Source organism: Dermacentor silvarum, chromosome 2 (genome assembly GCF_013339745.2).
Source record: "Dermacentor silvarum isolate Dsil-2018 chromosome 2, BIME_Dsil_1.4, whole genome shotgun sequence".
NCBI lineage: Eukaryota > Metazoa > Arthropoda > Arachnida > Ixodida > Ixodidae > Dermacentor > Dermacentor silvarum.
Window position 1 is genome coordinate 131,991,685 of NC_051155.1, and position 72,089 is coordinate 132,063,773.

The window sequence follows — 72,089 nt, forward strand, 5'->3', positions numbered from 1 at the left end:
TGGCGAAGTATCCCCACCGGCCAAACACGTACGCAGCAGCAGTCATCGCTGCAGACACCGGAGTACTCACATCGTCGGGAAGCATATGGTGCAAGTCGCCCGCGCAAGCCGAGGAGTTTGCAATCGCACTGGCACTAGCGATCCCGGATTGCCACACGGTCCTCAGCGACTCGAAGCCGGCAATAGTCAACTTTGCTACAAACAACGTCTATGGAACCACTGCACCAGTATGTTCACCGATAGCAAGACCGGAAACCAACGTTACCGTCAAGTGGTTCCCTGCGCACGCCGGGGAGCTGGACCCGGGCCCGAACCGTAACGAGGAGGCAGATACGGAGGCAGACGCGCTAACTAGCCGCGGGTCTCCGTCAACGCATTCCTCGGAGCCACAACGACCCGATGCCGAAGACGAAGGCTATTCCATCACAACCTACGGCGACGTTCTGCAGTGGTACAGAATGAGCAGACGCCTCTACCCACCCCCTCACCGAGACCTACAACGCAGCGAAGCAGCCACACTACGGCAGTTGCAAGTACAAGCCATATGGACCCCCGTCTGGGCAAAGCACGTTTGCCCGGAGGTATACACCACGGATATATGCCAACACTGCAAGAAGGCACGCACCACCCAGAGACACCTCCTCTGGGACTGTGCGCCACCGTCGGGTAACCAAGAAGCAGCAATGCCAACTGCCATCAGCAGCAAGATCATTAGCCGAGAGCCAGGCAACCAAAGATACGTGGTCCAGCACGTGCTTAGCATCCTGGAACGCCAGAGGCCGAAAGCGGCGCCCCCACGGGTTTGACGCGAGTAGGTTGCTGCTCCGGGACGTTCGAGCACGCTAGTGTCTTGCTTTAATTCCCCTATCCCTTCCTCTCTTTATGCCGGATCGTAAATAAAGTTGTTTCACTCACTCATAAGGATGGGAAAATGATCACTTCCGCGCGCTTCCACATAGGTTGTCCATCCCACACCATTCACTAGATCTTGGGAACACAGAGTAACATCTATGTAGCTTGAATAATTATATCCACGAAGAAATGTTGGCGATCCATCGATTGGTACAGTCAAGTTGCATTTGTCTATAGCGCACTCAATAGCGTTACCACGTGCATCACAGCGATCACTGCCCCAGATAATGTTGTGTGCATTGAAGTCTCCATATATAAATACTGTATTTTCGCGCGTATAACCCGCCCTTGCATATAACCCGCACCCCTAACTTTGAACTCCACGAGAAAGAAAAAAATAACCTCGCGTATAACCCGCACGCGTATCCGAAAAAATGAGGACTAGGAAGTTACAACTACGCGCAGTCATCATTTCGATTTCCAAACAAATTTATTTCAAAACGACTGCCGCAACGTTGTCAGTGCTGTCGTCCGATTCACTGCTGCCATCCGAGGCTTCATCGCCGCTCTCAAAGACGTAATCGTCTTCGGAACCTCCTCGCAGCAGCTCTGTTGCAGATTTGTTCAGCAGCGGCTACGATCTTCAGTTTCTCTTTCACTGTGAAAGACTGCCGTCGAGGCACACTCGTGATGCCTAAACAATGCTGGCCAACTGTGCAAACTGGGCTTGCAAGAAACGGCACCTGACTCGTGCGAAAAGCGTGCGAAAAGCATCTAACCCGACTATGGATGTGGATCTGGCTATATCCTGTGCTGGCTTACCACACGTCGATGTCGATCGATAGGCATGTGGACAACGCGGACGCTGCACGGCAGGCCGCGCGTTGCCGTGAAACCAACCCCAACCCCCTCCCTTCGCGAATCATCGCAGATAACCCGCACCCCCACTTTTTAAGCAATCTTTTCCTATTTTTGGTGTGGGTTATATGCGAGAAAATACGGTACATTAGAATTAGTATTTTGAAGGTATCCACCAGCGCTTCCACTGAGATACGGCCTGAAGGTTGTAGATGTAGACTAATCACTGTTATGCGCAACTTACTAAAGGATACTTTATATGCAATGAATTCCGGGAAGTCTGAATCGCTTGACTGAATTTGATAAGATATAAAGTCCTTTCTAACGCACAGGAGCACTCAGCTAACAGCACCTTGACGAGACGACTTGTATATCACATAATTCGAGAGACGAAAATTGTCACTGATTCCCGCCTCTTGAATGCGAAGTATCGGAAAGTTGTATTGTACAAGTAGTTTACGACAACATCCTTCATGAAGCCATTCTCGATGCCCTAGATGACTTGGGCATTGGCGGCCGGCTCCACCTGTGGATTGTGAGCTACCTCAGCGGCCGTTTCGTTTACATGTTCACGCCTGACGTAGAGATTTATCATCATCAGGTATACCGTGGAGTTCCTCGGGGAGGAGTTCTCAGCCCAACATAATTTAATGTGGCACTGATTGGCCTGGTGAGCGAACTTCCAGCTCACATACACATCAGTGCATATGCAGAAGACACCTGCATCTGGGCTTCTGGTACAACACGCCCACAACTACGTGCGAGATTACAACGGGCTGTGTCATCTACTTCACGATACATACGGCGTCAGGGTTTGCTCTTAGCTGCTGAGAAATGTGCTGTGGTTGCATTCACGCGCAAATCCGTCTGCCGCTATCCGATCACCATTAACGGTGTTATAATACCTTATGTAACCCACCACAGATTTTGGGCATTATCATTGACCGCGGTTTGTCACGGTCGAGGCATGTAAATATGTTGAAGCAAAAACTTAATCTGTTTTGCCATGTTCTTCGCTTCGTAGCAGGCATGAAATGTGGCACCACGGAAGGCTCCCTACTACGACTTTATCAGTCTCTATTTGTAGGCTACATTCGATACAGCCTCCCAATACTCTCAAACTTGAGTATTTCCTGCTTACGGACATTAGAGAGCGTTCAAGCACAGGCACTCAAAATATGCCTCGGCTTGCAACGGCCTGCCTCCAACAAAGGCACAATTTAGGAAGTCCGCGTATGCCCATTATTGGTATATCTGTCCCATGAACCATTTCGTGTTTATCTACGCTTATTAACACGACACCATTGCCATCCATTGACGTCGGTTGTACATGAGCGGCCGGACAGCAGTTTCACAAGTGCACTCCGCTGCCATCTACCCCAAAAAACATCAGGCTAAACCCTTCCATATCACCCGGTCAAACCACCGTGGGTTATGATTCCACCTTGGGTATGCGTGCATGTCCCCGGCATACTAAAGAAATCATTGGTTCCCGTTAACGGACTTCAAAAACTTGCGCTGGCATAAATCTGGTCAGAATACCAGACCTACGTTCATGTTTACACAGACGGATCCGTGTCACCAAAGGCATCGACAGCAGCTGTGGTGATACCAGCCCAGCAGGTGACTCGAGGTTTCATTCTAGATCATGATTCTACATCAACCGCTGCAGATCTTATGGCTATTCGTGAAGCGATTCGCCACATTTGTAAGGAAAGACCTCAAGAGTGGCGCATTTTCACGGACTAAAAACCCGCGCAACAAATTTTGGGAAGCTTCCTATGCCACACCGCATATCAGGTTCTGGCACTGTATATGACCGATCTACTTTCATGCGCTCAAGAAAAACATCCAATAGTGTTCCAATGGATCCCGGGACACTGTGGACTCAATGGTAATGAGATGGCCGATGCTGAAGAAAGGCGCGCCCATAGCAATGGCCTGCGAACTGTAGTGCCGTTCTCTAGACCGGACATCACATGCCTCCTGTCGAAATTAATGAGGAGTGCGACGAGAACATACTGGGCCCAGCCAGACGCTGGTCACGTCCGCTTTATAAGGCTGAATCCCGATATGCAATTTCCTGTTCTGCATGGAATTCCACGCCCTCATACATGCCTGATACACAGACTGCGATTAGGCGTCGCTTTCACGCGCAAATACTTGCACTTCATTGGACGGACAGACTCCCCTGACTGTTCAGTGTGTGGTGTTGTAGAGACTATAGACCATGTGCTCGTGGTGTGCCCTGAGTATGCGTGCAAAAGACCGACACTGGCAGCCACCTTGAAGCATTTATAAATAGACCACTCTCGGAGGACCTCTTGCTAGGCGCAGGGCCACAGAGTTGGCAGACGATAGAGGCAATGCGTGCTTTTTCACGTTTCTACGAGATACGAGCGAGACTGCAGAAGGCGGTCACACAAACGTCGTCCTATCTGCGTATGAAAGGCCTAGAATTATCCTCCGAAAAGTGCCGATTAGTCGCATTTACGCGCAAAACAATGACTCCATGTGTTATACGCATAAATGGACAAGGAATTGCTTACGAAACAAAACACCGTTTCCTTGGAGTCATCATCGATCGTGATTTGTCTTGGACGCCACATATTTCATATATGAAAAAGAGGTTGACTGCAATAGCACATGTATTCAAATTTGTCGGCGGAAAGTCTTGGGGTGCGTCTGTGGAATCGATGCTACAGCTGTACCATGCATTATTTATGGGCTTCCTAAGATACAGCCTGCCCGTGCTGGGAAGCACCAGTAAAACGAACCTTCGAACACTCCAGAGTATGCAAGCCCAAGTTCTACGGACGTGCCTCGGCCTCCCTAAGTGTGCATCCACAGCGGCCACAATCGCCATAGCATGTGACCACCCTGTATCAACATACTTTGCAGTCGACGCTCTAAGAGTGCACATTCGACATGTCGCAAGGACGCCCTTTCACCATCTTGCTTGCCTGCCAACAACTAGGCCGCATACGAGTTTTAGCCGTCTCCTGACTATACACGGAGCATCGCTACTATCGAATTACGCCCCTGCAGCATGGCCTTCGTTACCATTGTGGTCTCTGCATTCACCTCGAATATGCCTCACCATTCCAGGCGTGAATAAGAAGGCACAAATGCCGTCAGCAGCATTGAAGCAGGCAGCATTATTGCTACTACGTGAAGTCCACAGTGACCGCTTACATGTTTACACAGATGGGTCGGTCATGCACTCCAGTTCAGCAGCTGCAGTATTTGTCCCAGCAAAATCTACAGTAATAAAATTCCGGACATCGCACTTGACATCGACGACGGCTGTCGAACTTACAGCTCTGTGTGCAGCAATGAAATTTATTGAACAGGAACCGCCCCAGAAATGGTCTATCTTCTGCGATTCCAAGGCCGCCCTCCAGAGTTTGCTCTCTGCACTACGCCGTGGACCCCACGAACGACTTGTCGCGGACACACGCGAAATTTACCATCAGGCAGTTGACAAAGGACATAACATTTTCTTTCAATGGCTGCCAAGTCACTGTGGTATCTTTGGAAACGAGCAAGCGGACGCAGCCGCTCGATCTTCACATACCAGTACCGATTGCGTCGCTATTCCTATGTCCAGAACAGACGCAGCAAGAAAGCTCCGTGCGCTTGCTCGCGAGCTTACGTTAGCCCACTGAAATTCAACGGACTTTAATAACCAGCGCCTCTGTTCCCTGGATCCTGATCTGAAGTTCCGCCTTCCACATGGCTTACCACGACGGGAGGTAACTCTCATTTGTCGCCTAAGACTTGGAGTAGCATTCACCAACGCGTACTCCTACCTGATGGGAATGGCCACAAGTCCAGATTGTGAAACTTGCGGGTGCAAAGAGACGATAGCACATCTTCTGTGTGATTGTAGTCATTTTAGTGCACAAAGAAAAGTCCTCAGAACCACGCTCGACAAGATAGACAGCCGTCCCCTTACGGAAGCCAGAATTCTTGGTCCATGGTCCCAGCCGACGTCGGAACGAACTGCTTTAAAAGCGCTAGTACGCTTTTTGAAAGAAACAGGACTTCATGAAAAACTATAGAATTGTGCGGACAGACGTGTTTTTTTCTTTTTTGTTTTTGTTTTCTTCCTTTTTAATCTTCTCTGGTTTTCTCATCTTTACTGCCCTTACCCCATCCCCCCGTGCAGAGTAGCCAACCGGACACTTAACCTGGTTAACCTTTCTGGCTTTCGCCTCTTATTTTCCTTCCTCCTCCTCCTCACGTTTCTTAGGCGACACGGGCCTGGACTCACGCTTGTGATAACATTTATGCAATCTGTCCTTTAACCTCGTTCCTCCCATTATCATCCCCCATGGTGACCCTCTTTCTTCCCCTCTTCCCCTTCCCTTACGTAGAGTAGCAGGCCAGATGCTCCATTTTTCAGCCGACCTCTCTACATTTTCCAATCATTAAACTACTTCTTGCTCTTGGTATTCCACTGAAATATGGAGACATTTTTGTAGCGGTTCTGCATGTACAGCTTGCCGCAGGTTTGGCCCGGATTGTTGACACAATAGTGCTTCTAGAGGCACCAAGGCTTTCATTTCTGGTAGGTTGTTTGCTTCCGGCAGAGCAGATAAGATTGACATAAGAGCTGCGAAAAGCATTGGCAAAATCAGTTGCGTCGCCGATGCGGTGGTATGGTCGCTATTAGCTGGTGTTATTTTGCAGGAGGCGCATAAGGTCGCTGAGAATGATGTGTGCGAACATTGGAGCTTTCTGGTGTATTACTTTCTGCCTGTTGTCGCGTGGGTTTCCGCAGCATTGACGCATAAGACTTGACTATGATCCTCTTGATTGGTCTCTTGAAGTCAGAATTACCGTGTAAAGTGGATGCAACGTCACTGCTCCATCTTCCTGGCGGTAATCTGCCTGCGTGCCGATATAACCTCAGCATCTTTCAAAAAGTATAGGAGTTGCTCGTCTGTATATTGCAGAGGCACATGTTTTACTTTCCCTACATCTCGCGTGTATGACTCTGGGATGAAGAGCTTGACTTCTAGGCCACCTACACTTGAAAGCATCAGAAGGCGTTTTGCGGATGCCAAGGAAGCAACGCTGCAGGACGCTGAAACTTCCATCTCTGGTCGTCCTGAAAGACTCCACTTTTGTAGCGTTAGCTACACTGGCCTAGCCAAGCCCGTTTCGCGCGGCACATCAAGAGCCGTGCTGCGCATGCGAAAGGATCAGTGATGTCACACGGCTTGAGCACCGGAGCCACCGGAGCCGGCACCTCTCGCGCACTCCGCCGCCGCCGCGCGCGACTCACCGCCGCCGGTCTGCGCATTCCAGAGGAGTGACGTCGTAGCCGTGGTAGACGCACTGGTGCCGGGGCGCGCTCGCTGTGCAGTCGCCGTCTGACACTGCGCTGGAGCCGCTGCGCTTTTGACTGGCGTTTGCCAGTGTGGTATAGCCATGGAGAAGGAGAGCGCAAATGCTGCTCAACAGCGCAGAAGAACGGAGAAGCTTGACTCATCGGATCCCGAAGTAGTTGCCTGGCAATTAGCGGTTGAGCCTAGGAGGAATGAACAGAAGAAGGCTAAACGTGCTGCGGAGACACTGGAGCAAAGGGACGAACGTCTAGCAAAGCGGCGTCGCCAGGAGGCTGAGCGACGTGCCCGACCACCCCTGCAGCAACAACAAAACGCCGTCGATGACGTCAAGGCTCGCCGATCGACTGAATATACTGTGAAACTCAGCGAAAGCGCCAGTGCGACTCGGACCTTCCAGACGGACTTCGTAAACAATCCGTTTGGATATGTGTGCGACGTGTGCGAAAGACTATGGCACATGAAAGACTTGACGCTGAACCTTTGCTAACGCTACGTATATCCTGGCATAGCCGAGCTAAGCCACTGCAACTTTTTTCTTTGGCAGCGGAAACTATTTCGGCAGACACTCGGTTGGGGTTCACTTGCCAGAAAGTATACTACCTTCGCTTGTTGGGCGAAAAACAACTGGGATGCCTTCTGCTCGTTTTTTCTTGTACGGGACCAAAGTAAACGGTGCATCCTCACCCATATCTTCTTCATCAGTTAGCCTATAATTCGGTGTTTTATCGTCGTACTTGCTGTCCTCTAGACGAGGTTTCTTGCTCTCGAGTTCGCCGTCAGCCATTACCCCTGAAGTCGCCAAAGTTGTTTCCGAGTTGCGAAGAACCAAACGTGCCGGTTTTATTAAGCTTTGTGGCGCCTGCGAGCCCCCAGGCTTTCCATTATGACTTGTAGTATCATTATTGTGGCCTGTAACACTTGGACGAGCACAAGGCTCGTGGCGATGTTCTCGGCTTCCAACCACCGTAGAGGCAGGGTAATAGGCAAGTCCTCAAAGAAGAAATGTCGTACCTGTAAGGCGCCTGGCCCGCTGAATGTTCACCCACACTCTCAGTGTTAGTCAATCGTCTTGAATGCTGGCCGTAAATATAAAAAAAAGCTTAAAAATCGGAGCACCTGAGGCCATCTCAGGTGTACTCCGTTTGCCGGTTACATGTGCCCTCTTGGAGCCGTACTGGGCAAAAAAAGAAAAAGAACTACCTATCGTCGCGAGGAGAAAAGCACCCCGCAACGAAAAGAAGCGCCCCGCCACTTCTGCAACATACCGCACCCGTGCGAGGAGAATTACGGAGCGCCAGCGAGGAATCTACCCAACTTTTGTCTGCCACGGAAGTGGAAGAAGAAATGGGTTTCATACTTCTACCTAGTTGTGTCCTAGAAATGGACAATGAATAACGGAAGAAGCGGACACCTCGGAAGCGTTTGTGTGGCGTTGCAAAAGCGAGAAAAGTTGGGTCACGCCAAGACTTCCTTGCCGCACATCCGGTCGCGCGACGTTTAATACAACGCGAGTATTGCTGACAGTACCTTTTAGCACCAGTCTTGTCCTACAGCAAGAGGTGTGGCTCTTGATCGCGTCGATCAGCCTCGCAGGCTACACTTTTCGTTTTTTCTTTCTTTCTTTCTCTTTTATTCGAGACAATTTTCATACAAATTGGCTCAGGAGGCACAACAAAAGGCCCGGAGAGAGCCTGACTAGGTTGTGCCACCCTGACAGCGTAGGCTGTCATGTTCAATTTTACGACCGGATGTGGGATGTGTACATGCTAGTGCAGCTTCCGGTCGAGCGCAATGACTTTCCGCCACGTTTCGTTTCGCCATGGCGAAAAAATCGGTCCGGGACCGATTTTGGCTTGCCGCCTGGTTTTGCGCCCATTGTTCCGCCTAGGCGGGCGGACTTTTCGAAGTTCTTGCCGCTTCCGCCTTCTTCGAGACCAGGTGTGAACGTAGCCTAAAAGCAATCTGAGACAGGGACAGAGTACGCTTTGCGCTGTTTTCACGGCTTAGTTAGCGCTGATGCAAGTGGCGGCACGAAGGTCAATTCGCTAGCTGCTGCTGCGGTGCTTACTCACACCAGTGTTTTGACAGCGAATTTCCGCAGCCATCGAGTGAGATGCGTTCATATTTGCTCGTGCTACCGTGACACCATGCTTGCTCATTTAGTTAGTATGCCTATGTTTAGCAAGTTTATACGGCCTGTAAAACTGCTTACTTCGTCTAGCTGCCCATCAATTTGCTATCGCCATCGACGCCGTAGGTTGGTGTTACATACTGCGCCGAGCAAACGGATACTTTCATTGTGCTCGTCTACTCCAGTTATTTGCACGCGTTGTCGCCGGTACATGCCAAATGCGTGCGTTAAGACACTTAGCATACCAGTATTACACTCAAGCGAACTTTGTGGAGTATAGGGTGCGGTGCATCGGTTGCCCAATACTCGGTTCGTTGCTTGTCTGCGTCTCAGTTTAGCGTTACCCCTGCTACTGTGTCGAACGTATTCTCGACGGCCCAGACACAGCAAGGATAAATTTGTTTGAAGAAAAGTTAAAGGAACCGACAGGCGCTTCTCACTGAAAACTTGGGCTTCAAGTTGGCCAGCTCCGCATGTGGGGTCCACGCCAAAGCTTGTCGCCGACCTGTCTGAGGATAGATCAAACGCAGCTTTTTGCCAATTTCACTTGCCGGCATCATCAGAGAGAAGGGGCAGACAAAATGAGAGACACGATGAGGGGTGAACTGATCACCAACGTTTTGTTTATTCGACATGCCAGCTACGAGTAGTAGACAGGGCCAAGGCAGGAAAGGGGGAGCGGGCAAGAGAGGCGGAGGAAGGGGGGAGGGGGGGGGGGGGCTCGAGCCCCCGGTTCCGGAGTCCCTGAGCTCATTATGTTGCACTTTACAGACAGACGGACAGCTTTTCCAGGGAAGCGCCCCTAGAATGCTTGCGCGATAAAAAATAGGCGTCACAAAAGCTGTTACGTTAGCGCTGGCGCTTTCTTCTACCCGAGTCCCGCTCCGCACGGTGCCACCTACATCTTCGGTGCGCGCGCTCGGCAGTATGCAACACATTGCTTAGTTATTTCCCTGAGTTTTCTTAGCTCCATCGTGGTCGTCGTCCGGGAAGCCTCCGCGTCTTCGCGAGTACTACGCTCCACGCTCGCAAAACCAGTGGCAAGCGGGTATCACGTCACTCTCCTCCCTCCCCCTCTCTCTCGTACACAGCTGACATAGCAAGGGGCTTTAATGTAGCGTCTTTTATACCGTGTCACACGTGCGCTTCCTCGTCACACCTGCTCTGGTGTGTCCTGCGTTGTACTTTAAAAGGCATTAGCGATTCTGCTGCACTAAGGTTGGCTTCGCATATACCGTGCGCTCAGAGGGCATCTGCTCCCGCGATGGCCTCTTTAGCGAGCAAGAACAGCGAGAAAAAGTTAATCGCGCAAGCGTTGTCGCGCTGCTGCTAAACGCCGTCGCATCGCCACCAGAAGCGAAGCGCGAGAAGGAAACTTAAGAGGAAGAATAGAACGGGCGAGTAAGCAGACGACGAACGCGCAAGCGAAGCACACACAAAGTGAAAACATAAACCCATTAATTACCGCATTCGTTGTGCGACCACGCGCTTCGCATTGACACAGATTCCTACACACATTGCGCGGGATAGGCATAATTTCTTACATGCCACTCACTCCGTATTCGTACGCAGTGCATTGCTCGGTGTTCGTACGAACTGGACTGAGTGTGGGGATACGCCTGACGGGACTTAAGTTACACACGCTGTGACGCGTCTTGCGAGACACATGCATTGGCGAAAAAATTCACATCGATAGATCTCTCTTGCCCCATTTGTGTCTGTACTGGGAAACGTATTCCTCGCCTGGGCGTACAACGCTGATGTAGCTGCATTTTAACGGAAACAAATGTGAATAATTTCGCCTAAGTAATACGCATAAGTTGCCCAGTATAGTATCTAGGGGGGCCGTGGGGCGATTTCCTAATGTGGGACGATTTTCGTACTTGGGAGAGAGGCGGCCCACATACCACCGACACGGAGAAGTGATTTCGGAAGCGATCATGTTTTTGTGACGTAACCAAAGGGTCAGTCATTACGAATGGGGCGAAAATTTCGGAGCGAGTGTGGAAATATAAGCCGTTTACGTAATAGCGTTTATTTTAGTAAAAAAGCTTATTGGATATCGCTACACTCAAGGTTACATGAAATACTGAATGTGTTGGAATACTGAACACACATTTCTTTTTCACCCGGTTTTGCTTCTAATATGAACGTAACTTTGAACTATCGCCTTGAGAAATTCTACCAGAGAATAATTGCATGAGAAATCAGGGTGAATCTTTAGCTAACGTGCAAATCTTCATTGAAGAACGTTTTAACTCAGCATCTTAAGGCGCACGTTGCGATTGATGGCACTGGTGAGCTATTAAGATACGAACTACGTCCACTTTGAGCTAGTTTAGAGAGACCAAGTTTTCAGAGCAGCGCCACCACATTTGCAACTAATGTATCACTGCTGTAGCAGTAACCTCTTTCACAAAACCTTTCGTTAAGTAACGTTAGACAAATTTTACTGGAACACCTATGCAGACCGTCGCGTACCGTTGCGCTGGATGTATCGAAATCGGTGCCAGCCTCAGAATTTCATTATTTAAACACGTATCATTCGCGAACTCGCCGAATAAAATCCTCAATTCCACCATGGCGCAAAAGTGATCCTTTAAAGAGTTAATCAATAAAATTTTATGAATTTGTAAATCATTCATTCTGCGTGCGTTCGCCTGCACGTAATGTCCACCTTTTCGAGAAATCCAGCACAAGAAGCCACCGTCCATCTTTCAAAGTTATACTCGGATTAAAAAAAAAATAGACACAAACATGGTATACCTTGCAGTTGCGAAAAAAAAAACAAATGAAACAGATAGCGTAATGAATAAGCAGACCAGAAGTATAGCTAGCTTAACGTAGAGCCTTCAATCATGCTCTTGGAGGCTGTGCTGCCAGTGCGCGGTTCTCGGAGGAAATGCTTCATTTCTGGGTGCCTACTTATTGTTACTGTATGGCCAGCATTAAATGAGTTCCATTAATTCTTTTTTTATTACCGCTCGAAGGCATCAAGGGACACTTTCAATGATTGCGTGCTCATTGTCAGCATTATTAAAATGCGATGACAAGACCGAACAAGCAGCGCGGCCGAATTCTAAGTAATTTTATTTTCAAGCCTACAGAAACGGACAAAACCGCAGACGTTTCTGCGTCATTACGCAAACCGTGCCGAGCACGAGCTGTCGAACAGCGTTAAGCGCATTGCTCGCGATCGTACAGCTTGTACTTCTCGGACCCGCATTTCTGGTCATAGCTTTGCAGGCATTCGTCGGACACGGAATCCTTGTACTCTTCTTTCACCCACATGATGCATTCTGCAGAAGAACAAAGAAATAAGGGTTTGTGGAAGGGAGCTGATACTATATCTGAGCCCGCTAAAGGCAAACTGCAACGCAATTTTGTAGTGCCTAAAAAGCCCAGTTTTGTATACCGTACATAGATACAGAGCAGCCTCCATGCAAAATCTTCGGTTGAGATACGAGCGGCGTCCGCTTGGCTCCGGGTCTAGCGGTAAAGACCAAAGAGTTCATAGTTGATTTGAATGGTTTGAATGGGAGTGCTATAGAAGCACTCCATTCATCCTCCTTGGGGACTTCAACGTCCATATAGTTAAGGAATATTGGCTAATCGCAAAAAGAAAAAAAAGCGAAAAAAAAAGAAACATACGCGACAATCGCAGTAACAGAACGACCACAGCTCCGTTGTTTCAATAGATTCCATTTCGTGGAACTGGCTGCATTTTTTCTTCTCGTTCGTTACGTAGCGAGGGTCTCGAATCCTGGAGCTTTGATTCCTTCAGGTAGCATACGATGGTTTATTGGTTAGTAGCCCCCGCCCAAAAGTTCACGTACTACCTGACGCCTGCAATAGATAGGATGTTCTGCATACACTACCTTCGCCGTGAGTGGTGGCACTGGCTAAACACTTCCAAGGTTAGTTCAGTGGACAGACATAAATACTGCAGAAAGTGGATGGGAAAATGGCGTCGCGGTAGATCAGTTTGTGAGAGCATCGCACGCGTAAGGCAATGAGGTGGGTTCGCATGCCACCTGCGGCCAGTAGTTTTAAGGCGAAGCTTTCTTTGAATCTTCCTTCGACTTTTCCACTGCCGCTGCTGTCGCTGTCTTGCAAGCCGCGTCGGGCCGTCGTTCAGAGCGTGTATACACATGATAGGAGCGCGGCAGAGAAAAGGCGACGCGAGAAACTCGCTTTGAGTATTCCATGACGTCGCCACAATGCGCTCTGTAGCTCCCTGGGTCTCACCACAACCTTTCGACGGCTGTAATTGTCCGTGACTCCCCACAAAACATTGCAGAAACTACAGCGCTTACCTTTGTACTAATGTGCAACAGTCCAGAGCGGAGGTAGATAGAATAGGTAAAGAGAGAATGCGGTTAGAACCAACTCCTCCTACAGTCGGGTACAACTTTAGAAGGCAGCGGCATTTGCCCCTAAAGGTGAATGCTCACGAGCCTACACCAATGGTAACATTTCTACGGGGGTGAAATGCAAAAACACTCGCGTACTAAGAGAGAGAGAGAGAGAAGCGAAGAGGGAAAGGTAGGGAGGTTAACCAAGGACTTGCCCGGTTGGCTACCCTACACTTGGAGAGGGGGAAAGGGAAAGAATAGATAAGGAGAGATAAGAAAAAAATAGAGTCAGTAATTTGCAGAGGCAGTCACAGAAGAATCTCCTCTGTCACAAGCGTTCGTACAATCAGTACTCTTCACGAACTGCAGAAGGGCTTTTGTGGCCTTTTGCATGCAAGAATGCATAGGCCATGGCCCAAGAATCTTTTCTTCCGAGAGCGTTCTGTTATCTAACAGGTTCAGTTAGCTTGGAGATTACGTCGTTGAGTGTCAAAAGATAGACAGTGACATAGACGGTGCTCGAGAGTCTCGTCGCACCCGCACAAATTGCAGGCCGCACTGTTGGCCATCCCTATTAGGAACTGAATAGGCGTTGGCAAATGCGACACCCAACCACATGCGACACAGTAAAGTTGTTTCACGACGGGAGAGTCCAGGTGGTAGGCGAAGTCGCAAGTTAGGGTCAAGAGAGTGCAAACGTGAGTTGGTAAAATCCGGTGAATTCCATCGCAGAAGTGTGATGTGGCGAGCAATCGATTAAAGCTGCCGCGCAGCATTCGTTCTTGTGAGCGGTATAGGAACCAGCTGATGTTTGTGATGAGCCGAGCGACAGCGCAGATGAAGCAGTACTGAGATTTAGGTGCGCGTCAAAGAATCCCAAGTGACGAAAACTAAAACGGATTCCGCCACTGCCGCGGGCCTCATAATCAGATTGTGGGCTTGGCACGTAAATCTTCATAATTTAATTATTGTTTAACACTTTTGCCAAGGTGCGGTATGCCGTGGGAAGTAATGACAGTGCCAACCTTCTCGCCGGCGCACAACAACGCTCCAAGCAAACAACACAAGTGGTGCACGCAAGTAACGTTGAACACCATCTGACCACTCTAGTATTACACCAAAACGCTGATGAATTTAAACATTCGCCATAGACATCACCACCAATGATCGTCAATCAAGGCACACAGAACAGAAAGCTTAGCTCACATCGATTCCCACACTTCGTGGGATCCGCATAATTTTTTTTCATTCACTTTCATTATCATTTACATGTAATTTACACACTTTAATTAAAAACTGCAAATAATTTCCCCTAAGCCTTCCTTGGTGTCATTGTCTGTTGGCTTTTAATTATTGTGACTTTGCTACCGTCTCGTTCCTTGCCTTTCCTTAATGTAGCTCAAATTGCTGACTACCTTGCTTTGCTTCTGCTAGGAAAGAGGCATCTATGCGACGTCGCCGACAGGAATGATCAAGCGCGAGCACAGTGGGTATAAGGGAAGCTGGAAAAGCCTTTGCTCACATCTTTGCCAAAGAAAAGAAGAATGATTCATAAAACCAAAATTTGTATCATTTCTGAGGCTGCCGCAATCAGAGCAAAATTAACTCTCACGAAATCACCATATTTACAAATAGTAAAACATCGTTACATGGGAACGGGATATAACGAAATAATGGTTATGACGAAGTCAGTGAAATTCCTGTTGAAATTTTCATCGAGATCCCTGTACTTAAAACCTCGGTATAAAGAAGCAGATTTGTCCTGCCAATGGATATAACGAAATAGATTTGCCCCAAAAGGCAAACATACCTGACCCTTACACGCCGAATGCATCGCTTTACGCGAGCTTCGGTATACATTCGGTGTAGGTCAAGCTCCCGCGTCCCCGCGCTGAATATGCCATCGAGCAACACTGATCTTTCTCAGCGCTGAGAAAAGCTGCGCGTAAGCAGCAGCTCATTATCGCCTTCGCACTTCTCTCTCTGTATCTCACTGCGGCGCCAAGCAGGCTGGTGCAGCTAGGTGTGGCCTCCAAGATTGCATCGGTGCAATCTCGGAGGCTACATCTAGGTGCGCCAAACATGCGCCACCTTGAGAAAGGGAAGTGCGATGGCGATGGTGAGTCACTGCCTGCGAGTGGCGGTGCGAAAGACCAGTGCAGCCCACTTGTCTCTCTCAGTGTGGTCCGCCGCGCCGGCTGTCGCAGCTAGGCGTGGCCTCCGCAGTCGCATCGACGCTGGTCGAGTCTCGGACGCCACGAGTCAGCCAAGCCAAGCCGGCGCGTCAAAGTTCGTTGGTCTCTTCATTCGCACGGATTATGGTGGCTAGATAGCACGGTAGAGCCGCACGTGAGAGCAGCGGATGAACCTGGACCAACGGCGTAGTCGGCGCTGCGCGCTGTGTCACGTGCTGCTCGACTACGACGGACTTTGTTGTCGTAACATTGTGCAAGCTCTCTTCTGCGACCGCGACACCGTTTCGCCGGATTCACAACGCTATAGGCAACCCATGTGGAAAGCGAAAACGAATGACCATTGCATTGCGAGAGAAGGCAACTATCGTAAAGGCAGTCGCGTCAGGAGCTAGAAAGTCGTGTGTGGCGTACGCGGAAGATTCTTTTCCTGTTTTATTAAAAATTTATCGCATACGTGACCATGTAGCGGTTCCGTGGACCTCAAAGTCAAGACGTCTTCTTGTATGCATATTTAAAGTTGCGAACCCAATTGGGCATATACTCAATTTGTAGTAAAGGGCAATAATGGATATAACGAAGTAATAGAGACAACGAAGAATTTTGGCTACCCCTCCAATTTCGTTATAACGAGGTTTTACTGTATGAGTGTAACCTCGCCATCTGTCACGAGCGCCAGGCATCTCGTGGTCATTCCATGTGACACAGTGGCTCACTCTATTAAAGGAATCCTGTGGGTCATCTTTATGGCAGCCGACAAACCATATGAGTAGAAAAGCACTAATTACAATCGCTTTCGCACTACTAACGAGGGAATGTGCTTCACTTACGGTCAGTGCCGGAAAGCGGGAATCTACCGCCATAACAGCTGTGGCCGTCAAAGAAAAGCATCTGAGCAATGCCAGGTGCCTCGCTGTCTGAAAGGCAAAGAAACGTTTGTGTTCGCATGAAACGATGAAACCCCGCTACGAAAACCGGTAGCGCACATGTCTCAGTGGGGCCCGCACTGCCTTTCAAGTAAGAACGGACGATGGACATGAGCTGCCACCAATATATTCTACATATAAAGTACTATGCATAAACAGTAAGCGACTAGCAGCTCGGGGGTCGGATGTGGCTCGCGAGCAATGCCTGGCCCCCGGCCGTGAAACCATAGAGGCTTCCCTGCAGCCCATGCCGTGTTTTCCGGGGCGAAGGCTCCAAGTTTACAAGTCTGTTTTTATAGTAAGATGAGTACAGAACACTGCATAAATATGCGAGGCTTCCACCTCACATAAGAAGAATCTCATAGCAACGAAAGTCATGATCAACCTGAAAGTACAAAATGGTTAACACAATGGGGCTGAAGCGGCGCACGCAGTCGCCCTGTAAATTTGTATATCATTGAAGCGTGTGTGCATGCCAGTTCGCGTAGTATATACGTCAGCATTACCTGTATTTCGATATTCAATAAGCAACTTTGTTTTTATATTTATTATTCGAAAGAGAAATTGTGACGGACTTCTTGTTGATCTGTTTTTCTCTCACGTTATTCCTCAAAACTTAGTGCCACGAAAGACCACCACACCAGTTTGTAAAGCATGCTATATGACACGACGGTGCTTCCGTAAATTTTGGTAGCACGCATATCTGGTCACTCGTGAGATCTCGTTTATTAATGATGGCAAAGTGGGGAATATAAACAGGCTACAAAAGTTGATTGATTGATTATTGATTGATTCATTCATTCATTGATTGAGTTAACGTCACAAGCCAAAAAAGAGGGCTTTGAGAGACAATCGTTTTTACAGAAACGAATCCCGGGACTTCGTGCTCACCATGAGTAGAACGCCATAGGAGGGGGAGGAGGAATAAAGATTTATTGATGAAAAGAAAAAGGCCACTATAAGTAGACATCAGTTGGTGACAAACCCATCGCTAGACAACATAACACCAAAATGACCCTAACTAAACGGGGAAAAAAACGAAGAGCGGCAGATAACCAGCAAAAAATTTTAAATAAAAGAAGACTGCTCAAGAAGTCCCGGACCAAGACGAATTTTTCTTCAACTGCGAGGCTTTTCTTTCGAGGAACCCGTATGGGTTTCCTTTGTAGCAATTACTACTATTGGGTGGATGTCTCATTTTCCTTTTAATTACTTCTGTCCACCTAGCGGGTTTCCGCTGAACTATTGCGTCAAAGCTCAAGATAGCAACAGAAAAAAAATAACGGTCCGTCAAGAGGCCGAAATGCAAGCCAATTAATCAAGTGAGACTGCCGGGAGTCCTCGAACTTTTGTTTCTGTTACATTCGTAACTTCGGCGACGGTTACCCGTCGGTACCGATATAGTCTTGCGACGTGCAGAGACACGTCACTGACCGTGGTCCTGCGTGGTCACCTACGCCTGCATGCAACGATGCTGTTCGCAGAGAAGAGGCGCGACTAGCTGAATGACGTTATCGCGGTAATTGGGAGCAACAATACTCGAGGGAAGCGGCGGAAGCTTAACTATTTAACCATGGCTGGCTTTTATATCATCGGGGGAAACCATTGGGGTATACAGAAACACAGGCGACAAAACAAAGGCAATGGACTGATACACTCGCCAACGAAAGTTTGGAGAGCACGGCACCAGCAAGAAAAATCAGGCAAGTTTGCACTCGGTCGCGCAAAACTTAGGCACAGCGAAGCTTTCTGGCTGCTACTGCTAGGTGTGAGCTTGGCTGCTGCTAGGTCTTAACTTGGTTTAACTTAACTATGCGTGTAGGAAGGCATTCTGGAGCGATCATTTTCGGAGGTACCTTCCTTTCGCGACATTTCGCGTGAGTAGCGCTGGACGCGTGGGCGCCTACGAGGGACAGCGCTCCTGGCATGCCACAAACGCAGGCAGGCTAACCAAGTTTGGTACAGTGCCAAGAACGCTGTCGCTTGGCGACGCCGAACGCGATGGCGACATTTCGCGTGACTAGCGCTGGACGTGTCGGCGCCTACGAGCGACAGCAGGTAGGCTAACCAAGGTTGGCACAGTGCCAAGAACGCTGCTGCTTGGCGACGTCGAACGCGTTGGAGGCTAGCCGCTCGATATCAATCGGCCAGTTTCGCTGTGACTTGAGCTTTGCGCGGCCTAGTGCAAGCTTTCGCTTTCTTGTTTGTTTTTCTCCTGGCTCAGCCAATGCCACCTAGAAAACTTTTTTAAAGACGATAGTCTTTCTTGGGGAACTTAAACGCTGAAAATTTGGTCTGTCTGTCTGTTTGTCTGTCTGTCACCCGATTCAGCCACCCGGTCAAAGTTGGACCACTTGCTTACCGCCCACACTACTTAAACTGGTACAGCTGTTCATACTTGTGAACGTTATCGATCACAAAGTAAATATTACGCATATCTGAGGCGCAACATCACTAGGTAAGTATTAGGAGGTGTGTTCCTTTAATAGAAAATACATAGATACGTAACTCTAAAGACCCTAGTTTCTTAAGCTGCACTGAAAATGCCATGCTATGCGCGCCGACGAACGACGTTCCCCGACTGCGCGCCGACGAGCGCCCTCTGCCATGGAGGAAGGAAACCCTCTACACAAGCTCATGTTTCCCGATGTATTGCCAGATGGCGTCCATGTCTCACGCAGCGCCTCCTCAATTTTATCAATGCCAGCCAGATGCGGCCGATTCAACATAAAGGAAGCGCTGTCTGAGGCAGGGCAAAACATAAATGGCCGCTTGATGAAATAATGCGGTAAAATGAAATCTGTTCAAACAAACCTTCATGCCAGGACGGAAATGGTACGAGAACAGCAGTCACGGGCGGCCGCGGATCAGACCAGCACTCATGTAGTACGGCCGGCAGAAGACTATCGTCTTTCGACGACATTTGCAGCAAAGCACGCAGATACGCGGCAAATTTTTTTTCTAAGTGGCATTGGCTCAGCGCGCCGCGGAGAGAAGAGAGGCAGGGGTGGGAAGGCAGGGAGCTGGCGAGGAGGAGACCGCGTGCGCATCTCCTCGTCTTCCTACTCCGGGTTGCCATGGCTACCACGGCTACGCACCACAAATTACGGCTGGCTTAAACAGCTTCGCTGTTAAAAGAAAGTGCATGCATCAGTACCTACCGTCACAAGGACCGAAGAGGAATTTTCCAGATTCGGTTGCAGTAATGTTGACGCAGTAGGCACGTGTATACCCCCTGGGAAGCAAAAATAATAAAGACGAGACGGCTGAGTTGAATTGAATTAAACTATGGGTCATTACGAGCCAAAACAGCGATTTGATTCTGAGGCACGCCGTAGTGGGAGACTCCGGATTAATTTTGGCCCCCAGGGGATCTTTAACCTGCCCCCAATGAACGGGACACGGGCGTTTTTGCATTTCGCCCCCATCGAAATGCAACACCATAGCCGCTAAGCCACCGCAGCGAGTAAAATAGACGGCTGATTGACACAGGCGTCTCACACCTTTTAATTATTCAACGTCCCTATAATTTCCCCGTCAATTCAGCGCCCCTCTCTCGATAAAATGCGGGTGGCCGTGAACGCCGGTCTGCAGCCCCGACTACGGCGGCGATCTGCCGAGTTGGACAATTCACGTTTTGGTCGACCAACGACATCTCGTAGGTTAATGGCACACGACACACTGTACACGGCGACCTTGCACCAAGTCCTGTGCTTAAGAATACTGAGTCGGATATTAGTTATTGCTGGTATTGTTATTATTAGCAGGCACTCTTGATTACATGTTTACTGTGTCTTCGTGTTCATGTGGCATTTGTGTCTGCGCACAAGACTGTTGTATTTAGAGCACGGCATTCAAGAGGGACCTAATTCGCAAGTGCCCAACATCATCTTTGTGAACTTGGTTTTGAGAACATTTATGCTTTGTGAACTCATGTGTTGTGTGTGAACACTTCAGTTTTGTGAGTATTTATGTTATGTGCACTCTTTTGTAGTGCGAACATTTATTTATATTTCAGTTAGGATTTTCTACGTGAACGTTCGTACATGTGGTTATTAGTCCATTTTTGTGAGTTTTGACAACATTCTGAGGACAACTATCATGCAAGAGAAGAGGAGTAGCGGGCGCCACATATAGGCACCAACCTCTCCTTAAATACATTTAATTAAAAAAAAAAGTCCTGTGCTTTGCTAGACAGCCACCTTCGCTGTGCGCAACGGCCGCAGAAATTCTATTCCTGACACGCTAGCGCAGCTGTGAAAGCTCATTTGGCGAGGTAAACGCTCTCCCGACACCGTGGCTACCAGATAGACCTTGAAAAAATGTTAGGTGCAGATCACCGTGCCTTTCAATAAAAACGCCAGGACTGAGATTGCACTCCTGGCATTCGTGCCTTGAATTCTTTTTTTTTCTGCCCGGGTGTTTATGGCGGAAACCACGAAGTGAAGTTGTCAACTAGTACTAACTCGCCCAACTTTCATGTAATTTACCGGCCTTCAATCCCGTAAGGCCCAAACTCAGTTCAACGTCAACAAAATATGCAAGAAAATTGTTCACATTTATTTCTGGCTACTGAGAGTACATTTGTGGAGTAGTAACAAACAAATGTTTTTTTTTCAGGTATGACATAATTACTGTATTAATTATTCATTTAGTAATTGATTTGCTAAACTATCCACTGCTCAAACTTAGCTCCAGCATATCAATAACGTAAATATGGCATCTGCGTTAAATTTCCCGCGCTTCAATCAGTATTTTGAGACATCACACTGACTGTAGCATGGAGGATAGATTTGTCATTGTATGTTTAAGCTCGGAGGCTGGAAGGAATCTCTCAGGCAGTCCGCATGCGCATAACAAAGAACAAAAACAAAAATGAAAACAAAAACAAATAAAACGACAAAAAAAACGTCAGAAATCCAGCTTTTTGGGTAACAGAGAAATAGGAAGCCTGGCTGACCGCGCTGTAACAAATTTATACCCGTGTCACACGGGCACCTTTAGCGCCCCTTTGAGCGAGTGCATTTCGCCGCTGGTGTCAATCAAAGGCCGTGATACGGAAAGGCTTCCTGACACTTCCTGTGGAGTGCACTTGACAACGAGTGCGTAGGGCAAACGCGCTTGGCTGCGAGGATGTGTGCAGCCTCGATAGGCATGTGCTCTTAAAAAGAATACTCACTGCAGAGTCGCACAATTCCAGGAGACTTGTTTGTTTTAAAAACAGTTTCAAATTTTAATATAGAGTCTCAGTGCGACCTGCATGCAATGAAAGCTGCCATTCTTCCTCTGACCGCCTTGAATGCGATGCTTTCTTGTCTTGGCTCGTGATGATCGGTGATGATAATGCGGTTGCAATGAATTACATCATTTGCATCACACTTTACCCTAAATGCTGTTTTATTGCTATAGCAATTATATGGACACTGCAGGCGCATGTTTGACGTTGGCGTCGAAGTCGTTGTGATGTTCCGTATAAAGTTCAAGGGCGATAACACCGCTGCCGCGCGCCGTATGCTATATATGTGCGAGGGAAAGTGCGCGAGGGGAGCCGACGATCGCGGCTCCATCTCGCGGCGTAGTACTCCCGCAGCTACTGCGTATTCCACGGCCGCGCGCGCCATATCTTGACAGCGATCTGCGTTGAGGGCAGAGTCTAGGCGTGACGACGACTCATACCTTTGTGCTTGCTGCGTTCTCGCCGCTCAGTTGCCACTTCGCTCGCTGCTGCCGCCGCGCTTCCTCACGCCAGCGTTTTGACAGCGAGTGTCCGCGGCCATCGAGTATGATGTGTTCATGTTTGCCTTTGCGCGCTGACACCATGCTTGTTAGTTTAGTTAGTAAGCGAATGTTTACAAGTTTATACAGCCGATAAAACTACTAGCCTGACATCGTATCGTTGTCTGATAATTTGCTATCGCAATCGATGCTTCGCCTTTCGGGCGAAACTGCGACGTATTTTTGTGTGCATGCGATTTAGCGTGTTCCAAGCATCCCTGCTTATGAAAACAACAATTCTTTCTCATACAAATGAATCCGCGTAGTTTTTTTTATTTGTTTTGTTTAACGCACCGACGCTTCGCCACTGTGAGGACTTCCAAACGCACAGCACGTCGCTTGGGTGTTGAGTGCAATGTCCCCTGTTCTTCACTAGTGACAACTGATCATGTTTATGTTTTTTGGTAATTACTGCCTAAAGATAACAAGTGCACAAGGTGCTGGCTGGTTTACCGATGAACACTGCGATCCATCCCAATTGACACTGTCCTTTATAGTCTAGCAGCACGCCACCAAAGTGACAAATCAGTAATCACAACTCATCTGCTACCTACACTATCCAGACGTATACCGTCAGTTCCAAATCACAGCTCCCTTTCCCATGTAACAGCGCAAACGCGAAAGTCAAACTCGCTGCGGCGAAGTACATTCGCTCAGGGTGTCACGAAATATGCTTGTCTGACCACGGTATAACAAAATGTGTAGCTTCTATAGCAATTGTTCGAGAATAAATAAACTAACATTGAGTTTAGGGTCCGCAATAATTCTGAAGCGACTTTCTTGTCGATTTCAAATGTTGTAGGCGTATCTGTGCCATTTGCAATAAAGACCGATAATGGACGCTTTGGCAATTCGCTCCCAAGCTCGCAGAACCTAGCTCGGGTATACGGGTGCAATGCCGTCTTGTCTCGTAATTTGTCTCGTAATGATTTATCATGTATTTATTTTGATAATAATGCGTAAAGTAGCGAATATACAATGTTCTGGCTTATTTAATCATCTACACTGCCATAAATTCCAAAGCACACTTACCTTTCCCGCGTAAAAGCGCGAAAGCTAAAGTGAAAGTCGCTACGGCAAACTGCGTCCGCTCAAATATTCACTAATAGCAGTGGGTGAATATTCGAAGTTTCGAATACGAATCGAATATTTCACACTAACTATTCGTATTCTTACCTGAAGAGGAACTATTGGCTATTTTTGAATATTCAAGAATTACAAAATATTTCGCAAGAAATAACTGTTAATGCATGTTTACTGTTCTTTGTGTGCTAAACAACGTATCGCAAATTATCAGTAAGAAACAGCAAACAAATTTTTCTGGAGCAATGTGAGGACAAAATGGGTAATGCTAGCCTTGTTTTATGTTTTGCGGCCGAAGTCTACGTGATAACTTTAGGTTTGTTGCTTGTAATCTGTCATGTAGTGGTTTTAGCTGTGTTATCACGTAGTATTTTATTTTTTACGCTATAACCGGTGATGTTTCCCTTGGAACGGCCCATTTTACACGTGTCTACTACACGCAAGTTGCGGATAAAGAAAAATAATATCATTCTTTTTTATTGCCAACTATTTATTTGGCGTTTTGGGGAAGCTAGTTATACAAAACCTGTTTGGAACCAGGCGCTCTAAATGTGATTCATAGGTTAATCGTAGAGTTCTTGAATGACCAATTAGTGATCATGTGACTAAAACTGATCATTAGATAGCAGTGTGTGTGTGTGTGTGTGTGTGTGTGTGTGTGTGTGTGTGTGTGTGTGTGTGTGTGTGTGTGTGTGTGTGTGTGTGTGTGTGTGTGTGTGTGTGCGTGCGTGCGTGCGTGCGTGCGTGCGTGCGTGCGTGCGTGCGTGCGTGCGTGCGTGCGTGCGTGCGTGCGTGCGTGCGTGCGTGTGTGTGTGTGTGTGTGTGTGTGTGTGTGTGTGTGTGTGTGTGTGTGTGTGTGTGTGTGCGTGTGTGTGTGCGTGTGTGTGTGTGTGTGTGTTGCACTTGTCAATACAGGCGTCGAACATAATTATGCCTGCATAAATATTGCTGTTGTAAATACATCTGTCAACGTTTGACTTGGATAGTCGATTCCATATTCCATATTCGACACCTAATTATTATTCGATGTGTATTCGAAAATATTGAAATTCGCCCACCTCTAGTTCCTCACTTGGCCTGCGTGACTCAGGCATTGGCCAAATGCGCTAGGAATTCTCAATCTCATCAAAACAAACGAATACCTACGTACCCGGATTGACCATCTTGGCTCTGGTAATGATAGACGTACACCGCTCGGTGATCCTCGAGCACTGGACGAAAGGCTGTCATGCACCTCTCACTGGGATCGTCGACCGAGCTGAAGTAGGCGACAGCGTTTCCCATCGTTGCAACTGCCTGTAGCAAAGCTGCCGTGTTACCCTGAAATACATATGTACAATGAAATGAATGGAAGCGGTGATATTTCTATTTCAAATGCCGTAGCATTTACTGCGCTCACAGTGCACGTCTCGTATGCCACGCAATATGCGCGTGATCTCAGGGATAACGTCGTCTGAGCAGCACTGATCACTCGTAAAGGCGGACGCGTGCTGATAGATACGATTTGTTTATTTGCTGTGGTATCAGAAGACGTTCGCAACAAATATGTCACCGACTCCTCCATAACGTTCCACTGTTGTGTGATTGAAGGAATGATGGTAGGCGAATTGTGCCCTTACAGCTGTTAAATTGTTCGATAACACGCGCTGGGCAGACATTGGAACTTGAAGAAATGGCACAGAGCATAACCTCTAAAATTGGAGATTTCACGCCGCCCGATCACGAAGGCCCTGTCCAGAGCATCACTTCGCCGGTGACTTGACACAAGCGGTGAGTGAATATATTAGACGTGTAGCATCGGTACAGACCCGTTTCACGCGTCTATACCGATCATGGATGGTATCGTGTAAACGTAATCATGGATCGAACGTAGCACGCGAAAATACGAAGAAGGAAAACACGACATTGTATTATTTACGGAACGTGTTTCGTCTGTGGCAGTTCGAGCGGAAACGAAGTGCAGCAACGTAGTTGCATTCATTACAGTACTTTTGCAACATGACTATGTAGCAGATGCGGGTGTCGGGCACGCTGTACATTAATTATATACAGCAGCACCCTTAGCGGCTCCGTCAAAGGTTCGCCATAGCGTTTTTGGCGTCACCTTGCTCCATCACGTGAGGATGTGAGGTATGTTACCAGTAATAAATGTATAATTACAGACTCTGGCAAATTGCTGATAGATATGCAACGAATTTTTCCATTCCGTGTTTGACCCTCCCCTACCATTGCCTGCAGAAATTAGAGAAAAAATGACTAATGCCCGTTCAGACATGCCAGACATTATCTTAACTGTAGAAGGTATACTTTCACTTCTGTTAGCCCTAGAGACGAAAAAGTCTCCTGGCCCGGTTGGCATTCCTAATGAATTCTTGAGACGATATGCTGAACGGATCGCGAAGTATTTGCTGATAATTTTCCGTGCGTCTCTTGAACAACACAATTTGCCAAATGATTGGTTAATGACGCGAGTCGTGCCAGTTCATAAAACTGGGGACAAACATAGAGTTCAAAATTATAGACCCATTTCAATTACATGTACTTGCTGTAAGATGTTCGAGCATATCCTATCCATAGTTTGGTAAACTATATCGAAAGCTCGAACATATTTATTTTTAACCAGAGTGGATTTAGGGGCCGATTGTTCACTGTCACCCAGCTTGCAGAAACAGTACACGATTTTGCTCAGGTAATTAATGAAACAGGCCAGGTGAACGGCATTTGCCTTGATTTATCAAAAGCTTTTGACCACGTTTCCCACTCGGATTTGATTGGTAAACTACTTCATCTCGGAGTCCATTTAAATATAGTTAAGTGGATTCATTCATGCCTTACTAACAGGTCACAATATGTGGAAACACATCGAAAATTATAAGGAAACAAATCGAAAATTATAAACGTAACATCAGGTGTCCCTCAAGGGTCTGCGTTAGGACCTATATTAATTCTATGTTATATTAATGACATGACAAATTGGCTTAATGATAAGATAATGGTTCGTTTATTTGCAGATGATTGCTTAATATATTCTAAAATCTCATGTCGTGAGGACCAATCAGAAGTAGGTTCAGCACTAGAAGCAATCACCTATCGGTGCACGCGATGGAAAATGAAAATAAATTACGAAAAAAACTGTTTATGCGCGAATAATTAGAAAAATGAGAAATGCGTTACTTTTCACTTACAAGTTAGATGGTAAACCAAAAAAAAAAAACAAGTGAGTCACTTCAAGTATTTAGGCGTTACGATATCAGATGACTTATCCTGGAAAACAAAAACATCACTAATTTATGTAATGCCGCAGAGGTTAAACTTTGGTCACTGTGACGTAGACTTAAACTTGCTCCCCGATATATTAAACTAACTGCATATCAATGCATTGGTGCGTCCCGCGCTGGAATATGCTAGCATAATATGGGATCCGTATAAAAAGAATGAAGTAAATCAAATTGAAAAAATACAGAGGCGTACAGCAAGGTTTATTATGTCAAAATATAGGTACACGTATTCAGTGACTGAGATGCTCACTCAACTAACTTGCCCGAACTTTCATTGTGGCGAAAAGTGGCTAGGCTAAATTTTTTTTTTAAATGAAACATAACTGCGTCAACTTCGACACTCAAAGGTATTTACAAAACAGAATGTCACGGTATATCAGGGTCCGTTAGGTCTAGCCATGAGGACCAATATATGCCCATACCCATAGAGTTTCTCACTATACCACCTAGAGGGTAAACTGGCGCCACCGTCTATGCGAGTTTCTTAAAGGGCTGCCGTGCCCTCATGGGAATGACGGGATATGTGTCTGCGAGGCTTGTGTTGGCTGGTGTTGTACGAGGCTTCGTCAAAAACGTGGATATGGCTACACAAATAACGCGTTCTTAAAATAAAATCTACATAAAAGGCTTTCATTCCCCCATATTACATCTCTCAATAAAGTTTACTCACCTACAATGCAGCATCAAGCGAAGAAAAGCAAGAACAGACGACAAGTTGTTCCAAAGCAAGCGAGAATCTTGTCGTCTGCCCTCCAACTTTAGCGGTCACCTGATACTTTTTACGTTTCATATAATTGTGCACCCAATAGTAAGTCCTCAAACTTAAACAAAACATGTTTTTGTGTAATAATAAAGCTAAAGCTGTTTTTTACGTCCTGTTTTAGCAGGAAATGAATCATTGTGACAGACGGAACGGTGCGTCTTCAAGGCGTTCGGGCTCTCCAAGAACGATACCAATCTGAATCTACAATATACCGGCATTCCCTTGCATACCACGGCGCAGCAGCGCCACATTTTCCTCTAGGTTTCATAGTGTGAAACTGTATGTCCATACCTGCAAAAGTTGACTCATTTAAGTACTCCTTCTCTCCTAAAACGATTGAAGATTGGAATGCGCTATCGCATAGCATAACAAAAATTTATTCTCTAGAACAGTTGGAAAAATTGGTACCGGCCTATTATTCTTCTATGTAGCCATCCTCACACATTATTACCTTCTTTGTGCAATGATAGGCAGCATGTGTAATATAACACGATTGAGATGACTCTACGGGATATCGAAGAAGTTCCTATGTGTCATGTTGAAAATTTGATTTCGTATGGTACAGTTGTCGTTGCTTGTAGTGTTCGGTGGCTGTAATGCAATGCTGATTTATATTATACATCTGCGGATATTCTTGCGTAAAGTTGGCATAAATAAGCAGTTGTATTTTCTGGCTTTATTTGTGTAGCGCTCGTGTTTGTAGCGATCTTTGAAGCTTAATTTATGTGTTCTCCACCCTGTATCGGCCTTTGGGCTAACAGTATCAATAAATAAATAAAATAAATAAATAAAGTTTTTCAGCGTATATACTCCGTCTGATACATTGTGGAGGCTAGAGGTACCTTTGCAGTGGCTGCGTTCGCACTTGGAAATAGTTCGGTGTTTTCTGGCCGGTTTTTCCGAAAATGTTCTTTGTAAAGCTCAGTTCTGAATTAAAAGAATTTATTCTTAGAAACGAGCAAGCCATGTACTCATACGGCTGCTAACACGTGATCTTCGGTCAATTTGCTTTTCGCTGCTTTCTATTTGCACCCCGTCGCGGCAGCCTCACGTGCATGCTCGCACGACCAAACGCCGCTGGCCCTTAGCGAAGTATAGACAGAACGCGCGGAGTGATACATTTTGATGACCGCACCTCATGCGTAGCTTCCACAGCGTTGCACGAAACGGAGTCTTCTAGTGGTCGCCAACATTATGGCTATTTCTTTTACACGCACTGGCTACACGAGTGTAGCTATATAGTGTACGAAGTCGCAATTTCATTTAACCTGCACGAACCCGTTTTCGTGAAAAAAATTCAGAGCCCTTTCACTATGTGAAGATGGAAGACCAGCGAAGCTGTACTCGTTGATAATTATATTGAGTTATCTATTGTTAATTACTATATTCATTGAATAAGGACACATACAGATAACTTCTTTGATGTTATCGTCTTTTATTTTCTCTTTACTTTGTCATTATGGTAACCATTGGTTTGTGGTCATTGTGATGTACTGCAATTAGTTACCGATGCTTCCTCGCCCACTCTCGCTTCTGTTCGCGAAGGTGACCCTCACGGGCACGTTGTTGTTCTTCATCGATCACCGAGCGGCTATTCGGCATTACGGATCCTTGGGACGACACGCGTTCGGCTATAGCGGCTTCCCGTCACCTTCGCGCCCATTCACGGCGTTCCATCGCCGGAGGAGCCGGCGTTGCATCGTATATATAGAAGGGGCGGCTCGGTGGGATTCATCGGCAGATATGGAAAGTGAGTCGGAGAGACTGAAAGAAGCCAGGCTTCGGCATCGGAACGAATCCAAGAGGAGGCAGCGAGCCGAGGAGACGGAGGAAGAACGAGCCGCACGCCTCGAGAAGCGTCGTAAGTACCTCTCGCTACGCACAACCAGGCATAACTGAGTTAAGCCACAGCCAATTTTATTATTCCGGCATCCACTCTGGAGCTACGGAGCACCACCGGAGCCCAGCAGCCTACTGTGGATTCAATTTTGTCGACGCGACTTTTTTCTACACACCCTGTCGACGCAGGCACTTTTGGTCAAAACCTAGCCGTACACAGCTTCGACACACATCCCTTCAAGTGTGTGTTTGAAGCTTTAAAAAAGCTACCTTGAAGAGGCTCAGTCCTTGCTCAAAGTAATTTTTAAGTATAGTCTGCATATCTATTAACCAATTTTGGTAATCTTGTTTGTGATGATATTGTTTGAATCCCTTTACTATTACATCTAATTCTTTAAGCTAGCATCCGTTTTGACACCTGTGCTAAGGCAATTTATACATAAACCGATATATATCCGCCGCCGAAAATTGCTGTTCTACGCGTCGTTTTATCCGCGGACGCCATCCGCCAGAACCTAGCCATATACAGCTTCGCTGTAAAGGTGTTGCATGAAAAAAAATCACCAGCTCTTCGCCTGTCGAGAAAATGTGGGTAAGCGAAGCTTGTGGCAAGACGACGCTGTCGCAGGCGCTCCGTATTGGTTGCCCTAAACTGACCTCGTGCTCAGCAGCCCAACACCATAAGTTGGCTGATTTGAAAACACCACAACAATGCAGTAAATCGTTATGTCAACAAGCAGCGAACATATATCTCCTTATAGATATAGTACCACCTGTGCGTATCGCAAGGAACACGTGTGTATAGGTGTTCGCTTTGCACTTATTTCTAGCTAATTGGTCTCCATCGTTAAAAAATGCGTTTCTGAGAATTAAGGTTGACATATCACAACTAGTACTCTGCGGTGATGCGAAACGAGTTCTGTTTTGTATGTTCCAACTACGATGTTATAATTTATGATCTTCACTGTTCTTCAGGATGGAAGCGTTTTTAACCTACGCTGGAAGGATGGACCTAATGGGTTTGCCCAGAGACAAGGTCACCAACCGCAGAATATGCTCGGTGCACTTCACGGAGGTGGATTTTATGGACCGAGCGAGAAGCAGCCCGTGAGAAGCTATTATGCGCATTGGCCATTAGATCAATTACAATCAATGTTTTTTACATGTGCGTACATGGAACACCATCCGCGTTTTGTTGCATTCTATAGTGTGTGGCACTGTCTGCTCCAATTCGGGTTTTCGCAAATGAACACAATAAAGTGAGTCCAAAAAACTGTTGTGTTGTAAGTGCAATTATTTTTTAAATATAATGTGGGCACATGCTTCCTTGATTACCATAATGAACGGCACTGCGCGCATGAAAACGCAAAAAAATCACAGCATATCCACGGACTGAATGATGATGAGTGGGCGAAGCACCGGGGGATCATTCGGGTAAACCACAGCTACGGACAAGAGATAAAGAGAGCGCGCGTCGGGAACGGACGCCCTAGGACGCCCTTGTGCACCGCAGCGCCCCTAGCTACGGACGAGAAAGAGAGCGCGCGTCGAGAACGAGAGAAAGAGAACGCGCGTCGGGAACGAATGCCCTTGTCCACCGCAGCGCACCTAGCTACGGACGAGAGAAAAAAATGCCGGAAGCGTTCTCCGGAAGCCGGAAGCTGGCTTCCGGAACCGGAAGCGGAACCGGAAGTGGAACCGGAAGCGGAACCGGAAGTCGGCTTTCGGTTATACTATACATATTGACCCTTTTCGCGGCGATCCCATGGGCGCTGCCATGTTTGGTCACGTGGTGACGCGTCCATTGCTTGCCTCAACTGCCTCCGTTGCCTCCTTGTTTACAATGGAAGTGTATGACGCTGGCGCGGTTTAGAAAATCTCTGTTTTCGGAGATATCGTAGACGGTGACTAAGTGGACCACACGAAGCTTTGATCACAGCTTCAGAGAACACGCAAAAGCGCTTTCGGTGCTGATTAAGGTATGTACAAACGGCGCAAGCAGCGTATATAGTGCTTGTTCTAAAAGTGGGGCTAAATATGTATTCCAAGCTATCTCAGCTTTCCTATTATGAATTCAGTCAGGATTAATGTGTTTTGCTCTTTGTTCTTTATTCGGCAAATATTTTGAAGCAGTGGCTTGTCAGTTTCTGACCCAGTGAAGTTCCTCGGTGCGGCCACTACCTGATTATTTTCTGCCTAATCGCTCGCGGGTGTGGTCAGTTCCGATAGATTTGTTCTTGCTGCGCACAATGCTTGAAACGTAGCTGTTTTGTACATTGTAATACTTTGTAGCAAATATATATTACAGCTAGTAACTCGCTTACTTTTGTGGACCGTCACGAAACATTCAGCTTCGACCATTCGTGCGCCATAGGTGTAGTCAGTTCCGATAGATTTGTTCTTGCTGCGCACAATGCTTGAAACGTAGCTGTTTTGTACATTGTAATACTTTGTAGCAAATATATATTACAGATAGTAACTCGCTTACTTTTGTGGACCGTCACGAAACATTCAGCTTCGACCATTCGTGCGCCATAGATGTAGTCCGTCATTTATTGTGCGTATACAGTGCGCATATATTCAAGTGTGCGCCCGTTCACTTATTCTTGACACGTTGGCGAAAAAGTGGGTGTAAGTTTCCGTGCTGGTTGGGGTAGATGTGTGTAAATACCGTGCGCGAAACCTACTATGACAGAAGGCGGCGCTCCTCCCGTTATCATTGTTTAACAAGTGGTACTCACTCTTGCCGACGTTCTGGGGATGAAGCCCTTTCTTTGAAGGTTAGCGATACAAGGCTGGGGGATGAGCAAATTTCTGTATCCTCGAGGAAAGCCGTACATCACGAGGTGCCGGTAACACGTTCGGACAGTTGCAGCAGCGGTCCGCGAACTTGGCCACACAGATTCATTCTATTCCTTAACATGCCAGTCACTATTTTTGCAGCCAATTACTGCACACGTCTTCAATCTACATGATTCAATCTAGCATGATTGGAGCACAGTGTGTTAGCGAAAACTCATTTGCATTTCCGACAGCTGATTGCACAGAAGCAAGGTAGAAGCGGTAATGGTTTCGTATTCGTGCGCGGTCGCTGAGGAGAGGCATGGCGAGCCGCCGTGAGCGCCATCTCGTTTCTCTAAAACAAACTGCTCCGCGAAAAGGGTCAATATATATATATATATATATATATATATATATATATATATATATATATGCGTATACATACATACATAGCGGTCTCCATGCCAACCAGAGCTACGGACTTACGCCATCTAGTGAACACTTCATAAAACTACAGGTGGTTACTTACGCCATGTATTGAGCAATTTATAAACTAGAGGTGGCTACATACTACTACTACTACTACTACTACTACTACTACTACTACTACTACTACTACTACTACTACTACTACTACTACTGCTGCTGCTGCTGCTACTACTACTACTACAGAGGAGGGAACGACCCACACCCTAAGGAGCTTCGCCCCTAAAAGAATCCACTGCGCACAAGCACGCAGCACGAATAGACGAATGGCACGGCCTGACAGGAGAGGAGCGCGGAGCGCGCGCTTCGGTCCTGCGGTGCGTCTGATAACGCCCGCGACAGAAAAAAAAGCGCACGCCGCGGACAGCTAAAGAAATAAGAAAAAGAGCATTGCGCGTGGCATGAGGGGAGGGTGAGGCGAAGCTTGCGAGGAGGAATAGGAAAGTCAAGAGGGAAAGGAGAAAAGAGCGGAAGATCGTTATCATAAAAAAAGGAAGAAAAAAAGTGCTATAGCGAAAGGGGGAAGGTAAAAAAAAATCGCGCCGCTTTTCTTTCTTTTTTTCTTTTTTTCGCCACCGTAGTACCGTCATCCATCCGCTGGGGCCTAACTGAAGTGCGCATGGCGCTAGCGTCGACTGAGCGTCTCTTATGAAAGAACCAATGGGAGGTATAGGAAGATTCACCCCCCTGGCTTTATCTCCCCGGTGACGTCACGACCAAGCTGCGCCTCCACACTTGCCAGGGCGTGGCTGGTCGAAACCTGCCGAGCCGCCGCCAGAGGCGCCTGCAGCAGTCGCGGATACCGCGCGGGTTTGGCGCGAACGCGGGGAAACTGGGAAACGCGGACGGCGTCGGCAACAGCTCTGCGCGTTACTTCGTTGGTGCTGCTACAATTTCTCTCTCTCTCTCCATCTCTCGCTCACATTTCGCTCGCCTCGCGCATGCTCTCCTTACCTCTCCTTAACGTCCCATGTCAAGCAACACCCCCTAGACTCGAGGTGTTGTGTCAAGGCTACATGTGCACGGCACGGAGAGGAGGTGAAGCACACGCCGCTCCGCGAGGGCGTTGCTAGGCAACGCGCGGTGATGTCATCGTTCAGCGAGCTTTTTTTTTTTTGCGCAGGCGTTACGGACTGACGGTCGGCTTAAACAGCTCCGCTGTTAAAATTGCTCATCTCCACGCAGCCCGGTGTCATTATCGGTTTGATCCGGCCAGTACAATCGACAGTGCTGCGGCGACACGAACGGGGCGCACGGCGGCGCAAGGTCCATTCAAAACGCAAGCAAAGTACTGCAGGTGGCGGCGCGATGTGCGCTGATGACGTTCCGATCATCATAAGCCTTTACCGCTCTTTAGTGCCTTGTCCATCCGTGTCGAACCATTATGAACCATTATCAAAGGACTCCGGCAGCGGCACGGACCGATCAAACGTACTCTGGCACGGCAGCGCGGAGCGTTTCTTGGAACCGATTTGCGAAGCGGACCGATAGTGCCGACTGCTGATAGCTCCGGCGCTCTGTTTTCACCGCTTCGCGTTGAAGAGAGACTCGCAGGCCCATATCTTGAAAGTGCTGCTCCTACGGGAAGGAGTAACGGACAGAGACGGACGCGCAGACAGTTTTCTCACTGGGTAAATATAGAAATACTTAAGCATTTAATATTTTAGGCGTAACTTGAAGAGACAAGAAGAGAGTGGTGTGAATCAGAGAGCACACGGGAATAGCCGATATTCTAGTTGACATTAGGAGAAAAATATGGAGCTGGGCAGGCCATGTATAGTGCATAGGGCAGATGACCGGTGAACCATTACAATTACATAATGGTTGCCAAGGAAAGGTAAGCGCAGTCAAGGAAGACAGAAAATTAGTTGGGAAGATTAAATTAGGAAATTTTCTGGCGCAATTTGGAATCACGTAGCGCAAGACGCTGGAGATCGCTGGGAGATGCCTTCGTCCCGCAGTGGACATAAAAATAGGCTGATGATGCATACTATTGCGAGCCAGCGCTGGCCAGGAGGCACTTGGGCAGTTCGAGTGTATAACTAAAATATGTTCACGCTGTCCTGTAGGGAGGCCACGAATACACACGACATATTTAACGATAACAGACGCGCGCCTGCATCAACGTTTTCTGAGCCCCATGTGCCGAGCCAAGGTCTGTCCACGGCGCAACGCGCCTGCGCTGCTACACGTCCCAGCACGTCGTTGCCCTGTCATATGAGGAGTCGCGCACGTGTCTCAAGATGCATGATTGGTGAATATGCTGACTGGAGATCACAGTAGAGCACTGCACGGGCCCGGGCCGGCCCGAAAGCCCGGGCCGGGCCGTCCGAAGCGTTCGTCGGCGGGCTCGGACCGGGCCCGGGCTTAAAGCCGCGTTAAAGCCCGGGCCCAGGCCGGGCTCGGGCTTGAAGCCGCGGGCCCGGGCAGGGCTCGGGCTTGAAGCCACGGGCCCGGGCCAGACTCGGGCCCGCTCATTGAAGGGCCTAATTAGGCCTTCGAACACACGCGACCGTTATGCATTGCATGTTTCAATGTATTCTGTGCCAAGCTCAAGTGACACGTGCAAGATGACTGTCATCATCATCATCAGCCTATATTTATGTCCACTGCAGAACGAAGGCCTCTCCCTGCGATCTCCAATTAACCCTGTCTTGCGCTAGCTGATTCCAATTTGCGCCTGCGAATTTCCTAACTTCATAACCCCACCTAGTTTTCTGCCGTCCTGGACTGCGCTTCCCTTCTCTTGGTATCCATTCTGTAGCTCTAATGGTCCATCGGTTATCCATCCTACGCATTACATGGCCTGCCCAGCTCCATTTTTTCCTCTTAATGTCAACTAGAATATCGGTTATCCCCGTTTGTTCTCAGATCCACACCGCTCTCTTGACTGTATATCTTATCAGATGACTATATTTTATCAAAGAAAATAGTAAAACAGATGAAGTTCTCATTTTTAACAGCGGAGGTGTTTCAGCCGGGTCTAATGTGTCCGCTGAATACAAAAATGTGGGCCGATCCTGGCAGCAGTGCAGAAAGGGTCCAAGCGCAATAGCACATACACCTGTGAACTAGCGAAGCTGAGCCTGGTTAAGTCTAGCTAAGAATAGTGGGGACTAATTGCATATCGATAGGAAATTGATAGCCAATCAATAGCTAGTCGATAATCGATCAATAATCAATAAATTACCGAAAATGCTGGGGATGACTTTAGCCTAGCCCAAATACGTGGCCAATACCTTACGATAGCCAATCGACAGCCAATCAATAGCTAATCGATAATTTATCAATAATCAATAAATTCGGATAAGTTGGTAGTGCTTAACCTATCCCAAATACGTGGCCAGTATCTTGCAATAGACAATTGATAGCCAATCAATAGCTAATAGATAATCAATCAATAATAAATCAATTCCGGGAAATGCTGGGGATGACTTGGTAGTGCTTAGTCTAGCCCAAAAGCCAGGACTAGCTAGGTGCCCATCACCTCCGCTGTCTCTTTAGCATTGCGCCGCCAGTGCAAGCTACGCTAATTTTTTTTATTTTCCGCAAAAACGAACATTGTTTCCGCGTAAGGAAAAATAAATTATACAAAGAACCACTCCTGAAACCATTTCCATGTTACCGCTTTTGCGATCGCACTATTACCAGTTTTAATACTATGGCATTATTTTAGCGCTAAGGCCAGTTACTTTTGTGCTTCAATGCATAAAACAGCATTTTCCTCAAAAGGTTAACTGGAACACTCATGCATTTCGTCGGACACTTTGAAAGTTAGTATATCGAAACTGGTTCAGTCTAGAGCACTGCACGGGCTCGGGCTTACCCGAAAGCCCGAGCCCGGCCAGGCCCGTGGGCCGGGCCGGGCCGGGTAGCACAGTTTTTTCACGGGCTCGGGCCGGGCTCGGGCACGGCGCGTGCTTTTTGACTCGGGCTCGGGCCGGGCTCGGGTTTTTTGACGCGGGCCCGGGCCGGGCTCGGGCTTTCTGGTGGTGTGCATGTAACGTGCAGCGAGTTATTCTCGGGTGTCTCAACTCTGAAAAACATTATTTTTCGGTCTCGGGCCGGGTTCGGGCCGGTTTCGAGTCGGGCTCGGGCCGGGCTCGGGACTAAGGTAAAGGGGTGGCGGGCCGGGCCGGGCGGGTAACGTAGATTATTTCCGGGCCCGGGCCGGGCCCGGGTCTCGCCATAAAAGTTTTGATCGGGCTCGGGCGGGCCGCCCAACGTAAAAACGGGCCCGGGCCGGGCCCGGGCTGAAAAAATCGGCCCGTGCAGTGCTCTAGAACTTCAGTCCTGAGAATTCGTTCGAAGTGGATACGCCTTGCGAACTCAGCGGCTATAATTCGTAGATTTAAAGATGTGCCGTAACATAATTAATTAAAAAGTTAATTCGCGTAATTATGTTAAATGTTCAATTAGGCCATCAATGTCAGAATTAGCTTGGAACTACATAAAACAATTAGCCTCCTTAGAGCGTCGTCGCATTAATGCGAACACAACAAATCCTGAGATATGGTCCATTCCATACTTCAGAACACTCTATAAGCTTCAGTCGTTAATACATTACCTACCATTCACTTTGAACAGATACAAAAATGGTGGTAATTTCAGTAAGAAAGAACTCAGCTGACACTTTGGTCGCTTGTAGTGTATCTGATGTGATTATTATTCTGCCTTTGTGTATGGTTCTGAGTATATAATGTAAATCCTGTTTCGTTTTCTTAGCAAATGTTGATCTTGTAAAATTCAGTCTCATGCTATGTTGTATAGGTGGTGTTGCGTTGTTTTGTATAGCTACTATTGTTATTGTAGTGTTGTTTAAAATGCATTCTCTTAAAAGTTTTTCCAATTCTGTTAACTCGCCGTGACGCAAATATTCTTTGTCTTTCCGTTCATAGCTATTTCGTCTATGAGGAATTCCAGCGAAAGCTGGAAATATATGTGAATTATTGTGCATGTATGCACACTGTTTGCTGTACTATTGCCTTGCCTGGCCTTTTGGGTCACGTCAAGCTACATCATCATCATCATCAGCCTATTCATGTCCACTGCAAGACGAAGGCCTCTCCCTGTGATCTCCACTTACCCCTGTCTTCCGCTAGCTGTTTTCAACTTGCGCCTGCAAATTTCCTAACTTCATCATCCCATCTGGTTTTCTGCCGACCTCGACTGCGCTTTCCTTCTCTAGCTATCCATTCTGTAACCCTAATGGTCCACCGGTTATCCATCCTAGGCATTACATGGCGTGCCCAGCTACATATTTCAAGCTACATATGTAGCTTTTAGTCCAAAATGTCCGTCCAGCATGTAAACTGGACAATAAATTGATTTGATTCGATTGAATTCGTCGGACACTTTGAAAATTATTATCTCGAAACTGGTTTAGTCCTGAGAATTCGTTCCAGGTGGATATGCCTTGCGAACTCGGCGGCTATAATTCGTAGATTGAAAGATGTGCCATAAAATAATTATTTAAAACGTTAATTAGCATAATAATGTTAATTGTTCAATTAGGCGTTTTGATTTCTCGTGGAAATAATGGCCACCTCATCAAGTAGTTTAGATCAAGGATTATAATTGCGCTATCTGCCACAGGCAATCTTTAAAATTTTGGTTCAGCTAAAATGAAACGCCCTGTATTGCTAAATGACATCATAGAACTATATCGTACAAATCAAGGTAAGTGCATGCGCACCACCAGAAAAATAGCAGCACAGGCAATGGGCCGGATTACTGATGTTCCCGTGGGAGAAACAAAGATTTCGGCCTTTAATTGCTTATATACTGCAGCTTATTAAACCTCTAGAAGGTGAGGCTGACAGATACGGCACAATCTGCAAGTGAAAAAAAAAAAGAATTTTTTTTTCTTACAGGCCGGGCCTGGTCATGCACACGCGGGCCCTAGCTAAGCTTAGTAATGAACGCCCGGGCCCGGGCTGGTCTCGGTCATGTACGCCCGGGCCCGGGCCGGGCTCGGGCTTTGTATTACGGGCCCGGGCTGGGCTTGGGCCTCGTAAAGCGGGCCCGGGCCGGGCTCGGGCCGAAAAATCAGGCCCGTGCAGTGCTCTAGATCACAGTATGTGATACTGAAAACTGTGTCCACCGCTCGCTAGGGTGTGTGTTACATCGCTGATGTCGGCGCGCGAATAAGCTTCAGTGCTGGTTGCCCATTAGAACTCTCTAAGACGTCTTACTGGCAGGCCCGCCGTGGCACACCAATCTTCGCTACAGCACGGTTTGCACACTGATAACAACTCTCTGTAACAAAAGGTGTTGCACGGCACCTGAAAAAACCTTGAAACTTGTCTCAAATAAACACTTTGACCACGAGGGATGCTATAGTGAAAGTCTCTGGATTACTTTTGACCGCCTAGGGTTCTTTCTTGTGCGCTTAATTCTAAGTACATGTGCACGATGGTTTCCTCATTTCGGTCCTACCGGAATGCGGCCGCTGTTAATCAAACCCGTGACCTCGTCCATAGCCGCTTAGCCACCGCGGCGGGTAAGGAAGCTTTGGTTTTAGCTAGTTAGAGCATGGTTTTAGCGATGTTCAGTTTTCTGGATATTCTGGTATCCGCAATAGCATGTGCGTAATGCCACGCTAGGGGACGCTGGTATCGGTATCTTCTGACACTTCGTATAACTACAATGCCCTGATTACTGTATAGACAAATTTTCGTGTTTCTTGGGTGTTCTTGCCAAGAACGTCGTTGCTTCGCCCGAAAGGCGAACCATCGATTGCGACAGCAAATGCGAAGACAGCTATACGAAGTAAGGCTACTAATTTTATCGGCCGTATAAACTTGCAAACACCTTACTGTCTAAATTAAAAAGCAAAGTGTCAGCGCACGCAGACAAACATGAAGACATCACACTCGATGACCGCGGACACTCGCCGTCAAAATGCTGGCGTGAGGAAGCTCGGCAGCAGCAGCGAGCGAAGTTACTTTCGTGCTGTGTATTTCTTCAAAGCAAATTGAGCGGCGAGAACGCAGCACAAACAAAGGTATGAGCCACCGTCGCACCTAGACTCAGCCCCCAACGCAAATCACTTTCAAGATAAGACGCGCAGTTGCTGCCGGAGTACAAGGCCCCCTCCCCCACCCCTGCCAAATCATCAACCCCCCCCCCCCCCCCGGCGCCATAGCCATACGTGCAACGGAAGACCGCGCGTTTCCTTCCCGCTTTCCTCCCTTACAGGCGCGAGCTTGAGCCGCGATTTTTGACACCTCGCGCGCTTTCACTCGCACCGACAGCATTCGGCGCGTGGCGACGGTGACGACGACGGCAACAATGCGCCTGGAGTGTCCATATAATAAAAAATACATCTAAGAAGGCAACGTGTTCACGATTACCCCTCTGCTGAAAATTTAAACCCAGCTGCGAAATAGAACACATTCGGTAATTGCAATAATAGCTCTGCGTTTGTCTGGTTGGTTGGTTGGTTGGTTTGTCTGGTTGGTTTGTCTGGTGCGAAATAGAACACATTCGGTAATTGCAATAATAGCTCTGCGTTTGTCTGGTTGAGCCAGACTACAGAACACGGCGGCGGGCAGAGCCATCCTCCACCGGACCGGCACGGCCACGGAGCTTCGTGCCCTCGATGGGCAACGATCACTCCCGCCCGAGGTCAGAAGCAAGATCACGGCGAACCCCATACCAAAGCACATGAGTCATGAACTCCACGAAGGACGACGCAAGGCGCGGGTCAACAGACAGCGCCGACAATTCAAGAGTGACCCGTACGTACAGTACGTGGACGTGGCGGCGTACCCCGCAGGGGGCCTCTTCGCGGTAGCCGCCGTGAACGGGAGAGACAACTCCTTAACCCTCGCGGCCTCCGTCAGGGCAGAGCACCCAGCTGCGGCTGAGACCATAGCCGCAGCGCTAGTAATAAAACAACATGACAGGGTGGGCAGGGAAGTTCATGTCGTTACCGACTCGCAACAGGCCTGCCGAAACTTTACCAACGGACGAACACCGGTGCTGGCGGCTCAAATTCTAGGCCCGAGGCTACAAGAAACCCATCAAATCACTTGGACGCCGGGTCACGCGGGACTGGAGGGGAACGAAAGGGCGAACGCCTTAGCTCGAGCGCTAATTAACCGAGCGGGGCAAAACCAATCGTCTTATCAATCCCCTTCCTTTACCTTTGTGCCCCTGCCATCAAATTACTGCGACCGACTCGAAATCCAGCGACTCAACCGCAGGATTTATCCTCCCCCTCACAAAAATCTCAGCACTGAAGAGGCAATAGCCCTCAGACTTATCCAAACAAACACATTCCCAAACCTACACAGATACAGCAAAATATACCCACAAACATATCGTGGCATCTGCCCCTGGTGCGGCGACACACGCCCTACACTCTTTCACATCTCGTGGGGGTGCGGGGGCAAACCTCAACATTTAAAGACGCCTAACACGTCATTTGAGCGGTGGGAGGTACAGCTGACCGGCGATACCCTGGCGGGACAACAAGCTCTCGTCCAGCAAGTACGTCGAGCAGCCATGGCCAGTGGAGTCCTGGAATGAGGACACCACCCACTCGTCCTCAAGATCAACGATCTGAATGGTCTAAATAAATGTTTTTCTCTCTCTCTCTCTCTGGTTGAGCTCTGCGCCTTCAGGTAGCGCCAAGCGCTCCGTCCATTCACGTTCACGCCTCCAGTAATCCGCAAACGATGACGGAATACCGGAAAAGCTAAAACTCTCTAATTTGGCGACGGTGCAGCCCCTTTAAACGCTCGTATATGAAAACATGATAACACAGAAATCGTTATTCTCGCAATCACTGCACCGAATTTGATGAGATTTGTTACATATAAAAGAAGAAAGTTAGAATCTAGTGACCTCAGCACGCAAATGTTTTATTTAGACCATCGATTTTTAAGGAACACTCATGAAAATGTCAAAATTAAGAAAAACGAACTATGAGCTTTAGAGCTCTGTAACTCATCAATGAAAAATTGTATCACAGTTACGTAAATTTCACCTAATACTACTGCCTGAACGGACAGAATCGATGTATTATACATCTCTATGAAATATATCACTAATTTGCGAGTAAGACTTTTGTAATACCCTCGTAAACATTGTATGAAGTTCCCCAAGAGCTGCAAATTCCTACAGCAAGTTTGTCCGTTTTACAGATTCTCTAGCGGATACAGTTTACAAAGCTGCGATATGTGTTTTTATTGCAGAGTTATGAATTTGTAAATTTCGTGCTTCCATATTGTATTAAACACAACAATTTTTGGTAGTGTTTGTAAAATGTTCCAGGCCGCAAATAAAACTTCTGCTTTCTACCGTTACCAGAGGGTATACTTTTCTCTCTCAAATGCAGCAAATTTCATTCAAATCGACCCAACGGTTGTCTCATAAAAGGACTTGTGCGTTCTACATCTATTTGAATAGAGAGATCGGAGTTGGCCCGGAGCTAAAGCTTTCTTTTAACACGCGAGATATCACAATGCAAGTACCACCTCTAAATGCAGATCAGAAACGCAAGTGCAGGAAGGTGGACTGCTCGCGCAGTCCCATTTATGAGTAGCATTAAAGTGCATGGCTTAAAGCCCCTGCGCAGCATCGACTTCAGCATTATGAGGTAAGCGACACGCGACGGAGCAATCGTTAGGAAACAAAACATGGTCCCGAGATCTTTCATCACAGTTCAGGCATGCGCACAGCTGAAAACACAATCATACTAACCGGCGACTCCTCCCCGAGCCCAGCTGAGGCGCTGAGGACCAGAAGCAGCGAAGAAAGGAGCATGATAGCCATCGCGATGAACTCGGAAACCACCGACCGTGCGTCAGACGTGCGAGCGACTGCGCTCTTTATACCCGTGGCCAGGCCGTGTAGTCACATCGCGATTCAGTGTTGCAACGCCACTGTCGCGAAGGCATTTCCTAGTGGACGACGAACTCTGTCAATAGAGACAACTTTTCAAGAGCGAAAATAAAAGAAATGTCCCGTGTTTCGAGCTGCCCTCGGTGCTTGCGGATGTGTAATTTTCGCACAATGTGACCGGTCATATGTCATGCGGCTTGAGATACGAGAAGGGGATGAACGCTGTCACGTACTCTAAGAACGTATATCATACCAACGGCAATTGCAGCAATTGTGTGTGTACGTGTACACGCGCGATGAGGAAATACACTAGGTGGGCAACCAACCTATATGGCCCTGAAACCAGCGTGGTTCATATCTATATAGCGACCGCAGATAGCTATTGCATTGCAGTTGCCTGGCTTGCATGCGCCCCCTAAAATCAAAAGAACTGCTGGCGGAAATTTCTGTGCAGTTCTCGATTTCTGTACTCCTTCTCTTCATCAAACTCTACTATATGCATATTTGCATCCTTGCGCATGTGCTCACTGAAAGCAGTGCAAGAACACCGATGCTTGAGGCGCTTCGTTATCCGCATGTGGCAACTTGCAAGCAAAAAAACAAGTTATATTCATGGTACTGCATGGAATATATTTTCTTGGGCTTCGATGACCAGTTGATGTCGTTAGCTCGCTTTATGCGAGTAACGACTTTGATGACTGCGGCGAAATTTCCGGCTCGTCTGGCCGAATGGCATTACCTGCTTTTCAAATGGCTCCGAATCTTGAAACTCCGGAAGAAACATTTTATAGGCAGCATAAATTGCGGCAAACGTTCGCTTTCTAACAAAACAATCGTGGTGTCACGCACTCAATGACGCACATGCTAAGATCTCAGTCGATGACCACGGGAATTCGCGAGCAACAGAGCAAGCAACACAGGCATGATGATTTGCGCTCCGGAAGCAGGAAGCGCGCATGCTTGCCCCAAAGATATCGTTCCTATACTGCCGCTTCACCATTCCGACTGTGTTATCCCCCCAAAACTTAGCAGATTACGTCACCTCCAGCATATGGTGCGCATCAAGCAGCCTGCCATCTTGATCGGCTCGCCTTCGCACGCTCGCCCTTCACCCTGGCACCCGCCGCAGATCAAGTGACCTCCAACTAGAGCCCTGCACGGGCCCGGCCCGGCCCGCGGGCCGGGCCGGGCCGTCCGAAGCGTTTGTCGGCGGGCTCGGGCCGGGCCTGAGCTTAAAGCCGCCGGCCCGGGCCGGGCTCGAGCTTGAGGCCGCGGGCCCGGGCCGGGCTCGGGCTTGAGGCCGCGGGCCCGGGCCGGACTCGGGCTTGAAGCCACGGGCCCGGGCCAGACTCGGGCGCGCTCATTGAATGGCCTAAGTAGGCCTTCGAGCACACGCGACCGTCATGCATTGCATGGTTCAATGCATTCTGTGCCAAGCTGAAGTGACACGTGCAAGATGACTATCAGCACCATCATCAGCCTATATTTATGTCCACTGCAGGACGAAGGCCTCTCCCTGCGATCTCCAATTAACCCTGTCTTGCGCTAGCTGATTCCAATTTGCGCCTCCGAATTTCCTAACTTCATCACCCCACCTAGTTTTCTGCCATCCTGGACTGCGCTTCCCTTCTATTTGTATCCATTCTGTAGCTCTAATGGTCCATCGGTTATCCATCCTACGCATTACATGGCCTGCCCAGCTCCATGTTTTCCGCTTAATATCAACTAGAATATCGGTTATCCCTGTTTGTTCTTAGATCCACACCGCTCTCTTGACTGTATATCTTATCAGATGACTATATCTTATCAAAGAAAATAGTAAAACAGATGAAGTTCTCATTTTTACAGCGGAGCTGTTTCAGCCGGGCCTAATGTGTCCGCTGAATCCAAAAATGTGGGCCGATTCTGGCAGCAGTGCAGCAAGGGTACAAGCGCAATGACACATACACCTGCGAACTAGCGAAGCTGAGCCTGGATAAGTCTAGCTAAGAATGGTGGGGACTAATTGCCTATCGATAGGCAATTGATAGCCGATCATAGCTAGGCGGTAATCGATCAATAATCAATAAATTCCAGAAAATGCTGGGGATGACTTGTTAGTGCTTATAGCCAAGCCCAAATACGTGGCCAATACCTTACGAAAGCCAATCGACAGCCAATCAATAACTAATCGATAATAGATCAATAATCCATAAATTCGGATAATTGGTAGTGCTTAACCTAATCCAAATACGTGGCCAATATCTTGAAATAGAGAATCGATAGCCAATCAATAGCTAATCGATAATCAATCAGTAATACATAAATTCCGGGAAATGCTGGGGATGACTTGGTAGTGCTTAGTCTAGCCCAAAAGCCAGGACTAGCTAGGTGCCCATCACCTCCGCTGTCTCTTTAGCATTGCCCCGCCAGTGCAAGCTACGCTAATATTTTTTTCCCGCAAAAACGAACATTGTTTCCGCGTAAGGAAAAATAAATTATACAAAGAACCACTCCTCAAACCATTTCCATGTTACCGCTTTTGCGATCGCACTATTACCAGTGTCGATACTATGGCATTATTTTAGCGCTAAGGCCAGTTACTTTTGTGCTTCAATGCATAAAACAGCGTTTTCCTCAAAAAGTTAACTGCAACGCCCATGCATTTCGTGGGACACTTTGAAAACTAATATCTTGAAACTGGTTCAGTACTGAGAATTCGTTCCAAGTGGATACGCCTTGCGAACTCAGCGGCTATAATTCGTAGAAAGATGTGCCGTAAAATAGTTAATTCGCGTAATTATGTTAAATATTCAATTAGGCGTTTTGACCATCCATTAGGCCATCCATGCCAGAATTAGCTTGGAACTACATAAAACAATTAGCCTCCTTAGAGCGTCGTCGGATTAATGCGAACACAAGAAATCCCTAGATCTGGTCAATTCCATACTTCAGAACACTCTATAAGCATCAGTCGTTAATAAATTACCTACCATACACTTTGAACAGATACAAAAATGGCGCTAATTTCAGTAAGAAAGAACTCAGCTGACACTTTGGTCGCTTGTAATGTATCTGATGTGATTACTATTCTGCCTTTGTGTATGGTTCTGAGTATATAATGTAAACCCTGTTTCGTTTTCTTAGCAAATGTTGATCTTGTAAAATTCAGTTTCATGCTATGTTGTATAGCTGGTGTTGCGTTCTTTTGTATAGCTAGTATTGTTACTGTAGCGTTGTTTAAAATGCATTCTGTTAAAACTTTTTCCAATTCTGTTAACTCGCCGTGACGTAAATATTCTTTGTCTTTCCGTTCATAGCTATTTCGTCTATGAGGAATTCTAGCGATAGTTGGAAATATATGTGAATTATTGTGCATGTGTGCACACTTGCCTGGTCTTGTGGGTCACGTTAAGCTACATATGTAGCTTTTAGTCCAAAATGACCGTCCAGCATGTAAACTGGACAATAAATTGGTTTGATTTGATTGATTTCGTCGGACACTTTGAAAATTATTATCTCGATACTGGTTTAGTCCTGAGAATTCGTTCCAAGTCGATACGCCTTGCGAACGCGGCGGCTATAATTCGTAGATTGAAAGATGTGCCATAAAATAATTAATTAAAACGTTAATTAGCGTAATTATGTTCATTCTTCAATTAGGCGTTCTGTTTTCTCGTGGAAGTAATGGCCGCCTCATCGAGTAGTTTAAGATCAAGGATTATAACTGTGCTATCTGCCACAGGCAATCTTTAAAAATTTGGTTCAGGTAAAATGAAACGCCCTGTTTATTTGCATGCTAAATAACATCATAGAACCATATCGTACAAATCAAGGTAAGTGCATGCGCACCACCAGAAAAATAGTAGCACAGGCAATGGGCCGGATTACTGATGTTCCCGTGGGAGAAACAAAGATTTCGGCCTTTTATTGCTTATATACGGCAGCTGATTAAACCTCGAGAAGGTGAGGCTGACAGATACGGTACAATCTGTAAGTAAAAAAAAGAATTTTTTTTCTTACAGGCCGCGCCTGGTCATGCACACACAGGCCCTAGCTAAGCTTAGTAATGAACGCCCGGGCCGGGCCCGGGCTTGGAACCACGGGCCCGGGCCGGGCCCGGGCTGGTCTCGGTCATGTACGCCCGGGCCCGGGCCGAGCTCGGGCTTTGTATTACGGGCCCGGGCTGGGCTCGGGCCTCGTAAAGCGGGTCCGGGCCGGGCTCGGGCCGAAAAATCAGGCCCGTGCAGTGCTCTGCCTCCAACACATGGCGCGCGGATCACGCATGCGCCGTCGCACTCGGGACAGCACGGCGACGACATCGCGAACGCGCCTCGAGTGTCCGTGTAATTACTATTGCAATAAATATCCGACGGAGACTTCCCGACCCGACTGCCTTTACTTGTAACTCGTTCATGGATGGCGGAGATCTCAGCGGCAGTGTTCGTCGAGACAACAGAGCACGTGAATGGAAACCAAACGACCGGCTTTAGTGGCGCCTGCGAACCGCCAAGTCAACGTCATCGCGTTCACGTGCACATTTCTGTTTCAATCCACAACCCACGCAGGCTAAGGTCCCTGTATGTTTCGAAAAATACAGGGACCTTAATGCAGGCTAGTTGACCGATCCTGACCCGACGGCCGCTCGGCCCAGCCGGCTAGCGTTCATACTTGCGTCCTTGTCTTTCCGTGCTTAGTGTCTTCATTGTTAAGGCTTATTATATATTTTGTTTCAAAATGAACAGCGTTTATAGAGCTAAGGCTAGCCAAGTTCTTAAAAATAAGATATAGAATATACGAGCACGCAAACAATGACATTCTGTCAGCAGTGGCGTACCGCACCAGGAGGAATTCTTTTCATACGAGTAATTGAACACAGAAAATTAGGAGAACTAACCTCTTAATTACTGAATTGAGGACGCGAACTTTGATAGAAAAGTAATAATTGTGTTTCACAGCACCTGATTCACTTGTTCTCAGTGCGATGTCTCGCGTAATTATTTTTTCCATGTTATAAAGAAAACGCGAAAAATATGAAATAACCGCATGTTACACCAGCGGTTCCAGGCGTTACTTGGAAGAATTAACTCAGCTCAATGCATGGCTATGCTGTCACATTAAAGTGGCGAGGCATCAGTACTGGCGTTGGTCACTGCGAGCTGCCTTTTCCGCGTGAAGCGCGAAGCCCGTGCATTGCGCAGCGGCATTGAGAAGGAGGGCAGTACATGAGAGATATTCATGACATGAACGAAATGACCTTACATGCTTCAAATGAATGACATGACACGCATGTCATGACGTGATTTTCAGGAATGACATGAGTTGTGGCATCATGGTCTTTTCTTTCCTTGAATATGTACCAGCATATATGTGTGATGAGACTTGTGTATGACATGACAAGAATGACATGGCATGATGTGCTCATGCACGTCTTGCCAATTATGTCATGGCGTGACATACATGACATGTCATGCAATTCATGGCATTCATGTCATGACACGCAAGTCATTCATGTGATGGCATTTAGGTGATATCATTCATGTCAGGTCACGCACACGTGTCATGTCATTCATATCCAGATATATATCGAGTTAAAGGAGCGACCACGACGGCATCATGTAATTCATACCATTTATGTCATGACATGCGTGTCATGACAAGGGTGTGATTCTACTGATCTCATGACATGACATATGCGTCTGTATGTCTTGTCATTGATGTCATGACGCACATGACATGTCATGAAATCCATGTCATCATGTCATCACGTTTATGGCATGTCATGTGATCCTATCAGGTCATGCGTGCATTTCATTCATATCCTGATATATATTCAGTTAAAAAACGACCACAACGGCATCACGTCATTCATACCTTTTATGTAATGACATACATGTCATGACAAATATGTCAGGTCATTGATGTCCTGAGATGTCAGTCATGTTATGTACGCATACATGTCATGCAGACCCATGCCAAATCTTATATCCCCTTGAAGAAACAACCACGACGGCATCACGAACTAGGAGGATAGATAGATAGATAGATAGATTCAAAAGATAGATAGATAGCAGGGTGTACTTTGTTATGCGAATTTTTTACACTATACAGATTGTTTATAAAACGGCAATGAGCATAATGAACGTGGCGTTTTTCTAGAGGAGTTGTAAGGGAATACGGACACACATTGCTGCAAATAACTTTCAGAAGAAGAATTAACAAACATTTGTCAATTAAGCATTTATTAGAACATTGAGGGCAGTTGTTACGCGGGAAATTTTGAGGCCATCACATTTTAATGCATCCTCTTTCTTTTTTAATCCTGTAAATCGCACTTAGTTTGAGATATTCATCATCAAATTTCAACGCTCTATCCAGGCAACATGGAAACCGAGCCTACCGGGAACGCAGACAATGTAGCCGAGCTATGGTGCCCGACGAAAGCGCAACGTGGTGAATTGCGTGACGAAGTTTGAATGATAACATGTCGCGGCAAATACCAATAAGGTACGTCAGGGCCTATGCTTGCCAGGCAAAATGTGCCGTATCAGCATCTGCCGCGACTAGCCGCGACGTTCAGTTTGAAACTTCGTCGCGCTTTCCGTCACGGGTCCTCTTCGTCTACAACAGAAGATCTGCCTTTTCTGCGCTCCTTGCGCACTAGGTTTCGATATTGCCTTGATTGAGCGATCAAATTCTACAATGAATATCTCGAATTAGATGCAATACTCAAGATTCTTGGTAAACGAAAGCGCACTAATATGTGCCTGCTTCCCAATTTTCCACATAGAAAACTGCCCTCATGCTTCAACGTGTTAGAGCAAAGCGACTAGAAGACGGAAGCGAATTTCCCGTCGCAAGCGAACCGCCTTTGGCACGTATTTCAATAAAGTCGAAGGAACAGAAAAATTGGCACGATATGCCGGCATCCAAATTGTTTCACGCACTGTGATGATCGAACGCCCGGGATAACCGCTCTCCAGCTTCGAAGGAAGACGTTCCTAGGACTGAAGCAGCATCGTGTTTATATCGGAGTGGCAGCGCTCCTAAAGGCCCGAACGTACTGAACACTTCTAACGAGAGAAAGAAGCTCAAGGCCTAGACGACACAATGGCGGCGCTACTGAACCTGTCATTGAAGCCAGGCAGACGGTGGAACATGCTTTAATAAAAGTGTTAGTCCCTTAAGCTCTAAGCGGACAAGGCAGTTGCAGGAATCCAGAAAGCATTACATACAAAAATCAAGCATTATAAATGAGCAATAGCAGACTGGTCAACTAGTTACGTGATTAAATCTAAGGCAATGCGAAATATTTATCCCCTGCATGTGGCGGTAAGCCCGAACGAGCTCGCGTCCTCCCGGGAAAACGCTCAGCTCCATGGATATCCACATGCGCGGTCCGCGACAACCTGACGACGTACGATCGGAGCCAGAGGCGAGCGCCCGACGCTGCACGCCGCACTAAATTCGTCTTCGACAAAGTACTTTTGAAAGTACGCGTCTGCGTCCCGCTAGTTCCGGTGCTCCATCGCGGCCGTTCACTTGGCGCGGGCCGCTGTATAGGTGCGTCCACTGCTAGAGGGAACACGGGACCACGTGTCACCACGTCACCACCGGCGTCTCGTGAAGTGTTGGTGCGCAAGCGCAATCAAAGCGATAGACGGAGCGCCCGGCACGTCGTCTCCTACAGTTGCTCCCTTCGCCACTCCCGCTCGTAATGATTCGATGTTCGCATTGCCATGTTGTCAACGGCAACGAAGTTTTGCGACTAAGGTGGGATTCAATTCAATTCAATTACATTCAAATTCTTTATTTCCAAAACAAGTTCGGTTGTTGACAGGGCTAAGGTCGCGGGATCGAATCCCGGCCACGGCGGCCGCATTTCGATGGGGGCGAAATGCGAAAACACCCGTGTACTTAGATTTAGGTGCACGTTAAAGAACCCCAGGTGGTCCAAATTTCCGGAGTCCCTCACTACGGCGTGCCTCATAATCAGAACTGGTTTTGGCACGTAAAACCCCATAATTTAATTTTGTTGACAGGGCTAAAAGCTGCGGTCTGCAGCTTGACAGGGGCCCGGGCACCATATTGAAGGCAGGGCTTGACTACGACGTGCATGTCGAACCGTTAAACGAAATATATATATATATATATATATATATATATATATATATTGTCATGATATGGACGGAAGCGCGCGAAAAACAAAAAGACATTGCCGTGTTCGCCGTGCGGGGGCGATGACGAAGTGGTGTGATCGTGTGGCGCGTGGCGCGTGGCGCGTGGTGCGTGCAAGTGTTCGGAGCTGCTCGGCGTTGAAGGCCAGCCGGTTCTCGCTGGACGCCCGGTCCAGAGAATCCAGAACGCCCACTGCGCCGTCCTTGGACGCAAAGGACCTGTGTTCCTGCTGGGCAACCGGTCCAGGGAGCCAGGCGAACGAGGTAACTCGTTCTCGGATGCCGGTGACCTGCGTTCCTGCTGGGCAACCGGTCCAGGGAGCCAGGTGAGCGGGGCAACCGCAGTCCAGAGAGCCAGGCGAGCGGGGCAACCGTTCGAGAGAGCCAGGCGAGCGGGGCAACCGGTCCAGGGAGCCTGAAGGGCTTGTGTTCCTGCTGGACAACCGGTCCAGGGAGCCAGGCGAGGTGGTTGCTTTCCCGGGCCACTGCCACGACCAGCCTGCTGCCGGAGGCGAGAGCAGTAGCGAGAGCGGTTGCACGGCTACCACGGCTGTGTCTGCTACCGCCGCTGCTGCCACTGCAGATTCCATGATACCGTGGGTAGGCCCATGGTGACGTCGTCCAGCCGTCAGCCGACCCTTCGGGACCGACATCGGCCTCTACGCGTCAACGGACTTCACGCAAAGGGAACGCACGGCGAGAGACTTTATGTTATATGACAGGACACTCTATAGTAGCAGCTTCGGGACTGCATGCGTTAGCATAACTTAATTACATGTCCATCGTGATGTCTGTACGTCTTTGTGCTGTTAATATATATTCTGTGTTTGTGTGCACTCGAGTGGTCGATTGCGTTCCTTGGTGAGTGGTCCTGGGCCCAAACCTCATTACAGTCTCATCACCAATCTAACGTCACTACGTAATCATCATTTTCATCACAATCTGGCGAGCCTGCCAGGATACCGCTCGTAAAATCATCGAAGGAAATTATCCTCCCTCGAGTGCACGCTCACAGAAACGAAACGATGGATACAGAAAGATTAGCCACTATTGGATCACAGTTAGGACTGTCCGGTGTGGAATTGCGTACCTGGATTGAGAATGAACAGGCAAAACAAAGAGCGGAACGAGCTGCGGAGAGAGAAGCAAGTAAGGAAGCAGACGAAAGAACTCGACAAATTCTTGAGCTCAAATTGAAGCTCCAAGAAGGAGCTCAGAGTGAATCCGCACGAATCAACACTGATTCGATGTCTCTTCCGAGTGCCGCCTCTTCAGTTCTCAACCCGCAAAAGTTGCTTCCAGTTGTTCGATGAGCGACGCGATGATTTGCATGCGTACTTGCAAAGGTTCGAGCGCGTGGCAACAGGACAAGATTGGCCACAAGAGAAGTGGGCATTAGCTGTGAGCATGTGTTTGAGTGGTGAAGCGCTAACAGTAATTGGCCGAATGACTGCCGCTGATTCATTAGACTATGAGAAAGTAAAGAAAGCTTTGCTGCAGAGGTTTCGATTCACTGCACAAGGTTATCAGGAGAAATTTCGCAAGGCAAGGGCAGAGGATGGAGAAACCGGGAGACAGTTAGCTGCTAGGCTTTCAGGGTACTTCGACCACTGGATTGACATGGCTAACGTGTCCAGAACGTTCGACAGCCTTCGAGACCACATGGTCGCCGAACAGTTTATCCGGTGTTGCCTTCCAAAGCTTACTATATTCCTGAAAGAACGAGAATGCAAGTCACTCCAAGAGCTAGCTGATGCGGCTGATCGGTTCATTGAAGCTCAGAACTTATCGAATCTCGGGAAGGTTCCGGAGGACGCAATAGACGTCACTAGGAATTCCACCAACGCTCCAAGAAAACCACCACCAAGGTGTATGCATTGTAAGCGCCTGGGGCATCAAGCTCATGAATGTTGCAACCAAGCTAAAGAAGTGACAAAGTGCAAGTTCTGTGGGAAGGTTGGTCACAAGAGCGACGACTGCTGGAGCATGAAGAGGCATAAGGAGAAAAGTTCAGCTTGCGTGGTCAACGAGAACCGCGATGATTTTTCTTTGTGTCACCCAACTGGAAAACACAAGAAAGGGAAAAGTCGGGACACGTTTGATAAAAAACCGGATGAAAGAAAACCCATTTTTCTGGTGGAAGGAATGCCAGTAGTTGAAGGGCAAGTTCTCGGTCGAACAATTAGGGTTCTTCGTGATACGGGCAGCAATACTGCAATTATCCGAAGAGACATAGTTCCCGATCAGCGTTTGACCGGAAAGAGGAGCAGAGTCCTGCTTATTGATGGCTCTGTAATTGATGTGCCAGAAGCCAGACTCCACGTAAATACACCGTACTTTACTGGAGAAATCACAGCTTTATGTATGGACAAGCCACTTTACGATCTTGTGCTCGGAAACCTACCGGGTATCAGAGGACCTCAGGAGCCAGATATTAACTGGAAGCATGCTACAGCCGACCAAAGAGACACTGCGTCGCTGAACTCGAGTGTGCAATTGGTACCTGTGGAGCACCCTCACTATGTTTCCGCCATGGTCAAGCCACAAGAGCATAAGCCAACTCCATTGTGCGCACCAAAGATAAAGTGGTGTGACGTTACCAAAGACCAATTTGCAGAGGAACAGCAGAAAGACAAAACGTTGAAATCTCTGTTTGCTAAAGTCGACAGAAAGTGCAAGTCACCAAAAGGCCACTGCTACTCGTTCCTTGAAAAAGGTGGGCTTCTCTACCGGCAGTACTGTCTTGCTACCGGCAGGACATTTAACCAGCTCGTCGTGCCGAAGATGTTTAGAAGACCTATACTTGAAGTCGCACACGAAGGTCTTATGGCCGGACATCAAGGCATTCGGCGCACGACTGATCGAGTCTTGGCGGATTTTTACTGGCCAGATCTGCATGGCGACGTGAAACGTTTCGTCAAGTCCTGCGATAAATGCCAGCGAACAACACCAAAAGGCAAAATAGGTGTTGCGCCTCTGGGCAATATGCCTATCATACGTACACCTTTTGAGCGCGTTGCGGTCGATTTAATCGGTCCTTTCTCACCAAAATCAGACCGTGGCAACCGCTATATTCTAACCCTCATAGATTTTGCCACACGATATGCGGATGCCATTGCTCTCCCTGCAATTGATGCTGTGCACGTGGCAGAGGGAATGATTGAGATCTTCTCTCGCATTGGTCTACCCAAAGAGATCGTAAGCGACCAAGGAACAAGCTTCACAGCAGAACTCATGGAAGAGGTGGGCCGTCTACTTGCCATCAGGTTTCTAGGAACAACTCCCTATCATGCCATGGCAAATGGGCTCGTGGAGAAGTTCAACGGTACCCTGAAGACCATGCTGAAGAGGATGTGCCAGGACAAACCTCGATCATGGGACAGGTACCTTGCTCCACTGCTCTTCGCCTACAGAGAGGTGCCGCAAGCAAGCCTGGGCTTCTCGCCTTTTCAATTGATTTATGGTCGACACGTACGGGGACCACTGACAGTGCTCAAGGAGCTGTGGACCAATGAAGATATCGACAGCGAAACTCGCACAACATACACCTATCTTGTCGATCTTCGAAATCGCCTTGAGGAAACATGCAAACTCGCCCATGATGAGTTGGAGAAGGCACGCGCAAAGCAGAAAACCTACTTTGACCGGAAGAGCCGTCCTCGCAAGTTAAACGTTGGCGATAAAGTACTTCTTCTACTGCCGACTGATTCGAACAAATTACTAATGCAGTGGAAAGGTCCATTTGAAGTTGTCGAACGGAAGAACGAGGTCGACTATGTTTTGAACATAAGTGGAAAAAGAAAAATATTCCACATCAATATGCTCAAGAAATATGAGGAACGCGAACCTTTACAAGTGCAGCAGGTCTCTGCCAATAACAGAAGTCACCAAGCCTTTGACAGACCTCACACGGAAAGGACCAAACAACAGTCTCGCGTGGGGACCGGCTCAAGAGCAAGCGTTCAGCATTTTCAAGAATAAGCTCGGCAATGGTCACATTCTACAAGCACTCAACATGACAAAGAGTAGGATAACGTATGAGCGGATTACCTGAGCCGTGTCTAAATCGCTGAACGAACAAGTGTATATTACCATAGAGTTAAAATTTTTAACCTTTGGATTGCTAAAGGACAAGAAGACAATTACCGACTTTACTTTTAAAGCAACAGTTGTATATGTAGTGAACTCGTTGTCAAAGTGCACCTCCGCGCAACACGTTGGCCTTTGTTTTCCGCCTTCTTCCCCATTAGAAAAGTTGTAAACAACTTTCTTAAAACCGGGGGTTGTCATGATATGGACGGAAGCGCGCGAAAAACAAAAAGACATTGCCGTGTTCGCCGTGCGGGGGCGATGACGAAGTGGTGTGATCGTGTGGCGCGTGGCGCGTGGCGCGTGGTGCGTGCAAGTGTTCGGAGCTGCTCGGCGTTGAAGGCCAGCCGGTTCTCGCTGGACGCCCGGTCCAGAGAATCCAGAACGCCCACTGCGCCGTCCTTGGACGCAAAGGACCTGTGTTCCTGCTGGGCAACCGGTCCAGGGAGCCAGGCGAACGAGGTAACTCGTTCTCGGATGCCGGTGACCTGCGTTCCTGCTGGGCAACCGGTCCAGGGAGCCAGGTGAGCGGGGCAACCGCAGTCCAGAGAGCCAGGCGAGCGGGGCAACCGTTCGAGAGAGCCAGGCGAGCGGGGCAACCGGTCCAGGGAGCCTGAAGGGCTTGTGTTCCTGCTGGACAACCGGTCCAGGGAGCCAGGCGAGGTGGTTGCTTTCCCGGGCCACTGCCACGACCAGCCTGCTGCCGGAGGCGAGAGCAGTAGCGAGAGCGGTTGCACGGCTACCACGGCTGTGTCTGCTACCGCCGCTGCTGCCACTGCAGATTCCATGATACCGTGGGTAGGCCCATGGTGACGTCGTCCAGCCGTCAGCCGACCCTTCGGGACCGACATCGGCCTCTACGCGTCAACGGACTTCACGCAAAGGGAACGCACGGCGAGAGACTTATAGTTATATGACAGGACACTCTATAGTAGCAGCTTCGGGACTGCATGCGTTAGCATAACTTAATTACATGTCCATCGTGATGTCTGTACGTCTTTGTGCTGTTAATATATATTCTGTGTTTGTGTGCACTCGAGTGGTCGATTTCGTTCTTTGGTGAGTGGTCCTGGGCCCAAACCTCATTACAGTCTCATCACCAATCTAACATCACTACTACCATCATTTTCATCACAATAATAATAATAATAACAATGATAATAATAATAATAATCAATCAATACATTAATAAATAAATCATGTTTATTTAACGTGCCCAGCAACAACCTTAAGGTCTGAGTGCTGGCGCACGCATACATTAAAAACCAAAAGCCAAAACACTGCAGCACTGCAGAGGAATAACATTAAAAAAATTAATGAATAAAAATAAAAATTGTGAGAAGAAGAGACTACTACTACTACCACTACTACAACAACAACTAATAATAATAATAATAATAATAATAATAATAATAATAATAATAATAATAATAATAATAATAATAATAATAATAATAATAATAATAATAATAATAATAATAATAATAATGGGAAGTGTGCTGTGCCCGTTTTCATCTGCTACGTTTGCGTGTGGCAGCCGCTGCATATGCAGAAACGGAATGAGCCTGTGTTTCATGACGTCATGAGTGCATGAGTGACGCAATCACCTACTGGGTATAGATGTTTTCACGAGGGCGTTTTCGACGGTCTGGCATTGAGAGTATGTGTCAGTGTTGCCTGTTGGGACTGTGAGCTTGCCTTGCGCTTGCGTTGCGGAGTGGTAGCTTTCCTTCGATGTTTCCGTTTATTTTTGTCACGAATGACTAACGCTCGTAAATAATGACATATCCTCATCAAAAGGCTACAGGCCAGCACTGTGCAGTTTATGGGTGCACAAACAACGAGCGGAAAATAACGATTTTAGGGACTATAGTGTGTCCACAACACAGCACTTCGCGAGGCCACTGATGATGTGGTATGTTCACGCTTCACGGGTTTCCCGCATCACCTGAGAACTTAGCATTTCAGTCTGATGTGAACCAATGCACACACCAGTTAAGTAACGCATTTTGGTAAACCCGTTGCGGCACATTTCCCAATAGGTTGCCAGAATCTACGATGCAATATTTTCTCATATGTAGTGGCAGAGGCTACATACGTTATTCCTTCAAACACGACTTCATTCCAGTGCCCAATACGGGGGTCACACAGCGCACTTTTGATCGTGATCGCGCCCGATCTGGATCGAATTTCTCGGTCGTCATTGGCTTCATTGCTCAATCTGAAGAAAGGAGCCAATCGTGGTCGAACATTCCGATCCAGATCGCTATCAAAAGTGGCCGTGTGACACCGGTATGAGACAAATTGAAGCACCCGCAAGAGAACTAGTTGGTAAACACACTAGAAATACATCTGGAAAAATCGTGTCCTATGGAAGTTGTATGCAGCCCCTCTGTCCACCAAAATATTGTCTCTGCGTTCACACGCGCCCTGCGCGGCCCTGCACATAAAGGTAATTTCGAAATCTAGCACCTGGGCTGTATCAGTTGCGCAGGCATCTGTGATCACTGTCGCGCGTCGGTTCGTTGCAGGTACCGCGCTGCTCGAGCGCCAAGCTTCTGCTTTGACCTTTGGTTATAAGCAGCCTGCGCTGCACCAGATCCAATAAATTTTGCATTATTGAGCTGTTGAGTTGCGCCGGAAGCGTATGGAGTAACGACCGCATATCTACCAACCGCTGACACGCGTTGGCGGGCCGCCGGCGCCTGGTTCTCAGCATTGCCCGACAGCTATACGCACGCGCCTGCTTTCGCTAAATAAGGTAACCCTCAACCGTGAAACGTAATGGTGATCACATTAAATCGACGACTACAGTCACATGTGCCCAGCAATATATAGCCATGAAAAATACCACTGATTAGCACTCCAGGTCTTGACGAAGCAGACGCGGCTGCCGCCGCTACCGACGACGAAACGCCGCATCCACTGGCTGGGATTGCTGTGGCCATTGCACTTCACACTGAGCGCTCACGCGAACACATGAAACATGTAACAAGTCAAGCGGCACAAGACAATCGAAGCTGAAGAAAACAATCGAAATAATGCTCGGTGAAGATCACACAGCCGAAGCGCGGCCGGCCTGTTCTCGCAAGGCTCACAGTCCAAAATGGCGGCCTAACATGTTCTGACGCTAGACTTCGCCCGTGTCGGGCAATGGCGCTACTCAAACGTCGGTTTGTGAAAAGGTCTATATCGATACCGAAACTAGATCGTAGATACGAGTGTTATAGTAAACTGTATAAAGCGCTTTGACGTTTGTCCGTTTCTTTTTCAGGGTTTAGAAGATATGGTACTTTCGCGCAAAAGAAAATAACAAGTCAGAAATATCACGTGAGCACTCCTTTGACAATATACAATGAAGTAATATTTGCTGCTGCTACTACTACTAACCACCACCTTGCTTATCCTCTGCGCTTTCAGGGCGTATCGTGTTCGGTTTGCAAACGTTTTCGTTTTTCAATTCTTTCCAGTTTATTAAGGGCCCTTCATGCTTACAGAAGAGACCATGATTATAGCCTTTTAGTATAGCTGTATACAGCGAAAAACGTAATGCCTTAGCGTTAGCATTCTGTTAGACCTCGCTATTCTAAAACATTCGTGCGCGCCCAGCGTATACTATTGCGTCAGCGCTGCGTCGCCCGCTAACGCTAAGGCAAGCACCTTCCGTTATTCTAAATCTCTTTATTGAGAGCAAGAAAAAGAAGACGGATGGGCAGAGGAAAGAGACGCTAACCTGATTGCCTAACCAACTGTTCAAGAAAGAAGAAGTGGAAGAAAGGCTGGGCGACGCAGGAGAAAGCGAATCCGTGTCACGTCGGGCGAAAGTTAACTGCGCGGCCATTACCGGCGCCGGGAATCAGCGCGTGCTTCCAGACCGCGGCACACCGCGTCGCTATTTATGCTCGCGCGGCTTTTAACGCGGTCACGCGCTCGCTCGCTCGCACTTTCAACCATTCGAAAGGTGCAGCCCTGTGTGCAATGCCACGAGATGACGCCACCGAGCCGCACGTGTAGTTCCGGCAGGACCTCGAGGTGCCGTGGCACGCGGTGGTGGTGTACTACGGTAAGCCACGGCGGCACGGCCTACTTCTGTCCCGGAAAGAAAAAGAAAAAGAAGGTGGAAAAAAAAAAAAAGAGAAGCACCACGGCGACGGGACTTTCTTCGCTTGCGGGAGCGCGTCGGTCGCGCTCGGACTGTGTTATGTACGATTAGGAGCTGCGCCACCAACAAGAAAACAATATCGCGACGACGCGCGTATCATTTGAAGCGAAGTAAAAGAGGAAAGAAAAGAAGGAGAGAGGAAACGAGGAAGTCACCGCGAGACACGATGCAGCGAAGTGTGTAGCATCGTTCACCTCGCTCTTCTTTGGCTCTTTCTCTTTCTTTCTTTTTCAACGAAGAGGAAACTTCACGACTGTACGCGGATGTTGCGCAGTTGTTGGATGATTGTGGAACGGCTTTACGTAAGCGTGGAGGGGGAATGTTAATCCTTGTTAATGTACAAATGTTAAAATGAGTATGTGCATGTGTGTTCCTTGGACATATAGTGACCAATTCGAGGCATATCCTTGGGATGTCTGTCGTCGTGAAATGCCAAAGTATTTAAGCGCGTGAAACACGGACAACCGAAATAGACACTAACCACGCTCTTCTGAGTTGAATGTCAGCGCTGTACGTTGTCTGTTGTTATTATTATTGGCAAGTCCAGAACCCGTCACTTGTGCTGGCAACACGGTCCTAATAAACGAAGATGGCTACGCCATTCAGGGTCACGGCGGCTCTTTCGCTTGATGCTGTGCTCAAGTTTCTCGTTTGTGGCATCGAATCGAGGCGTTTCGTCGAAGCCGAAAGGATCCTTGCTGCCAATCACATTATTTTGATCGGTATCAAGTATTTCAGGGACGAAACCGCGGAAATATGTAGTAGCGCTGTGCATGCAAACGTCCGGCCTGCCCAGCGAAGCCGCATCAGATTTTATTTAACGTCAAAGAGCCTTTCAAGCGAGCAAGGGAATTGTTTGTGGGTAGCTGCTCTTTCCGAAAGGTGCAAGCAATTGTTCGTGGCGTTGAAACACTGCAACGAGCACGATAATTGACTGTTTTCGACCTACATATAAGCAACTCCGCACTGAGGCTCGTGTTGCAGTATGTCACATAGCATCCCCCAATACATGTTGGCAGTAACGTACATGTACGTCTGCCGTGCTTTCGGGAGCTAATACGCATATATATTGCGCACTGTTCGTACTAGGCTAGAAACTGTAAAGTTAACTGGTCAGTGTGTCTTGGGATAAAAACAAATTAACCTTCCGTTTGTAGGTCAGGGTGCACATTCTTCTTTAGCTACTGATTCGTGTGACAAAGTCGTTTGCGTATGATAACTAGCGCTTGTTCATGCTCGCAGTACGCAGTGTTAGAGGAAGGGCCCGGGCTTGGGAACACAGCACAGCCGCGAAGCCCAGTGAAACGTGAAAAGTGTATACCAACAATTCGGTCCGAGTTGCGTTTCTTCCAATAGGTTTCTGAAATTTAGCCAGGGTTTTCTTTTGAGCAAAGTATTAGTGTAACTGCATGACTTGGGAAGCAATTCAACCAGTTTTAATGGAATTTATCTGTGTGCGCAGGTCGAACGCTCAAACGTTGCAACGAGCGCTGTTGCAGCTAACAGCAAGCAATACATAAAAAAAGTGACGTCACAAACGGAAATGGTAGTGACGTCAATATCTTATGCTGCTGGGCGCGAATGTATGAATTTCTTTAGCGTCCGGCATTTCGACCGTTACGCCAGCAGTTATTTTTCTTTTGATGCTTAATCGGGCTTGCGACTCGCCTCAGTTGAAACGCCAGCGTGTCATTAAACTGTAGGAGTGGCGTACGTCTTAATGTGAACATAATCAGGCTGTTCTCGACGGCAGTTGCTCCAGTATAGGTTCCTTAGGAAGGTGAGCGAATAGGATGGAAATAAATGACAGTACCACAGAGGTTTCAACAGCAGCTTCACATTTATTGGTATGTAATGATGCACCCAATAGAACTGACCAAACAAAGCATGTTTCAGTGGGTGAAAAGTACTATGGTCAGTACACAGTCGTAATCTATAGCAACATATGCGAACCCTTTTCACAGAATCATTCGCAATTCCGTGCGACGCCATGCATTGAACACGCAAGAACAATGCAAGAAAACATTGCCCGACATTATCATTTAGAAAACATTGGACTTAATAATTTTGCTGCCCGTTGGACACTCAGAGCCTGTGTTACGGACAGTGAACGAACATAGCGGGACGTTTCTTCGCAGAGCGTTCCGCATTTATCGCCACGACGAGACACAGCGCGTCGGATGCCGCAGCGTGAACTTGCACGATAACAAAAAAACCTGCACTCACACCTTTCGCCAATGAATGCCGTGCGCTAGGTCACGCAAAATTTGAAATGAAGCGCACGCCACACTTTGAACAAACACGTGAAGATGTAAAAAAAAAAAATTCGGATGAAACCAACAAGTGAGCAACGCCATTCCGCACGACATAATAGCTGGCTTGCTGTCTTGCGCCAGAATCACTGGTTGGTAGGGGTCACCATGAACGAACTAATAAATTGTGAAATAAAAAATCCACATTTGTTGTTTTAGTACAGCAAAAGTATTTGAAACGGAATATTTACTCGTATGACAGTACTCTGATAAAAAAAAAAAGGTTCGAATATTTTCTTTGTGCCATGGGTTTTCTAGTTTCAGTGTTTGTCACCCCTCTCCTAGTCCCGCTTCGATCGTGAACCCCTAACTGATATATCTGGCGATAGATTTTGGCACGCCTTTCGTTCCAAGCTTCGCGACCTATTTAGATGGACCTTGGAAGTCACCCTGAACTAAATGTTTCGAACATACCAGCATAGTGTCAGTCACCTTTGCCCAATGCGCAAGTTTCTTAATTCACTCTCCAATGAGCGTCGACGCCTGCTTACGGCAAACGATAAAATCATACATTGTTGTCTTTCAGCCGTGACGACATGCCATAATGGTATACAGCAAAAAGTTTTCGACGTCCGTTTTTGTTTCTTTTTCTGGTTTGTGCGCCGCGGCATCACGACTGCGAGGCATTCAGCGCATGACTTTGTGCGTATGTGCGTGCGCGCGTGTGTGTGCGTGTGCGTGTGCGTGAATGTGCAGGCCATGACTGTTGTGAATCAGCTGCGCCGCTGACACGTGCTTATCTTGCTAGATTCACCGGCCACGCCTCTTGTTAATCGGCAGTGGCTGCCATGACGTCACGAGATAAAGGCTATAAAAGCTACTAATGTTTTATAAAGCTTGCTTGTTCTTTGCCAGCCACTTATCGAGTTACTTCAGTGATAGAAAAAAAAAAAAACCCTTTCGTTTTAAACCTGAACCTGGAATGGCTGGTTCTCGGCGCGGCCGCCAGGTGTCGAACAAATTACTTGGAATCGTGAATTGTTCGTGTTTGATGCGCTGGAGAAACTTCTGAAATGCAGCGCCAACAAGCCCAACGATCAACTTTTGGTCAACTATTATTGAATTCCTTCTGCTGATGCCTCGTTCGTCTATGTTAGTTAGCCAATATATAAGGACCTGCCAGCGATGCTTCCGAGATGACGTATGGGCTGGATGCTCGGAGCCATGACCTCATCCATGTTGTATGCGGTGGGCAATTCTATTGTGAAGCACGTATATATGGATGAGCTCATGAATGCGATAAGGTACTATTATCGCTTGTCGGTTTCCGCTTTTTTAATTGCATCGACTGTCGGTTCACTATACGCGGAACTCACGGCTTTAACATTCCCTTTTTTGTGCTATCTGGTTGGCGCTGTTGCCGACTGCGCACATAGGCATGGCAGGTGAGAAAATTCGGGTATAACTGTAAAAAAAAAAGTATCGTTGCATTACATCTGCCCGGAAACAGCATATTCGTTCAAAGGAACTCAGTGTGTGTCGGTATAGTAAAAGGCAGCAAAACTGCAACATTAAACATTCTCCCTTGAAACGGCCTTACACACGGCGGTAGTGGCATATTTCGTTAAATGCGGCTAGCGGTGACGTAGCGAGATGGGCGCAGAGGAGTTCAGTAAGGAATGGCGAGCGACAGACTTTGGACCAAACGGTCAGCATGTTCACTCCGCAGAGCTCGTCTGTCAAAACACAATCCTAATGATGCGTAACACGTTTTCGACGTCGGCCGGTAACAATGGGACAATCTCTTCTGTGATGCGGATGACGCGGCCAGTAACGAAAGGTCGAAAGGCAACGACTGCACAGAATTGACGTCGTGCACGCAGGGATGACGCAATACGACGTCGACAATGCATGCGAGGGCCGCTGCCTTCAGAAATGGCACACCGGGCGCCTGCATTCCTCTTCTCCAAGCCCCCGAAATTTTGTGAATTAGGATACGTGGCATAAAGCGACGTGCGACAACACTCGCCTGCCCAGCCACACCCTCTCCTGTCAAGTGCCCCCCCCCCCCCCCCCCCTTCCAATAAATTCTTGGGTACGGCACTGCAAGGTATACTTGCGCATTGCCGGCAAAAGTGACTTATTTCACATTCCATAACGCACAGTATTGTGCGCCGCATCTAAGTTTTTGTATTTAAGCTTACATTTGTTAACGTGGTGGCAGGAACCTTGCGTGTTGGAGAAAAAGAAAACTTTCGCCACGTACAGTCGCTGCAGCTGGTGCGCATGTTGTCCACTGTAGTGGACATTCTCTATCTTGTGAAATACACATTTTGCAACACAGAAAAAAATTAAAAATTATTCGCACTTTCTGGGCGGACATAGGTATAAAACTAAAGGTAACCACCTTTTGCACGTGTATTTATTTTCGTGCAACAAAGGTATAATTAATTACTTTACGGCAAATTATTCAATCTACGAATTTTATAGCCGGCGAGTTCCCAAGGAGCATCCACTTGGAACAAATTTTCAGGTCTACGCCAGTATGAATATATTAATTTTCGAAGTGCCCGACGAATTGCATTGGCGTTCCACTTACTTTTGGGCTTCAATGCACAAGAAAGCGTTCTCATAAAAAATAGTAAGCGGAACAACAGTGCATTTTTAGTCGCAAGTTTGACGGCGCATATCTCTAAACAGCTGCCAACCTTAGAATTCGTTGCAAGTCGATATCTCTTGAAAAGTCACTAGCTAATGATTCCGGAGTCCCCCACTACGGCGTGCCTCATAATCACAGCGTGGTTATGGCACGTAAAACCCCATAATTTACAATTCGTAGATTGAAGTATATGCCATAAAGTAATTAATTAAAAAATTGGCCGCATATCTGCTTGCTTCGCTGCAAATGACGTCGAAAGATGATAGTCTCCTGCCGCACCTCATACGTAATACCCTTGCTTCTCCCCTCTCCGACACCTCACGCTCTTCCCCTCCCCTCTCAATCCTCCAATGATGGATGCAATGAAGGTTTTGCTGAATTCAATTCAAGTTGGCCGCGTTCGCCCTGCTCTTGCGCCATCTGTTGGGACCTTTTATTGTTGGCTTAAAGCCGGCTACAGAACCGCGGCTTCAGTCGGCTTGTTTTTAACGCGTAGCGTATCTTCGACGCCATTTCTAACGCGTTGATTTTTCATTTACTAACGTAAACCAGTCCAGTGTGTATTCTTAATTAAATGAACGCTGCCGATTACGGTTATGTACATATATTTTGCCTCAACTAGGCCTGAGGTTTCCTTTGCGCTGTATAATGTTGACGTGTATGATCCCGTGCGACCAGTGCTAGTAGCTTGGTTGGTTTTGGCCTGGGCGGTTGAATCGGTTTTGGCGGGACGGTTGAATCGAGTGACAGACAGACAGACAGACAGACAGACAGACAGACAGACAGACAGACAGACAGACAGACAGACAGACAGACAGACAGACAGACAGACAGACAGACAGACAGACAGACAAAGTTTTTCGCGTTTAGGTAGCCCAAGAAAGCCTATTGTCTATAAAATGTCAATTAGCGTACTTATGTTAATTAATCAATGAAGCATTTTGATTTCCTGCAGAAGTAATGGACGCCTCATCGATTAAATTACCTCAATGGGTGCCGTAACGGGGGCTTAATGGGTGGCGTAATGGGGCTTATCTTGCCCCGCAACCAGAACCGTCACCTTTCTTGCCGCCTTTCCTTAACGCTGCGCACCCGTTACTACCAGGTCACGAACGAGATGCACGTTACCAGCGTGACATAGCATTCTCGACAAGAAAGTAGCGAGCGCAGTTTTCTAGAAAGGAAACTCAAGTAAGAAAGATGATTATTGTTGCGGAACAAGATAAGTCCCAAAGGGTGCAACTTTACGAGTGCATGTGCTATATATACAGGGTGTCCCAGCTATCACGTACGCAGCACGATTTTAAAAAAGAGGAATGACGTTACGCGAAGCAAACTTAGTGCCTATTGATTCCAGTGCAGTGGAGTAGCCGCAAGTAATTTTTTCGTTGCTGAGATTTCATTAGCTAATTGTCATTAATTATCGAACTCGAGAAGTACTGCCCTAATTAGCAAAGTGTCAATGCGAAAATTGTAGAGCAACACGAAAAACTCCCGATACAGCTCTCTGTTGCTCAATACGTGCTACATGAATGTGTTTTAACGAGTGTAAAAGAAGCCCGCGAATACACGCAGAATTGCCGCACGACTGGCCGCTCGAGGCACTTTGCGTGCATTTGCGGCCTTCTTTCACGCTCGGAAAAACACTTTTATGTAGCACGTATTGAGCAATAGAAAGCTGTATCGAGAGTTCTTTGGTTCCTCTACAACTTTCTCATTGACACTATGATCATTAGGGCAGTACTTCTCGAGTTAGATAACTAATTACAATTCCCTAATCAGATCTCAGTAACGAAAAAATTACTGGCGGCTACTCCACTGCACTGGAATCAATACGCACTAGGTTTGCTTCGCGTAACGCCGTTCCTCTTTTTTAAAATCGGGCTGCGTACGTGATAGCTGGGACACCATGTACCCATCGTTGTCGTGCCAGCTGCCTGAACCGCCTCACTTACAGCTCCGGAGCAGAGTCGCGCATACATTTTCCTTTTGCTGCTCACGCCACTACTCGTCGAGCGCCATCACGTGGTCTAAAGTGACGTCAAATGTTCCGCCGTGCCACAGAGAAGCCAACTTCAACGATGCGACGCGGACATTTTGTTACATTCAATGCCATCAACAGTCGCAATGCACTGCTTCAGTAACACGCGTGACATGACATGAATAATATGTAATGTCATGAATAGCATGGCGTGACTGGAATGGGATGCACGCATGTCATGACATAAATGGCGTGACGAATGTCATGGCATGAAAGACATGACATGGAAGACACAAATGGCATCACATGCATTACATGAACATGAATGACGTGTCATGACATGCACGACCACGAGCACATATTTTGTTGCCCGAGCTATCAATACATAAACATGATATAAATACCTGTCATGTCATTCATGTCATCGCCCATATAAATCATGACATGCGTGTCATGTAATTCATGTCATAATATACAGGCTGTTTCACTTTAGCCAAACATTAAAACTGTGCAAATGCTACGTAGCTGGACAGAACCAAGGTAATGTTTGCCGTCGCTTGGAGATACTCAGGTTATTTTTGCATTCCGCCTAATTACATAATTATACGTAAATAATTAATCAACTTCTCAATTATTATTATAATTAGATGAACAGTGTAGAGGAACACGCAAAGTGCCTCGAACGGCCGCTCGCACAGCAATTTTGCGTGTATTCGCGGGCTTCTTTCACACTTGGCAAAACACTTATGTAGCATGTATTCAGTAACAGAAATCTGTATCAGGAGGTTTTCATGTTTCTCTACAATTTTCTCATTGATACTTTGAATGTAATTATAATAAATTAGAAGTTGATTAATTAATTGAGATTAATAACGTAATTAGGCGGAATGCAAATATAATCTATCTCCAAGCAACGGCAAACAACATTACCTTGGTTCTGTCCAGCTACGTAGCATTTGCATATTTTTAATGTTTGGCTAAAGTTAAGTGAAACACCCAGTGTCACGCGCATGCACTTCATAACATGCCATGAATGTCGTGAATGCACGTCATACTTATCCTAATATTATACACTTAAAGAAATTACCACGATGGCGTAAAGACAAGATGATGAAATTCATGCCATTCATTTCATGAATATCTAGTCATGCCATGCAGTCAAATCATCTCACGCATATCATTAAATGCAATCAAATCTGATTTAGTTAAAGAAACGACCACTACGGCACCACGATGACGTAATTAGATAGATAGATAGATAGATAGATAGATAGATAGATAGATAGATAGATAGATAGATAGATAGATAGATAGATAGATAGATAGATAGATAGATAGATTCAGCATGCCATAGTACGCAAAAATATTTCGCCTTAATATAGCATGGTGGCAGAAGCGCATAGACGCTGTTTCAAGTTCGGATCCTGCGCACGCGGTTAGTGGCTTTACCGCATATTGAAACGAGCGACTTGTGGCGCGGACAGGGAACAAGAACACTAGAAGGCACAAAAGAGTACACCCTCTAGCGTCCTAGTTCCCCTGCCCGCTCTATTATAGTCGGAAGTGTGCGCAACTGTATGCGTCTATGCAGGAACACTAAGCTCCCGCAGACACTAGTGCCCTCTAGTAATTATTGTAGGAAAGTCTATGGTGGTAGGGGTTTAGAAATGACGACGAGAAGCAAAACGGCGCGGAAGAAATTGGAGGACGCTTAAGCTTCGCCTTTAAGAGTGGAACGCGATAGCGTTATCGGGGGGCCCCGTTCGCATCGCAGTTTTGTTTGAGTATAGGCTTCAGTGCAACACTGAACGTGGAACCCGCCCCTCTTTCGCACGCGTCCAGCCCCACCAGTCCAAAGTGTACCTTCAGTGCTCTGTTACCATTGTCATTACAATTCAGGAGGTGGCTTGAGGTCGAATTTTCCTGATTAACAAAAAGCCTCTATCACTGTCTTGTATATATTCATTCACCCTTAAATTACTTTTAGTAAAACGCTGAAGAAATAAACATCGTCATCATCCTTGGTGTCATTATATTATTATAATTATTAGGCATTTTATTCGCTGTTGGATTCCTCTGGCTAAGGCAAGGAAATTGCATATTATGCAAAGTGCCTGCCCCCCCCCCCCCCCCCTCTCTGTCCCCCCACAGGATTATGCAATGCCTGTCGTATGCACTCCAACCCAATTTTATTCTTCTGTAAGTTTCCTTCTCATGATCAGAGTCCCCTGTGAGTAATTGACCTAGATAAACGTACTCATTTACAGACTCTAGAGGCTGCCTGGTGATCCTGAATTCTTGTTCCCTTGCCAGGCTATTGAACATTATCTTTGTCTTCTGCATATTAATCTCTCTATATACGCTATACCAAAGCCGACGGTTTTCGTCGCTGGACTGCTATATAATATGGTCGGTTCCCTAACTCGCCTTCCTCGCAAGGTCATCAGAAGCAGTCAATCCAGTGAGGCGGGTAAGTTGGTTGCTGCAGCTAACATTTATGTTTCATGCCACATTCATGAGCTCACATTCACATTTGTGCGCAACTGCGTGATAAACCCAGTTGATGACCAGCGCTCGTCCGGTCTATATATACTTGTGCCTTTCTGTGCGAGTGTTTACGAAGTCCGCGCTGCAAACATGAATGTAAGAGTCATCAGAAAGTCGAATGAGGGAACTTCTCGTCGGAGCGCGCTGTCTTATCCCTCTCCGCTTCGGGTCTGCGGGGGCGCGATTCTATTAGCATCGGCGGCACCGGCGGCGGCATCTGTGCGAGCAGCGTGCACGGCGACGCGAACGGCGCGTGGGCCAAGGGCGCTATGGGCCGCACCGCGGAGGTCGCGTGGGGGGTCCGTGCTCGTCGACCACCCCGTGCGAGACACGTGCGCACATATCTCGGTGCCGGTTTTCAATTCCGGGAGCATCCAGGCGACGACAACGTACAGTTGTGCATTAATGTTTTTGTTAGTAGTAGTTGTGGTTTGTTTATGGTATAAGGCATGAAAGGAAAAGGGAATTACTGTCGACCGCACTGTGATTGTCCGGTGCGGTCTGGGCAGTCAACAGTGGGGCGAATGAGGGTAAGGGAGTAAAAGTAGAGAGAGAGAGAGAGAGAGAGAGGATAGTGGAGAACACAGAGAGATAGTTGAAATTTATTTACATAACTATATAATATAGTCACGATCGTATTTACTAACGCTTCGAGTCTTCTGGCCCATACGCTGGGCTCCGCCGTCTATATATCAGGAGATTTAGGCACTTTCAATTCAGCTTCAGTGTACAGGTAAATTGTTCAGAAAAAAAAAAAAGACGACATTCAATACAGCCTAAAAAAAACTTTTTTTTTTATTTGGGGCTATACTTATTTTTGTGTTTGACGACCCCCACCAGCAGAGTGGACTATGCGGGAGGCCGTATATTCAGGCTTTTCTTTAGTTTAACGCCCTGAAGTTCCTGAAGCCCACACAAAGCATTGTACACGAGTACTTCTTGCCCTTTAATCCCTTGCTTCAACGGAAACCGCATGTTGGAAGAAGTTGCCCGTGCAGTGTGAACGTGGCATCCAATTTCTGCGCATAATATGAGTCTCTATTATTAGCTGTATTGCAGACTTGAACTCCTGTCTCCTAGTATGTCCATATGTAGAGGTGGGGGGGGGGGGGGCGCATGCTATTAGTTCGGGACGCTATTCTGACTCGCAACACGCATGTTTATCGCGGTGTCGTAGTTAGAATGTATACGTCATGTTGCTCACTTTATTGTTACGTTGTCATGGCTGCTAAGAATAAAATTCACTGCCAAAGGCGTGAGTTAAGAAGCTAGCTCCTTATTGGGCAAACTTGTACCCATGAACACAAGTGATATTAAAAGCACAATGATTGCGGCGACCGAAGTTATAGAAATCTTTATCTACGGGTCTAGCACGGCGGCTATTATAGACTGATAATACATTCCAGCGTAATCACCGGTGCTCGCATAGGTTCCAGAATGTACACTCTTATTCGCGTCGCTCACGCAAACCGATTAGACAAGGTTCTATAACTATAGTATTAAAAATTAAATTATGGGGTTTTACGTGCCAAAGCCACCATCTGATTAGGAGGCATGCCGTAGTGGGGGACTCCTTTCTTTCTGGGGTTTTACGTTCCAAAACCAGTTCTGATTATGAGGCACGCCGTAGTGGAGGGCTCCGGATTAATTTTTACCACCTGGGGTTCTTTAACGTGCATTAAAACGCAAGCACACGGGGGTTTTCTGCATTTCGCCTCCATCGAAATGCGGCCGCCGCGGACGGGATTCCATCCCACGACCTCGTGTTCAGCAGCCCAACACCATAACTATACCAACACCACACTGACCAACCATGGCGGGTAACATTAGAATCAGCGACAATATTCGGGAAAGTTCCGACACACGCAGGTGCTTATTTTGCCGAGCGATAATTTTGTGACAGTGGTTAGCAGGTGAAATACGGTCACCGGAAAAATGTAAACAATTTGTCACTATTTTCTAGTTTGGACACACACCTGCTTCGCCGTAACGGATGCTTGCAGTATGAATGCATGAATGATATGAAACAAAATGGGCGACGGATGATGTCCACGACACTAAAATTCGTGTCGTATACAGCTGCCGTCTTGTCGCGGCCACAAGTGTTCCCGTCCACTTGACAAAACTGGTCATATCATTACGACAGGAGGTCCTACTCGTGAACCGCAATGCTGAGACTGACGAAACCGTCTTTCTCATGACGACAGGATGCCACGTTGCACGACAGATTCACGCTGCTACACGAAGAACAAAAAGTAGAACAAAGTTTGTCGGCTCTAACGACATGAAGTCATCGTTTTACTTATATCGAGTTCAGAGTTTCCGAGTAAAACCGGAAAAATGCCATAATAAGAGCACCCAATTTATTTTCGGAATTTTGGTTTTGAACGGACACTAAAGGGAAAAAAAAAATAGGCTGAACTGTATTAGTAAATCACACTTCTACTGAGTGTCAGAAAAGACCAATCTTATGTGCGAAGAGGCTTATTAAACCACAAAAGACGCATAAACGAAAAGTGGGTGGCGACGCCGCCTTGAAGCTTCCGAACATTTAAGTATGCCTTGGCATCACGGATTTTAACGGCGTCTGCTCGATCGGGCCTAGTTATATTTACTTTGTCGGTAATAATGTGTTACATTTGGTTCCGTAGGTGTCAAAGACTGAAGTTGGCAAAATTAGAGAACTTTTACGAGGGACCACAAAGGCCGAAATACTAAAAGAAAACTTTGGAATCGATGACGTCACACTAACCTATATTGGCGAGAAGTTTTCATTTTCCCTTTCACAGTAATGGAGGTCTCGCGGCCACATTCAACACTAAAAATAGAGGTTTCAGAGAGCACTTTATCAATATAGATCGACTTGGTGTTTTTCGGTATGTTAGCATTGCAGCACAATTTGGTACGGGAAAATATAAGATGGAAGTTTGTAATTTTAATTGTTATATAAAGGGGGAGCACCTACAGACTGCACATACATCCCTGGAATAAAATTGGTGGTCATTTCGATGAGCCTATACGAACAAGAACTAGACATGGGCGGTTTATTATGCTACGTCTCTCCAACACCTTGCAACGGAGCGAAGGCTAGGGCTCCTGTCAGCCAATCAGTACAACGGGAGCCGGCAACTCGTTCCAGGGAAGGGAAAGTGGCTCGCCCTACCATTGCACACTACTAATCCTTCCGTGACGCTTCCACTCCTTCGGCGTTGCACAGAGGGCAGCGATCACATGCTGATGGTGGATGTGTTCACATTCTGGCCAGCATCGGAGACAGTCTACGTAGACAGCTAAGGAGACAGCTTCGAGCCCAAGTAATGGAACGCGTCTGGAACAGTCTCGAACACGTCTCTGCGACGTGACGCCAAATCGCGGCGACCAGAAAAAGCTGAGAAAAACACGTACTATCTTTGTATTTTACCTCTTTGCATGTGTCAACTTATGAAAAACACAACGTAACTTACATTCGGCGCATCGGAAAGCGTGACTACGTTTCCTTGTGCGCAGATGACCTTCCACTCGAGCTACCAAGCTCAGCCGCCATCTTGTTTGGACAGCAAAGTAGCCTGCATCGTTTCTGACTTCGATGTTGTCTTCGCGAGGCTGTCTTCTTCGACGTCTTCATTAAAATTCGAACAGGTCTTGAGACGGCCGCTGTCCGCTTAGCCGTATACTTTGCCGTTTACTGCGATTATTGCGACACAGCCTTTATGAA

General features: G+C 47.3%; 1 protein-coding gene across 1 annotated transcript; it reads right to left on the reverse strand.

Annotated features, from left to right (window-relative positions):
• Positions 1-12,277: 12,277 nt before the first annotated feature.
• On the reverse strand, positions 12,278-42,493 carry LOC119441100 (uncharacterized). The gene is made up of 5 exons (XM_037705797.2): positions 42,388-42,493; positions 24,680-24,849; positions 19,833-19,906; positions 16,576-16,662; positions 12,278-12,497 (listed from the first exon to the last, which is right to left on the reverse strand). The coding sequence occupies exons 1-5, from the start codon at positions 42,457-42,459 to the stop codon at positions 12,376-12,378; spliced, it is 525 nt and encodes a 174-aa protein (XP_037561725.1). The 5' UTR covers positions 42,460-42,493; the 3' UTR covers positions 12,278-12,375.
• Between the last annotated feature and the right edge of the window lie 29,596 nt (positions 42,494-72,089).

What these genes read in the sequence shown, in the direction of transcription:
- LOC119441100 (XM_037705797.2), bottom strand. Translation starts at nt 42,459, where the DNA reads ATGGCTATCATGCTCCTTTCTTCGCTGCTTCTGGTCCTCAGCGCCTCA. An exon ending in AGCCAAGATGGTCAATCCGG is followed by an intron (nt 19,907 to 24,679) that starts GTACGTAGGTAT and finishes TTTGCTTCCCAG; the next exon opens with GGGGTATACACGTGCCTACT. An exon ending in CCTCTTCGGTCCTTGTGACG is followed by an intron (nt 16,663 to 19,832) that starts GTAGGTACTGAT and finishes TTTGCCTTTCAG; the next exon opens with ACAGCGAGGCACCTGGCATT.